Raw genomic sequence first — 72089 nt, forward strand, 5'->3', positions numbered from 1 at the left:
ACAATAAAAAAAGGTATGCTCAACAGAATCAAAGGCTTTGAAAAAATGTATAATATAAAGCATATTTTAAAAGGTCAGAATAATCAATACGATCAAAAATAATGATTAATAATAATTAAATAATCTGATATTATTAAATACATGTCTGTTTCTCATAAACCCAGATTGATTGTCCTCAATAATTGAATCTAATACTAATTTGAACCTTTGGGCAAAGGCTTGAGCAAATATTGTATAGTCATTATTGAACAGACTAATGGGTCTCCAATTATCAATAAGCAACAAATCTTTCTTGGGCTTATAGGAATAAAACAAATTATACCTTGCATCATAGTTGTGAGCACTTTAAGATTTCAGAATATACTTCAAAAAGAAACGGGGCAAGAATCTCAGAAAACTCCTTTTCTGTATTCCCCCTGTTTAGAAATGTTCATTTGACGCCACTGTAACGTATCAAAGTATCGTGAGATCAAGTGATGGCTTTCTTGGGGCAAAGACAAACAGCATGGACGCATTCTTTGTTGCCTATACAGTGGATGAGTTTCAAAGCCTGCTGCTTGTACATGAATAATGATTACATTAAAGTATTCCAAAAATTGTATAAAACAAAATTGTATAGTTCCATAAGGACATGAAGGTGAGTAATGAGTTTTTATTATTGAGAGAACAAATAGGTTGAAGATGAGATTAATATAACTATATAAAATAATATTATAATATTGTAAAATGCATTGTGGCCATCTGGTGTTCAAACAGATAAACAGCGGCTATCAAACTATGCCCGGATGTGCAACTGAATCTTTATAAACTTTTTATTTTATTTTTATAGAATTCTCAAAGTTTGAAATATGTAGAAACAATAAATGACTACACAACTTGTATAAGTGTATCAGTGTATAAGGTTTTTTTTTAATTTTATTTCATATTCCAAGCAGTTCCAAGCAGTAGCTCTTTCTATGTGATTACAGGATATACATAAACACGTTTGCATTGGCAAGAAAAAATTACAGAATCAGTTTTATCAACTCTAAACAACGTTTATACGTGGTTTAAAATCTAATTTGGAAATTCACATCAGAAATGCAACATTAAATTTAATTTCTCATAAACACCACAAGCTATGAAACGCATGGAAACAAAAGAATAGACGGGAATACGTTTTAAATTGCTTGATAAATGTATAATCATCTTTTTTTTTTATGGCAACAACAAACTAAAGTTCAAAAGCACATACAGTAAGATCAATCTGCAAATGTTAACCAGTTACTGGTTAAATTTGGTTACAGCCGGCCAGCCTGTGTGGCTGCGGATCCAGTCGAAATAATGTGCTACTTTAGTGTAGACGCCAGGATAATTGGGTTCGCCGCATTTATCACCCCAGCTCACTATTCCCCACACGTACGACAGGCCAGAAGCATCTTTACACACCAGCGGCCCTCCGGAGTCGCCCTGACACGAGTCCACCTTCCCCTCCAGGTCACCTGACACAGAGCACAACCAATGAGAGCACAGGAACGGGTGAACAAAGAGTCACTAAGCGCATGGTTCTGTTACGTTACTTAAACAAAGGCTTAAACATTAATTACAGAAGTACATACCTATAGTACACACTCACACACGTACCTGCACACTCCATTCCAGGGAGGAAACGGTCCTTGTAATTATTCTTGCAGTCGCCGATAATTGTCACATTTGCCCATTTTAGAGTCCCTACTGACTTTCCCGCTTCAAACAAACAGACAATAAAACCCAGACTGTAACCCCACCAGAGTAAAATAACTCAAACTAAAACCAATAACTATATCAGCGTCCACACCAGCGAACGATATCGTTCTGTTTATTATAAGCATGAGCTGCAGTTTTGTTGTCTTTCACTTTAAAAACTATAGCTCATTAAAGCAGGATAGATTCTGATTGGCTGTCAATGTTTTTATTGTTCGTCAACTAGGGGGAAAAAGGGATTTGAGCGATATCGTTATAGTTGTGGTGTGGACTCTGATATTCTTTTATATTTGGAACAATTTGTGTAATATGGCAGTTTAGAGCCGTACCTCTGTCGCGGCCCCAGCCGGAGATGGTGCAGGTGTCGTTGGGCTGGAACTGTTGGGTGGACCAGGGCACGCAGACGGCTCGGACCGCGGGGTTGTCCAGCATGCACTTGTCCGAAAGATTAAGCTCCTGTAACTGCACCAAAGCAATGTCGTTGGCGTAGGTTTGTGGGTTATATTCATGATGGATGATGATGTTCTTCACTGGGATGCTGTCGGTTGTCAACTGCCTAGAATGCTTCTTCCAGAGAGAGAACTTGATTCGGTAGGACTTTGGTTTGGGCCTAGAGACACGCAAATGCACAACTGCTTTGCTGCATTCGAAAATTGCATACTTCTCTACTATATTATAGGTGAAAAACAGTATGTGACAAAAGAAGCATGTCTGAATTCACAGTACTAGTAAGCAAAAAGTAGCCAGATGACCTACAGAGAACGCAACTGATGCTGGTAGGTCACATGATAATGTAAAACATAGCGAATGTCCAGATTACATTCATTCTACTCACATTAAAGCTATATAGAATGTACTCACAAAGTAATTACTTATTCAAAATAAGTACCTACTCAAGAGAGTACGCAATTTCAGACGCAGTCTTTCTCAGTAGCTGTTCTGTACAGGTTTGATCAAAACGTGTGCCGATGGCTTGTACCTGACGCAGTGGGCGGCGGTCAAAACCCAGCAGCCACCCAGATACACCCCTCCACAGTGGATCGAGTCTTCCTCCTGTATGGCCACCTGCCACTGTATCTGAGTCTGCAGGGGTAAAGGTCACAAACACAGATCAGACCAAAACAAAGAGGCATTTCATTATGTACTGCCTAGTGAAATTTATAAAGTTAACTAGTTAACTGAGGTTTGGGAGCAGGGCCACACCTCAACCAATCACGAAAACTTCTTAAATCGGGCCAAAGTTCACTCTCTTTGGATTCAGAGATACAGAATAACTCGATTCAGATCTGTTTGATTTAATTCCACCCTATCGAGGATCATTCCGATCACAGTCATAGTTCCCAACACTTGCATTCCCTTCTGCACATTCCTCAGCCCTGCAAGCATTCTCGTCCAAAATCATCTCAAGGAAACTCTCCAACTCCGACTCATTCCCAGGCTCCCTCTTCTCCACCTTAAGACCATTGAACCCGAGATTACCTTACTCATAGTAGACGCGAAATCTGGCTTTTTTCGTTCTCCTCACCAGCCGCCTCCCCAACACTCAATTCCTGATAACTCTCCTCGCAACTCCTGCGGCTGCCACATGTCTACCAGATCCGAGGACAACATCAGGAACGGGACCATTCAACGGTCTACATTGCTTCTGGCAACTCGCCTTCACCCTTGACGTCACAAGACATTCTCCTCCACAACAGCTCCCCCTAGCCGCATCCAAGCTGTATGATTGCACTCGCTCCATCTGATCTGCTCTAATAATTTCATCATTCTTTTCTTCTCTGTACTCTCAACTTGCTTAGAAACCCTACTCACATACATCCTTTCATCCCATCAACCATTCCTTTACCCCTGTTTTAGCCGTTCACAGCAATAGGACTCTTGTTTACTCTATTTCTCAAACAGTCAAACAAATAGTAATACACTAAAAATGTAAAATATACAATCTACTCGACTTTTCACATGACTCACGCATTTGTATGAATGAAAGTCAATGGAATGAAAAGTATAGTGTGACCGCCCCTTAACTCTTCAGTCCAGATATCTTATCCAGTGCCCCAAGGAATTCAACCTTATGCGGGCCAATCTGGACTACTTCAACCTCCAGTTCTATTTTCAATCTTCCCACAGCATTCCAAGCATTATCAGTATCATCCCAGCTCCAGACTTCTCCATGCAATATGCTACCAATGACCATGTCATCAAACTCATTTGCCTGGTAGGCCAAAGCATCACTAGAACCTTCAATGTCTTGCCTATCCACCCAGATTTCTAGCTCTTCTTTGAAGTCCTCTGGAAAGTCACCTACTATTTTTGCCGTACACCTTACCTTCAGTTGCAGAAGCAACCCTTCTTTGACTACGACTACTTCAAACCCTTCTTCGACTTCGACTTGACTTCAAGAGATCTTTGACTCCCTTTCAGAAGCACTGTGCTGGATTCTCTTCAACAATCACAGACTCCCTTATGTCCTCCATCTTCTCTATGAATTCTAATCTTCACACCTCCATCAGTACCACCACAGTCAGGGCTTTCCAGTATCAGAGAAGAAAAAAACTCTGGGCCCTGCACCTCCATTGAGTTTTTCAGGCATCACACTTGACTCAATTTCCTTCCAAGCGTCTCTGCTCCCCAAAAAATCCACCATATCACTCAACTTCCTATAGAATCACTATATTGCCAAAAGTTTTGGGACGCCTGCCTTTAAATGCACATGAACTTTAATTTAACAATGCAGTCAGGCAAGTCCCGTTCTGCGGCAACCTCCAACACCAGACTCGTCCATGGTATTGTCAGACAGAGAAGCGTAATTGGTCACTCAGAGAACACGTCTCCACTGCTCTAGAGTCCAGTGGTGGCACGCTTTACCCCACTGCATCCCACGCTTTGCATTGCACTTGGTGATGTAAGGCTTGGATGAGCTGCTCGGCCATGGAAACCCATTCCATGAAGCTCTCTACGCACTGTTCTTGAGCTCATCTGAAGGCCACAGAAGTTTGGAGGTCTGGAGTTCTTGACTCTGCAGAAAGTTGGCGACTTCTGCGCACTGTGACCCTCAGCATTAGGAGGGGTGTCCCAATACTTTTGGCAATATAGTGTAAGTGCACAAGCAACTCTTCTTGGCCACCTCAATTAATTAATCCCTCAAGGGAAATCCTTCTTGTCCAACCTTTTATCGAAAGCAGCAGCCATCCCCTCGGATGTCACGTTAGATGACACAAGCATAATGGAAAACAATTTCAACTTCTCATCTTGGAATGGCATTTAATTTTTTCTACAATAACTACATTACTCATCCCGATGACATTAAATTATACACTGATGCAGCATCCTCCAGAGGCTTCAGTGATTAGGGTTAGGTTATTATGGTGGGCGCCGGTTGGCCTCTGAAAGGCCTACAAAGTTCAGTTCTCTCAACTCACAGTCAGGCACGGTCCCTTCAGTACTTTACGAAATATACTCCATAATCATAGCCACCAACCTTTGAGGACATGAATGGTCTAAAAAATCTGAATCTTGGCTCCGTAATCGGACATTCATCCAGTTTTTGTCAACCAACTTCAACTAACCCAGCAGATCCGAAATATCTCTAATGCTTCCCAAGAAGCCTTTCCTAATTGCCTTGCCCTGAGCACTCTTTCAGCTTAACCGGCTGGAACTGTTTCATAGGTTTTCATGCCACCACAAACGCCTTCCACTAACTTAGCCTCTGCGTCCTCTCTCTACGCTCAGGCTATTTAAACCCTACCATCGACTGAACCTTAGAGTCCATGTTCCTGGTTGCCTTTTTCGGCTTCCTATGATGTTCAGAATTTGCCCCGACTTCATCCACATCCAATCCGCCTAGCCAGACCTGATATGGACCTGAAGGGCCACTGTCCTGCAGAGTTTAGCTCAAACCCTGATCAAACTCACCTACCTGCAACTTTTCTTCGAACTGTGATTATTTTGTTTAGATGTGTTTGATCAGGGTTGTAACTAAACTCTGATGTGCAATGGCCCTCCAGGACTGGTTCTGAGGAACCCTGCTCCAGACAAAGTCATATTCACTCTTTGGAGAAGCAAAATAGACCAATTTGGAGCATCATCCCCTATTTACATCTTCCGTTTAAACTCCTTCCACAGCCGATTGAAACCTAATTTTGAATACGTTCACTCCAGGTATGTTGCCCGAGCATCTCCCAAAGATCCACTCTTTCTTACGGAAACCGAAAAACTGGCCACAAGATTCTAGTTCAACAAGCACTTCTATCAAATTCTATCAAATCCATTAATGTTCGCATTTTCAAGAAAAATTTTTTTTAAAACTAGACGTTTTAAACCTTCAGGGAGCATTGGAAAACAATGGGAACATTAGCAAATTAATGTTCAAACATTCGTTAAGCATTTTCAGAACACAGAACGAGACGGTTAAAGATGTCTTGTCGCACAGACAACCGAATTGATTTTTTATCATTGTGTACACATTTGTTTAAAAGTTGTGTAAATGTGAGTTTCGTATAATAGTCTCCTTTAAATGTTTTAAAAACGTTAGTCTTGTTTATGTGAACATCAGGGAACATTACATTTTGTAAACATTATGGAGTTTTATTAACATTCTGGAACATGCTAAAATGTTTCAGAAAGAAAAAAAACATTCCATGAACAATGTATAAATCATGTTTTTGTGCTTATGTTTTGATAATTCTGAACAAACATTCTATTATCATTACTACAAGAACATTTGTTTATAACTTTGAGAGAACATTGCCAGAACGTTAGCTAAAGTTCTGAGAACATTACCTGGGTCAATATGTGTTCAGCTGTAAAAAAAAAACATTTTGAAACCTATTGAAACAGTCTGTTTTGGTGCAAAGTGACACAAATCTGTCATCTTTATTTGTGGATAGTTACGAGTTTGCATATTATATAAAACTCTCCTCAAGTATAATCAGAAGTGTGTATGCTTTATCAACTGGATTCCCTCATCCTTCCCTTTGACCCAAAACTCATTTCAACTTTTCCTTTCATTGTCGTGGTCCAAGATCCTAGGACTTTTGTCGCACTTGAACCATGAAGGTTTGAGGAGTTTTGTGGTTTAAATTTTAAAAAGGAACAAATCCTTCCCTCGCAGGTCAATTTGACCACCTTGGGAATTAATGGAATGTGTCAGTACACATAGAAAACCCTAAGAATGCTCAAACTTTACCAAAAAAATATTTTATAATGTCAACATGTGTATCTGAATTCATACTGAAGAGATAAACGTGTGAACTGACTTTTTAGAACAGCTCATCCACTCCATATATAGAGCTATAAGGCCATCTAGTGGCAAGAATCATGAAATATTATCTTATATTATTATTTTTCCACAAGAGGTCGGCAGAGACGCCCAATGTGAGATATTCTGAGCTGAATAAACAGGGTTATGCATGAAATTGTGAGTTATTTAGAATTTAAGTTGAAAGGATGTGAAGAATGTGCTTAAATTATTATGTATTAATTATTTATTGATACAAATCTAGCAATTTAAAGGTAAATTAAAAAATTGCATTAAAAATAGAAAATATATAATCAAAATGAAATGAAATATGCTTTCTGGACAAAACAAAGTATAATTTTAGGGCTTCGGGTCATTTTGACCCATGAGGGAAGGATTTGTTACAAGGTGCGAGGGAGTGATAAGGTTTAAAAGTTTTGTTCTTTGGCAATCTGGAGTCTTGCACCTATTTTTAAAGGAAGAGATTGGCCGGAAGTCAGAAACCACAATATACAGCATATCATCATACTGCCCAGCCCTGGTGTTTCTGAAGTTGTTTTTTCAAGACTGACCGGTAAGGTCTCTTCCCCTCCTACTAAGCGTTTCCTGCGTGTATGTGTCGCATCTTCCTCTTTTTTGTACGCATAGTCCATATTGGGAATCCCACACTTCAGCTGGCTCTCTGTAGACGAACGTATTCTTCTGATCTCTGGAACAATGAGACATAGCAGATGTGCACAACATTTAACATTTTCCCAGCTAACAAAAAACATGTTCTAAGAATGTTTTGCTAACATACCCATTAAGTTACAAAACATTATTTCTGAATATTCCCTGGACATTCAAAATGTTATTAAAAAAAAAATCTCTCTTGGTAATGCTAACATTACAGCTGCAGTCCGTAACTTTTTTTCATAAAAAATTATCCAAAATCCATGACTGAGCAAGTACATAACCAGCCAGTGTTCAAAGCTATCTCCTTAGCCTGATGCACAGCGGTAAGCTTGTAATAATGTTTTCTAATTTGAGTGGTCTGGTCGGTTTCAGTGGGAAATATGAGTTTGCCGCCATTCGTCTTTGCGACATTAGGTCACGTCCTTATGCATAAAGAAAGTCCTGGCTAGTAGGCTATTGCATGTGTGGATGCTGCAGGTGGTGGATCTTTTGTAGCCTCTTCTTACTGCAGCTGGAAACTTGACATTTTGATGCCGACTTGTAATCCAGAAAGTTCAAAACTACAATCATCTTTGACAACTGGTGCGTTGATAGACAACTACACATTTACATTTATTCATTTAGCAGACGCTTTTATCCAAAGCGACTTACAACTGAGGAATACAGGAAGCAATCCGTCATGAAGAGGCGAAAAAACACAAAAAGTGCCTGAAATACTAAGTTTTATGCATTACCCAGTGTAGCACAAGCTAGAGTAGAGAGGAAATAGAGGACTTTCAGTGTTGTTACTACGAGCCTCGAAACATTAGATTCATGTGCCGATGCACAACCCACGTAAAGTAGTTAAAGAAGAACCCACATAACTGCAATTTCAGGTTTCAAACAGAGATGGCGACAAAGAGGCAAAACTTACGGACAGCAGCTTTAAGGGAAGATTCTTCAAACATTATGGGAACGTTACTTTTTAATGTTCTCTAAACAGTAGTTTGAAGTAGTACGATTTTAAAAATGTTAGATGAACGTCCAACTAAAACTTTTCAAGATCAATGAATAATGTATAAATAATGTTTTTGTGCTTACGTTTTGAGAACATTATTAAAGAATGTTCCCTGTTAGCTGGCTGACCAGATCAAGAAGGGTCTCTCCTAGAGGTTTTTTGTTTGCTGAAGTGTCAAGAGTTTGTTCTCACCTGACATTGGATCGGAAAACCAATCTTCCGTTTTATTCTTCTTTGCTGATTTTCTGTTTTCTGAGACACAATGAAAATAACAGACAATTATTCTGTAACAAAAACAAGTATGACTGACTGAACCTACTTACAATTACAATGAACATTGTAATGATGAGTTCACTGACCATCCAGTTCATCTTCTCCTCCCAGACAGTCCCTGATTCCGTCTCCGACGGCGTGTTGGGGAATACAGACGTCCGACTTACAGTGGAAAGCTTTTTCACATCCTTCACACAACAGAAACAGTAACATTAAGATGGGTTTTTAATACTGTGTTTTAAGGCAATGCATAAGTTGTTTACAATTACAAATGTAATGCGTTTCATCAAAAAATGAAAAGTACTTTATTTACAAACAGCAAACAGACGGAATTGTGGAAAACAGGAAGAAGAATGATGATGTCACAGACAGAGGCAGGAAGTAGAGACTCACCTGTGCAGCACATCTCATCACTGTTGTCTCCACAGTCATCAATACCATTACAGGGTTTTCCATGGATTAAACACTTCCCATTTGCACAGACGAACTTACATGTGCCTACACAGAAAAAAAAACATCAGTGTGTGTCAGAAGGGTCAGCATATTACAACCCAACATGAATTTACCTTAAATGTTACCTTTTGTTTTATCACGGTCAATCATGCAGTAACATGGTTGCACAGAAGTTAATGCTCACCTTTTCAATAAATAAAAAAAACTCTGCTGGAGATGCATATTAAGTCACTTTTATGTTAGATACCATGAAACCTTGTTTCTGCCTCGGAATTAAAAAAAGTAAAAAGGTAATTGTGATTTTTTTAAAAAATTGCAATTCCGAGTATATAACTCACAAATGGGAAAGAAATTGTGAGAGATAAACATTGCAATTGCGAGAGAAACGTAGAAGGAAGAGCACGTGCAAACGTACTTCAAGTTTTGCGTTGAGAAACCGAGTCCCCTTTCAATCAGTCATGATTGACTTTATGTGGGCTGTTAGCACCAAGCAGAGGTCCAAAGAGGGTACAAGGTGAGAGCGAGGAGAACTAGTATGTGCTTGCCTAGTAGCAGCGATTTTAAGTGGCTCAGCGCAAGCCGTACTGCTAGCAACTCGAGTCATGGTCCCTGTCGGCTGTGGTCCCAGCCAAGAACTGCCACCTTGTGAGATAGGAGCATCGAAAAAGTATGATTTGTCGACATCTCACATACGATGCTGGGCTGGGAAGCGATACGGGCTGGGACCATACAAGCGGGGTCAAAGGGATCACAGATGTACCCACAGTGGAACAGTGACCTGACCCGGAAGGCATTGTGTCCCGGAGTGGGGTCTGAAGGTGATGATACATGGGGCAACTTTTTTGAGCAATGTTGCTGGGCAATGTTACAAAGCAATGTTGCTTGGCCACTTTCCCATTGGGAATGGGCAACAAATTTCTATCTGGATACTTTAGATCTGTCATGGGCCCTGTGTCTTACCTGGTTGCCCGTTGACGGCAACATTGCCTAGTAATATTGCTCAAAAAGTTGCCCTGTGTATCATCACCATTAGTGTGAGGTGAAACACTTACATGGCTCCATGGTTGGGCAGGGGGTGCATGAGAAGGCATTGCATCCTCAAACCGCACCCCACTGCCTGTTGGCAATAGGAGAGGGGGATGAAAGTGGCAAGGCATAGTCTTGAAATTTGACTCAACAAATGAGTCTCTGCCCAGCACATGTCGACATCTCGCACCCCTACAAGCTGTCTCAAAGGTGCTGGACGAGAGCTGTGGATGACCCCCGAACCCACTGACCGTTTTCAATATTCGTTATACACTTCAATATTGGCACTAATATGTTTCCATCATGCCAAAGTTCTTCGTGCACATCCGGGAAGAAAGGCATGGGACAGGACAAGGTGATTTACGTCCCGCACTGCAGACCCGCGGATGTGCTTTTACCCACAAGCGGCGGCTGGTCAACAGCAGAGGGGACTCAAGATTTCAGGAGAAATAAGAGTCGGGAGAAAGAAGTGTCGGAGGAGGATAGGAATGACTGAACCCAGAAATGCACGGACATCTTTTAGTGTCACACCCGCGCTTGCTCTTTTAGGGAAATAAGCTGAAGATGGTCGAAGATGGTCGCAGCACAACTAACAGGAACTATAACAACAGCCAGCAGTGTGAAAAGGCTCTTTTAGAAGCTGAAGAAACAGCAGGAAATTCACTTTTAGATAACTCCGTCACATCAACACCAAATGAAGAGCTTCTCTCAACTCGTAGCATACTCGTTTGATGATTGCAGAGCAAAACAACAACCGCTCGGCTCCGAAGTGAAAGCTTGAAGTGCGATTGCACGCGCTCTTCCTTATATGGGGTGCACGATGCTATGTGCAATGGCTCATTTAGTTTATACTCAAAGGTAATTGGTCTCTCAGACAGAGATCCCAATTCATCAGTTATTCTGACGTAACGTTGAACCTCGGTTCCCTTTCGATTCTGTTCACTTGAATTGCATCAGTTTTTGCTGACGCTATGGAGGAAACTCTGTTTCTCCGAATACTGAAGCCCTGATTGGATTACATCTGTGCACCTGCACAGACAAATGGCATTTGACCCTGTAAAAACAGGCGGGGCCAAATGCCTATATAAGTCTGTGCTGGATGCCATATGCTCTCTGAGACATGGTACCCTAATCTGGCAGGACCCTTCAGGGGCAAAAGACTAGTTTTAAATGGACAAAATCCGTACTTGAAGAGTAGGGACGTCTAGGTTATAAAATCTGGAAAAGGTGGACAGTGAGAACCAGTCGGCTGACGCACAGATGTCACCAATGGACACCCCACTTAGCCACACTCAGGAGGAGGACATTCTTTTGGTGAAGTGGGCCTTCACTCCGATTGGACACTGCAAGCCCACGGAACAATAGGCCAATGCTTTTGCATCCATTATACAATGAGTCTCTGCTTCATGACTGATGTAACCCCTCCTGTTCGAACCACCCCACTCCAAGCGGGACTCGAACCCGGGTCTGTCGGCATGAGAGTCGGACGCTCTAACAAGGAGGCTAAAGGCTGCAACCCCTAGGGTCAGTCGCTAGAGCATCTCTTGAGATCAGAGGAGTGAGCAACTACTAGCAACTACTAGCTGGCCTCCGTTACACTCACCCCCCTAAACCTCACTCCCAACCGGGTCATGGCACCAATGCAACCCCTCCTGTCTGAACCACCCCACTCCAAGCGGGACTCGAACCCGGGTCCGTCGGCATGAGAGTCGGACACTCTAACAAGGAGGCTAAAGGTTGCAACCCCTAGCATCAGTCACTAGAGCGTCTCTTGAGATCAGAGGAGTGAGATTTTACTCGTACAGCAAATACAAGCTGGCCTCCGTTACACTGGCAGCCCTTTGGAACAGTCTCCGAAGCACACAAACAGCTGCTCTGATTGTTCGACCTGGCAAGAGAGCTCGATATATATACTCTGAGGGCCCGGATCAGGCAGAGTAGATATAACGAGATGACTGCTCATCCTCAGAAGCAGGAAGAGCAGAAAGCATCATAACCTGAGCTTTGAGAGTACCTTAGGTACGTTACCTTGCCTTGGTTTAAGGAAGACTTTACTGTTATTGAGTCCAAAATCAAGACAATATGCATCGACTGAGAGCGCCTGCAGGTCGCCGACTCGCTTGACTGATGTAGTGTTAATTTCGTCAGACGAGACGAGACTAAATATGTTCGTTAACGACCTTTTTTTCCATGACGAAGACGAGACGATGACGAGACCGCACCAATGTCCAAAAACACTGACTAAGACTAAATTAACATGCATTATTGTTGACGAAAAAGGACGAAACTAAAATGTTTTGCATAAAATAAAAACTAAGATAAAATCTCTCTTCCTTTTCGTCTACAATTGTCTCTACTTTTTCATCATGAGATGAATATTCAGCTGTTCAAAATATTCAGAAAGAGTTCCCGCTGTAGCTCGAGTAGGCTACAGGTCTCTCTCATACTCCTCCTGTCATCTCGCGGCCGCGCGCGTGTGGTCACGTGGTTCCCGGAGCGCTCAACACTTCTAGCGCTGTGTATGTGAATGGCTTAAGCCGCGTAAGTTACACAACAGCTTCACTATACTGGTGTTTGCAGCAATCTTTGGTAAACCGTACAGCATAGTGTGCGTCAGCCACATTTACAGTATCATTTTATTATGGAGAGTGGTAGAGATGCAACATTGTTAACATTAATATTAATGTTTTTCTTGTATTTAACCCTCAGGTATTCCTTACTAATTAAGTCACACTTATACTCATTGGTGGTCAAATGTGACCATACACCTTAACTATTTTAAAAATAAATAGCCTATATTTTAATTCAATAATATTTATTGAATATTTTGAGGAGATCTTTTGGTACTAAATACTATTTGTGCAATACTTATGGTCCATTAATGACCACTTAAAATATTTTTCTTCTAATATTTTTATTATTTATATTACAATTAGTGTGTTAATTAAGGTTAAAATAGAGAATTCCACTGCAAAGAGGTAAATTAGAGCCATTTTGTGGCTGGAAAAATACAAAAATTCACTTGTAATGCCATTACCCACTGGGTGCCTGTATGGCTCTTTAATAATACACATGTAGTCTAGTTGCTCAAAAAAGTATTGCAGATCATAACTGCTTACTTATTTGTGAAATTTTGAAATGTTAATAATAGTGAATAGTAAAGAATGCAAGCAAATATAATATAACCCCAAAAAAGTGTAAAAAAGGTATTGTTCCTTATATGTACAGTAGGCTATATACATATGAATTCATACTGAATCAAGATCGAAATCAATATTTGTGCCCATCGTCTCATGAGCTAATGCTGATTTTAGGCATCTATGCTGTAAATCCACCAGTTAGCTATGGTGTTGTTGCACATTATGCAGGTTATATATATTTTATGTAACTTATTTTGCCACAAAATATATTGAGTTTTCCTTTGACTAAAGCTAGACTAAAATGACTAGACTTTTGGTCGACTAAAACTGGACTAAGATACCTTGAGTTGTCTTTTGACTAAAACTAGACTAAAATGACGAGACTTTTAGTCGACTAAAACTTGACTAACAAAAAAGGTATGTGAATGACTAAATATGACTAAAACTAACAAGGACATTTGGCACAAGACTAAGACTAAGACTAAATTAAAAATAGGTGACAAAATTAACACTAGACTGATGCTAGTGCTAGCAGCAAGGCAGTTTTAGGCGAAATAAATGTGCTCTTATTAGGTGGCCGGATGTTCTCACAACCAAACACATGTGCCTCTAATTCTTCTCAAATGTATGGGACACCAAAGTCTTCATTTTCATTAAGCAAAATATCTTATTTTGTACGATTTCAAGGAAATGAAAATAATAAAAGATATCATATTTTGCATGATGCAAACAAAGAACACTTTTGTTCGAAATATTTGTGTGAAGTGCCAAAAGCACTCGCTCATTAAGAGGGATGTTTAATTGTCTTTAAAAATCACCTCTGGGTTCGTCATAACACTTTGCGACGGCCACTTTTGAGTCATTTGTGTTTTTCTCGGGTTTAGAGATGGTGCACTCCGCCAATGAGAGCTCAGATCCCATGCAGCGAACCCTCATACACTCCGTTGGCCAGTTAGAGCCAGTAAGAGACTTGTACTGGATTTTAGCCGCCCTCTCCGCTCCGCTGAGACACAGACAGAACAAGAAAAGCAGTCAGCACATGATGAGTCGAGAGGAAGGACGTCTTGTGTGTAGTGATGGGTGTGTTTACCTGGCGACATTCAGAGGGTTTCGGCAAACGACATTCGCTGCAGCCATATTCCAGCCCTTGTCACATACCAACAATTTTCCCATCTGTGTCTTTATCATGACCACTTTATCAGAGCCAGAGTCCTGCAGACTGACTTCCACCTTCTCTTCTGCTGGACACAAACACGGGCAAACAAACCGGTGAGCACTGTATAAATCACACACCAATTCATCCCACACTTTCATTGTGTTCCGGGTCAATTTGACCCGCAGCACATTTTTGTGAGATTGTGTGTTAAATGCTTTTCTAAAGAAACCAATGCACTGATCTGAAGAATCTAAAGAACTTTTCTTTAACTACTCAAAAGAATCATGAAGCAACTAAACAGTAAAAAGGGCTATTGATCCATTCTGTTCAGTTTCACATTCTGTTGTACACGGATGACGTTGCAAACGTGATAACAGGAAATGTATTCAGAACGTTCTCTCAAGGTTCTCTCAAAGTTATGAACAAACGTTCTTCCAGTAACGTTAAAAGAGCGTTCGTTCAGAGTTATCTGGTCTTTAATAATGTTCTCAAAAAGCACAAAATGGTATTTTTACATCGTTCATGGAAGTTTTGAACGTTCAAAGAATCCAAGATGTTCATGCGTTTCTTTCTTCAGTCGAAAAGAAATTACGTTTTTGAGGAAATAAATCCAGGATTTTTCTGCACATAATGGACTTCGATGGGAACCAACGGTTGAAGGTCCAAATCATTGCAGTTTCAGAGGAAGGGCTTCAGAGACTCTGATCCCAGACAAGGAATAGAGTCTGATCTAGACAAACCATCGCCACATTTACAACACAAATACACATTTATATACTTATAAACAACAAATGCTCGACTTCGGTGTTCTGCTTTTGTCTGACAATTTTAAAGTTGGAGGAGAACATGAGATGGAGTTTTTCGGCACTAGGACAGCACTTCCTCCTACGTCACACATGACCTTTCCGACATGATGGCGTCAAACGTCATGCAAAAGCAGAACACCAAACTCGAACATTCGTGGTTAAAAAGTATATAAATGTGTATTTGTGTTGTAAATGTGGCGATGGTTTGTCTAGATCAGACTCTATTCCTTGTCTGGAATCAGAGCCTCTGAAGCCCTTCCTCTGAAACTGCATTGATTTGGACCTTCAACCGTTGGTTCCCATTGAAGTCCATTATGTGCAGACAAATCCTGGAATGTTTTCCTCAAAAAACTGAAGAAAGAAAGACAAGACACATTATAAGGAAATTTTCATTTTGAAGTGAACTCATCCTTTAATTGGAACATTAGAAGAATGTTACTAGAACATATTTTTGTTAGCTGAGGGTTTTTTGTCTTGTTTCCATGCAGGTTAATCAAGGATTATGTCCTCACCTTCGCAGGTTCTGCTGATATGAGAGAAAAGGGGCCTGTTGGATCTGCAGGAGATGGCTTTGGCCTGACACATGGAGTAATAATTGGATCCTTCCAGCGTACACGCGTGGTACTCCTGCCGTGGACACTTGTACGGCATCTTACAGACACACTGTCCCGCGATACATCGCCTCCAAGGTGGACAGAACACTTTTGAGCAAGACAGCCGTGTGTACTTCTGTTCCAGACATTGGGCCGGGCCCAAGAATGACTCTTTTTCCTCTGACGTTGAATTCTTGTTTGGATCTGACTCTGAACTTGTGTTTTTCTCTACGATTGGACCCGGTTTGTCCAAGTTTGGATTTTGCTCTTGTTCGTTGATTGGGTTTTGGGTTGTATAGGGTGCTGTTTTTTCATCCAGAATCTAATAAGATAAAATTAAACTTTAATTAAATGTCAAATGTACATCAATATATTAACTATAGAAGCTTGTTTCTGCCACAGAATAAAAAGGTAATTGCAACATTTCTAACCTTCCCAGACAGCAACATAGTGTCTGCCCAGATCCGGGCCACATCTGGTACATGTGGATTCAACACGTATCACATATTGCAATTTTGACTTATTTTTCCTCAGAATTGTGAAACAAAATGCCAGAATTTTGAGAAACATTTTATTCTGTGGCAGAAACAAGCTTCCATAATTGACAATTATGTAGTTGAATTAATCATAATAATAGTAATGTGCCATCTGAACATCTGAATGAAGTTAAGACTATAAATTATTTAATTCATATTAATTATAGAAAGAAATTAACATAGCAGAAAGAGTAAAAACAACGTGAGATTCATTTGTCTCACTGTGAAAAAAATTATATGATCAATAAGTTATGACAACATATGTTTTTACATTGCTTTAACTCATAAAAATAAGGTAAAGGGTTGGTGATTTACTCATCCTAGGTGTGTATGACACATTCTTTTCAGACAAACACAATCAGAGTTATATTAGAAAGTGTCCTGGCTCTTCCAAACTTTATAATGGCTATATAAAAGTGCATCTATCCATCATAAAAGTGCATGGATGCACAAGTGATGGATGTATGCACTTTTATGATGGATGGATGCACAAGTGATGGATGTATGCACTTTTATGATGGATGGATGCACAAGTGATGGATGTATGCACTTTTATGATGGATGGATGCACAAGTGATGGATGTATGCACTTTTATGATGGATAGATGCATTTTTATGATGGATAGATGCCCTTTTAAGATGGATAGATGCACTTTTATGATGATAGATGCATTTTTATGATGGATAGATGCACTTTTATGATGGATGGATGCACTTTTATGATGATAGATGCACTTTTATGATGATAGATGCACTTTTATGATGGATAGATGCACTATTATGGAAAACGAATAAGCCATTTACTGCCATTAAAAAGCTTGGAAGAGTCAGGACATTTATTAATATAACTCTGATTGTGAGTTTCATTTTTGGGTAAACTATCCTTTTAAGCAATTTTCAACTTTTTCATGTTATACAAGAAATAACTAATTTTTTAAATGTAATAAGTTGTATTAATAAAACATCCATGTTGATTGTAGTCAGGAATGTTTTACACTGATGCTAGTAGTTTGATAAACTGGTAAATCACATTTGAAACAAAAAGCAGTAGCAAAGAAAAAAGCAGATGAAGTATGAACGTAAGAAGGTGAGCTGAATTTCATCAGAAAGAGTTGCAAAATACAACATATTTAGCAACAATTGAGCTACGTTGATGCAACCGATGAATGTCTCCACCCTGAAACTAAGCTTTCCTATAGCTCAAACAGTAGAGCATGGCGCTAGCAACGCCAAGGTCATGGGTTCAATTCCCAGGGAAAGCAAGAATTGACAAAATGTAAAATGTGTACCTTGAATGCAATGTAAGTCGCTTTGGATAAAAGCGTCTGCCAAATGCATAAATGTAAATGTAAACTAAACTCTGATGCTGAAAGTTTTATTATAAATGTGAATAACACCAGCACATACTATTAAAACAGTTTTATTAATATAATAGTTCTATGATATAAAAACATTATTATAACGTATAGAGAGTAATTTCTGCTCTAGGGTTAGGGTTTGCAACGCCAAATTCATTTTCTGGAAGAATAATGACTGTTTTCACACTACAGAAGCAGCCTTGTCATGATTTTTGAACATGTATTTCACATGATGAGATGAGAGAAACAGAAACTCACGGCGGTCTGGAAGAGAAGACTCGTGAAGATAAGAAGAGCGAGGACCCTCATGACTCCTGCAGCTTTTCTCTGTTCTGCTCTTTGTCCCTCAGCTCAGCAGACGCACTTCCATCCCAGAGTCAGACGGACAAATCATTAACCGCTGTCAATACAAGCCCGACCGCAGACAGTGAAGGAGGAGAAACACCAGTGGGAGGAGAAACTGCCCGGAAAGCTTTATTGACACTAATGATGTGCAATGACGTGCAGATTTCATTATGCATTATTTCTGATCTCTATGTGAATATATAGTAAAGTGTCATTTATTCCTGTGATCAAAGCTGAATTTATCATCATTGCTCCAGTCTTCAGTGTCACATGACCCTTCGCTGATCAATCTGATATGAGGATCTGATGCTTGTTTTGGTAACATCTTGGTATTTACAGTCACTGAATATCTTGTGTCGAATGAGGAACGTTCATCGATTACACAATGATGTTATTTGCACAGAAGTGTAACAGTATTTCTCAATATAAACCACTGGAAGTAACAGAGGCATGTGTTTTACAGCTTCATAATAACAAGCGCAGAATTCATCAGAAACCCGAGGTTCGGTAGGACAGTAAATAAACATGCATTGAGTTTGTTTAATTATTAACTTTCAATCAGAGTCTCAAACAAAACATAAACCTCTGGACTGAGCAGAAATCAAAGTACCATCAGACTTTCCGTAAAGCACTAAATATTTTGTGCATTTCTATAATAATTACATTTAATATATCTACTTTTTGACAACAGCTTCAGGTTTATTCCACAAATCTCTCATTCGTAAGCAATGGCAACGTCAAATTCTTACATTTTTTGGTATTAATGACCATGAATTGATTGGTGCAGATTGTTTTAAACATTAAAAAGTAAAACATCAGGAATAAAAAGTGCTTATGAACTGAAGACACTGGAGAGGAATCACCCTAAAAATACTGATATAGCCGGAAAGAGAAAAACTCTGAGCATTCCAGTCCTTCCCGAATGATCCCATCTGTCCAAACACAAGCACGATCGCAGGTCATCGAGCTGATCCCAGTAAACAGACACATGTAGAAATCTACAGCGTTTGATTACAACGACTGAGTGTAAATGTGAAGATATGTGCGCTCTAGCATGCAGGTTCCCAGATGACTAAATCAAGTTTGTTCAAGTCTGACTCTGAATTTGTGTTTTTCTCTAAGTTTGGATCCGGTTTGTTCAAGTCTGACTCTGAATTTGTGTTTCTCTCTAAATTTAGATCCGGTTTGTTCAAGTCTGACTCTGAATTTGTGTTTTTCTCTAAGTTTGGATCCGGTTTGTTCAAGTCTGACTCTGAATTTGTGTTTTTCTTTAAGTTTGGATCCGGTTTGTGGTTCAATTCTGACTCTGAATTTGTGTTTTTCTCTAAGTTTGGATCCGGTTTGTTCAAATCTGACTCTGAATTTGTGTTTTTCTCTAAGTTTGGATCCGGTTTGTGGTTCAAGTCTGACTCTGAATTTGTGTTTTTCTCTAAGTTTAGATCCGGTTTGTTCAAGTCTGACTCTGAATTTGTGTTTCTCTCTAAGTTTGGATCCGGTTTGTTCAAGTCTGACCTGAATTTGTGTTTTTCTCTAAGTTTAGAACCGGTTTGTTCAAGTCTGACTCTGAATTTGTGTTTTTCTCTAAGTTTAGATCCGGTTTGATCAAGTCTGACACTGAATTTGTGTTTTTCTCTAAGTTTAGAACCGGTTTGTTCAATTCTGACTCTGAATTTGTGTTTTTCTCTAAGTTTGGATCCGGTTTGTTCAAATCTGACTCTGAATTTGTGCTTTTCTCTAAGTTTGGATCCGGTTTGTGGTTCAAGTCTGACTCTGAATTTGTGTTTTTCTCTAAGTTTAGATCCGGTTTGTTCAAGTCTGACTCTGAATTTGTGTTTCTCTCTAAGTTTGGATCCGGTTTGTTCAAGTCTGACCTGAATTTGTGTTTTTCTCTAAGTTTAGAACCGGTTTGTTCAAGTCTGACTCTGAATTTGTGTTTTTCTCTAAGTTCAGATCCGGTTTGATCAAGTCTGACACTGAATTTGTGTTTTTCTCTAAGTTTAAAACCGGTTTGTTCAAGTCTGACTCTGAATTTGTGTTTTTCTCTAAGTTTAGATCCGGTTTGTTCAAGTCTGACTCTGGATTTGTGTTTTTGTCTAAGTTTGGATCCGGTTTGTTCAAGTCTGACACTGAATTTGTGTTTTTCTCTAAGTTTAGAACCGGTTTGTTCAAGTCTGACTCTGAATTTGTGTTTTTCTCTAAGTTTACATCCGGTTTGATCAAGTCTGACTCTGAATTTGTGTTTTTCTCTAAGTTTAGATCCGGCTTGTTCAAGTCTGACACTGAATTTGTGTTTTTCTCTAAGTTTGGATCCGGTTTGTTCAAGTCTGACACTGAATTTGTGTTTTTCTCTAAGTTTAGATCCGGTTTGTTCAAGTCTGACTCTGAATTTGTGTTTTTCTCTAAGTTTGGATCCGGTTTGATCAAGTGTGACTCTGAATTTGTGTTTTTCTCTAAGTTTGGATCCAGTTTGTTCAAGTCTGACACTGAATTTGTGTTTTTCTCTAAGTTTAGATCCGGTTTGTTCAAGTCTGACTCTGAATTTGTGTTTTTCTCTAAGTTTAGATCCGGTTTGTTCAAGTCTGACTCTGAATTTGTGTTTTTCTCTAAGTTTAGATCCGGTTTGTTCAAGTCTGACTCTGAATTTGTGTTTTTCTTTAAGTTTGGATCCGGTTTGTGGTTCAATTCTGACTCTGAATTTGTGTTTTTCTCTAAGTTTGGATCCGGTTTGTTCAAATCTGACTCTGAATTTGTGTTTTTCTCTAAGTTTGGATCCGGTTTGTGGTTCAAGTCTGACTCTGAATTTGTGTTTTTCTCTAAGTTTAGATCCGGTTTGTTCAAGTCTGACTCTGAATTTGTGTTTCTCTCTAAGTTTGGATCCGGTTTGTTCAAGTCTGACCTGAATTTGTGTTTTTCTCTAAGTTTAGAACCGGTTTGTTCAAGTCTGACTCTGAATTTGTGTTTTTCTCTAAGTTTAGATCCGGTTTGATCAAGTCTGACACTGAATTTGTGTTTTTCTCTAAGTTTAGAACCGGTTTGTTCAATTCTGACTCTGAATTTGTGTTTTTCTCTAAGTTTGGATCCGGTTTGTTCAAATCTGACTCTGAATTTGTGCTTTTCTCTAAGTTTGGATCCGGTTTGTGGTTCAAGTCTGACTCTGAATTTGTGTTTTTCTCTAAGTTTAGATCCGGTTTGTTCAAGTCTGACTCTGAATTTGTGTTTCTCTCTAAGTTTGGATCCGGTTTGTTCAAGTCTGACCTGAATTTGTGTTTTTCTCTAAGTTTAGAACCGGTTTGTTCAAGTCTGACTCTGAATTTGTGTTTTTCTCTAAGTTCAGATCCGGTTTGATCAAGTCTGACACTGAATTTGTGTTTTTCTCTAAGTTTAAAACCGGTTTGTTCAAGTCTGACTCTGAATTTGTGTTTTTCTCTAAGTTTAGATCCGGTTTGTTCAAGTCTGACTCTGGATTTGTGTTTTTGTCTAAGTTTGGATCCGGTTTGTTCAAGTCTGACACTGAATTTGTGTTTTTCTCTAAGTTTAGAACCGGTTTGTTCAAGTCTGACTCTGAATTTGTGTTTTTCTCTAAGTTTACATCCGGTTTGATCAAGTCTGACTCTGAATTTGTGTTTTTCTCTAAGTTTAGATCCGGCTTGTTCAAGTCTGACACTGAATTTGTGTTTTTCTCTAAGTTTAGATCCGGTTTGTTCAAGTCTGACTCTGAATTTGTGTTTCTCTCTAAGTTTGGATCCGGTTTGTTCAAGTCTGACCTGAATTTGTGTTTTTCTCTAAGTTTAGAACCGGTTTGTTCAAGTCTGACTCTGAATTTGTGTTTTTCTCTAAGTTTAGATCCGGTTTGATCAAGTCTGACACTGAATTTGTGTTTTTCTCTAAGTTTAGAACCGGTTTGTTCAATTCTGACTCTGAATTTGTGTTTTTCTCTAAGTTTGGATCCGGTTTGTTCAAATCTGACTCTGAATTTGTGCTTTTCTCTAAGTTTGGATCCGGTTTGTGGTTCAAGTCTGACTCTGAATTTGTGTTTTTCTCTAAGTTTAGATCCGGTTTGTTCAAGTCTGACTCTGAATTTGTGTTTCTCTCTAAGTTTGGATCCGGTTTGTTCAAGTCTGACCTGAATTTGTGTTTTTCTCTAAGTTTAGAACCGGTTTGTTCAAGTCTGACTCTGAATTTGTGTTTTTCTCTAAGTTTAGATCCGGTTTGATCAAGTCTGACACTGAATTTGTGTTTTTCTCTAAGTTTAAAACCGGTTTGTTCAAGTCTGACTCTGAATTTGTGTTTTTCTCTAAGTTTAGATCCGGTTTGTTCAAGTCTGACTCTGGATTTGTGTTTTTGTCTAAGTTTGGATCCGGTTTGTTCAAGTCTGACACTGAATTTGTGTTTTTCTCTAAGTTTAGAACCGGTTTGTTCAAGTCTGACTCTGAATTTGTGTTTTTCTCTAAGTTTACATCCGGTTTGATCAAGTCTGACTCTGAATTTGTGTTTTTCTCTAAGTTTAGATCCGGCTTGTTCAAGTCTGACACTGAATTTGTGTTTTTCTCTAAGTTTGGATCCGGTTTGTTCAAGTCTGACACTGAATTTGTGTTTTTCTCTAAGTTTAGATCCGGTTTGTTCAAGTCTGACTCTGAATTTGTGTTTTTCTCTAAGTTTGGATCCGGTTTGATCAAGTGTGACTCTGAATTTGTGTTTTTCTCTAAGTTTGGATCCAGTTTGTTCAAGTCTGACACTGAATTTGTGTTTTTCTCTAAGTTTAGATCCGGTTTGTTCAAGTCTGACTCTGAATTTGTGTTTTTCTCTAAGTTTAGATCCGGTTTGTTCAAGTCTGACTCTGAATTTGTGTTTTTCTCTAAGTTTAGATCCGGTTTGTTCAAGTCTGACTCTGAATTTGTGTTTTTCTTTAAGTTTAGAACCGGTTTGTTCAAGTCTGACTCTGAATTTGTGTTTTTCTCTAAGTTTGGATTCCGGTTTGTTCAAGTCTGACTCTGAATTTGTGTTTTTTTTCTAAGTTTGGATCCGGTTTGTTCAAGTCTGACTCTGAATTTGTGTTTTTCTCTAAGTTTGGATTCCGGTTTGTTCAAGTCTGACTCTGAATTTGTGTTTTTTTTCTAAGTTTGGATCCGGTTTGTTCAAGTCTGACTCTGAATTTGTGTTTTTCTCTAAGTTTGGATCCAGTTTGTCCTTTAACCTTACTCTGGTTTCCCCCCAAAACAGCATCTATGTTTTGATCTGAGTTTGAATCTGTTTTTTTGCACCAAATCTGCACCTGGATTTTGCTCTGGTTTTGTCAAAGGGATTTGGTGTTGGGTTTCATGGGTCGTTAACTTTAATTAAATGTCAAATGTACATCAATATATTGACTATGGAAGCTTGTTTCCGCCACAGAATAAAAAAAAAGGTAATTGCAACAGTTTTAAACATCCATTTTGATTGTAGTCAGGAATGTTTTTTACAGTGATGCTAAGTAGTTTGATAAACTGGTAAATCACATTTGAAACAAGCAGCTGTAGCAAAGAAAAAAGCAGATGAAGTATGAACATAAGAAGGTGAGCTGAATTTCATCAGAGAGAGTTGCAAAATACAACATATTTAGCAACAATTGAGCTACGTTGATGCAACAGATGAAGGTGTCCACCCTGAAACTAAACTCTGATGCTGAATTTTGTATTACAAATGTGAATCACACCAGCACATACTATTAAAACAGTTTTATTAATATAATATTTCTATGATATAAAAACATTTGCCTCAATATTATAATGTGAAGAGTGTCATTTCTGCTCTAGGGTTAGGGTTTGCAACACCAAATACATTTTTGTTTTTCTCTAAGTTTGGATCTGGTTTGTTCAAGTCTGACCTGAATTTGTGTTTTTCTCTAAGTTTAGAACCGGTTTGTTCAAGTCTGACTCTGAATTTGTGTTTTTCTCTAAGTTTAGATCCGGTTTGATCAAGTCTGACACTGAATTTGTGTTTTTCTCTAAGTTTAGAACCGGTTTGTTCAAGTCTGACTCTGAATTTGTGTTTTTCTCTAAGTTTAGATCCGGTTTGTTCAAGTCTGACTCTGGATTTGTGTTGTTGTCTAAGTTTGGATCCGGTTTGTTCAAGTCTGACACTGAATTTGTGTTTTTCTCTAAGTTTAGAACCGGTTTGTTCAAGTCTGACTCTGAATTTGTGTTTTTCTCTAAGTTTAGATCCGGTTTGATCAAGTCTGACTCTGAATTTGTGTTTTTCTCTAAGTTTAGAACCGGTTTGTTCAAGTCTGACACTGAATTTGTGTTTTTCTCTAAGTTTAGATCCGGTTTGTTCAAGTCTGACTCTGAATTTGTGTTTTTCTCTAAGTTTGGATCCAGTTTGTTCAAGTCTGACACTGAATTTGTGTTTTTCTCTAAGTTTAGATCCGGTTTGTTTAAGTCTGACTCTGAATTTGTGTTTTTCTCTAAGTTTGGATCCAGTTTGTTCAAGTCTGACACTGAATTTGTGTTTTTCTCTAAGTTTAGATCCGGTTTGTTTAAGTCTGACTCTGAATTTGTGTTTTTCTCTAAGTTTAGATCCGGTTTGTTCAAGTCTGACTCTGAATTTGTGTTTTTCTCTAAGTTTAGATCCGGTTTGTTCAAGTCTGACTCTGAATTTGTGTTTTTCTTTAAGTTTAGAACCGGTTTGTTCAAGTCTGACTCTGAATTTGTGTTTTTCTCTAAGTTTGGATTCCGGTTTGTTCAAGTCTGACTCTGAATTTGTGTTTTTCTCTAAGTTTGGATTCCGGTTTGTTCAAGTCTGACTCTGAATTTGTGTTTTTTTTCTAAGTTTGGATCCGGTTTGTTCAAGTCTGACTCTGAATTTGTGTTTTTCTCTAAGTTTGAATTCCGGTTTGTTCAAGTCTGACTCTGAATTTGTGTTTTTCTCTAAGTTTGGATTCCGGTTTGTTCAAGTCTGACTCTGAATTTGTGTTTTTCTCTAAGTTTGGATTCCGGTTTGTTCAAGTCTGACTCTGAATTTGTGTTTTTTTTCTAAGTTTGGATCCGGTTTGTTCAAGTCTGACTCTGAATTTGTGTTTTTTTTCTAAGTTTGGATCCGGTTTGTTCAAGTCTGACTCTGAATTTGTGTTTTTCTCTAAGTTTGAATTCCGGTTTGCTCAAGTCTGACTCTGAATTTGTGTTTTTTTTCTAAGTTTGGATCCGGTTTGTTCAAGTCTGACTCTGAATTTGTGTTTTTCTCTAAGTTTGGATCCAGTTTGTCCTTTAACCTTACTCTGGTTTCCCCCCAAAACAGCATCTATGTTTTGATCTGAGTTTGAATCTGTTTTTTTGCACCAAATCTGCACCTGGATTTTGCTCTGGTTTTGTCAAAGGGATTTGGTATTGGGTTTCATGGGTTGTAAACTTTAATTAAATGTCAAATGTACATCAATATATTGACTATGGAAGCTTGTTTCCGCCACAGAATAAAAAAAAAGGTAATTGCAATAGTTTTAAACATCCATTTTGATTGTAGTCAGGAATGTTTTTTACAGTGATGCTAGTAGTTTGATAAACTGGTAAATCACATTTGAAACAAACAGCTGTAGCAAAGAAAAAAGCAGATGAAGTATGAACATAAGAAGGTGAGCTGAATTTCATCAGAGAGAGTTGCAAAATACAACATATTTAGCAACAATTGAGCTACGTTGATGCAACAGATGAAGGTGTCCACCCTGAAACTAAACTCTGATGCTGAATTTTGTATTACAAATGTGAATCACACCAGCACATACTATTAAAACAGTTTTATTAATATAATATTTCTATGATATAAAAACATTTGATATTATAATGTGAAGAGTGTAATTTCTGCTCTAGGGTTAGGGTTTGCAACACCAAATACATTTTTGTGAAGAATAATGACTATTTTCACACAAGTTTCCAAGACATTACAGAAGCACCCTTGACATGATTTTTTTTATTTTATTTCATATGATGAGATGAAAGAAACAGAAACTCACGGCGGAAGAGAAGACACGTGAAGCTCAGACGCCCTTCCATCACAGAGTCAGACGGACAAATCATTAACCGCTGCAGGGCTGTACAGTGTAGCACGTGCTACACAAAAATCAGTGCGATGAAGCGGTAGCACGTGTGAGATACAGTTAGCATGTGAGACAGAGCTTATTGTGTGAAGTGAGATTTGTTTTGTGCTTGTGTGAGGTTAATCTAGGGCTGCACTGTTGACTGAAATTAAACCAAAAAGCGGAGCAGAGCACAGTTCACATGAAATATTGCTAATGTGAAAGAGGTCATGATGAGCTCTGTGCGCACTGGGGAACCGAACCTGAGACTACCTGGAGTTCAGATGCACTCAAACTGTGCTGCAATTCACGTGAATGTAAAAGCAACACGGACTTGGGTGCGCACTTGTTCCGAATAGTAACCTTTGCATTCGTTTTAGCCAATGACAATGTATAGTTCACATGTAAGGGATGCTAGTGAGGATTATTTACCTTGGATGCGAGCAGCTGTGTGCGATTATCATTCTCGTTTGTGTTCACAACTTAAGTTGTTCCTTCTCCTGCACTCCTTGTCTGGTTACCACTGTGTTAAGTTGTGTTGTGTTATTGCCTGTCTGTCTGTGTTTTATGATTAACCCTCTAGGACTCTTCTGCCATTTCTGACCTGAATTTTTTTAAATACATTTTTTTTTAAATCGTAGCTTCATCGGAATGGTACGAAACTTGGTGACTTTATTGGTACTTGGTATATGAACACACAAAACAATTGGGAACAGGATTTGAAAAGTCTTAGTGGACGTACAAAAAATAGTCACACTCAGGGTCAAAAATAACCCCCATAGGAAATGAATGGGAAATTCGCACAAATATGAAAATACAGAGTTTTTTTGTGCTGTAAGATTAAAAATGTATTAATGTTTGAAATAAATTGTGGTACAGTTTAAGGTAAAGATTGACTACATTCTAACATGATCAAGTTAATCAGCCCATGGGTTGGAGACATTAAGTCTTTTGTCTTTATGCACCTCCTGACCATTTAGCATAACAAGCTCAGAGCACAATATCGTTTGGCTGATTGGGATTAGGATTAGTGATACTCTGTCTGGGCGGTTTTTCCCAAAACCTGTATCTTCTCGGCCAGTTTCCTGTTCTCTTCATTGTAAGTAAAATGAGCACCATTTGTCTTTAATGGCTCTGGGATGGCTCTTGGAATTGGAGTTCCAGTATCAGCATGCGAATAGTTATGCTGATTCAATGGGACTGGTAGGGCTTTCATAGTAGGGTGTGTCCTTTTACCTATACAACATTTGCATGGTATTGTTCAGAGTGTCTCCTCCCCTGCTGTATAATCCCTCCTCCTGAAATATAGATAAATTACAATGGACAACTCCTTTAGTTAGACTTGGAACCTCAGCTGAAGAACAGCACGATTCTCAATAAACGAGTAACGTCGGCTTTAAAGATATCCCAACGTCTCCTGGTCTCATTCTTCAAACGAGGAAAAGGAAATTCACAACAGTGCGTACAATCTACAAATCAGCCAGGATGCAGAAAAAAGCACACAACAGTGAAGGGGTGAATCTCTAAAAACATCAAGAGTGAGAAACAGACAAATACACTCACACACACTTATACACACAAAAACACACGCACACACAAATTAACGTGTCATTGCAAAAGCTAATTTTGTGAAAAGAGTTACTGTTCATTGAATTGTACAAAATTATTTTAATGAAAATGTTTATTATAAAAGGTTAATAAAAATGCAATTCTTTCAGTCACAACATTTTTTATTAAGTTACAATTAAAACAATGGGTAACAAAATGCTTTCCGTTTTTTCTCTTTCTAATGCAATGTTCAGGTTTGACTGTATTATAAAGTAAAACTGGCACTTCAAATTACCATTTAAACCAACCAAACAAACAAAAAACTTGACAAAAATAGTCTTTGAGAATCTCTTATTATATATTAAAATTCACAACCTAAAAAAAAAGGCAAACATGTGCAAAAACAACTAGAATTCACAAGCCTTTCTACAGAGAGCTGTAAATCCATCTAGTGGTTAAAATATGATATTGCATGATAATAATGCTCTCTGCTTCCACCAGATGGCACCAATCTGATTTCAAAAAAAAATTCTATAGGCCTAGTCTCTACTTTAACCTGAAATACAGCATTAATATAAATAAATGAAAAAATATATATACTGTATATACATTTTCTATTATATTCAATGGGAAAAAATGGATCAAAATTATTGCATAAATATGAATTATCATAAAATTCTCTCAAAACACAAAAAAAGAAAGAAAAAATATTATTGAACAAAAATACATTTAATTGATTTTACTGAAAAAATTATAATTGATTTCAGGAGTCGGGTCACTTTTAACCTGAAGGTCCTGAGTGTGACTGGAAAACGAAGAACCTCAGAGGGTTAAACTACATTTGGAACCTGTGACACTCTCAGTGGATGCATAAGATGTCCTAACAAAAATTAAGACAGTGCAGTGGCAGTAAAGCTGTTTCTCACTTGACAAGCGCTCACAAGAATTCACAAGCACAAATGATTTTAAACAATAAGGCTGCAGAGAAACAGCCACAAAAATGTGTATTTGTTTTAGGTGCTACTATTCAAAAATCGCACAACTTTTAAGATTCACTTAAAAGATGCTGATTTGAGGCAGAAGATACGCAATGCAGACGGGTACAGTCACGTTATATGATAATTTACTTCAGAATTAAGACATATATAGAAAAAATATATATTTAAAATCTTTTTGATCAATATTGTGACTTCTATTTTAATCCTGATTTTGAAACAATATTTCCTTACACAAACACACTTGTTGTCAGCATAATTTTTTGGAAGCTGACTTTATTGACAGTATTTGCGGGCACCATATACAATGGCGTCAGCCATTTTCGTATGGTGTGCTGATGGAAAATATCTGTATTAACTAGGAGTTGAACGACTTCCGATTTTTTCAAGCCGACATTTATGTGATGAAAGTCGAGTCGACGTCGACTAGTCGCTGATGACATCATTAATAAGCAAATAACCCTGAACCTTGAGCTGAGACGCGAACTCGAGTTTTCTTGTGCACAGGACAGCTATGGCATATGACACAGCGCTGCCCATAAGGTTATTGCTCCTCCTACAACAGCTTTTGTATCAGTTCTTTTGTCTTTGGGTCGTTATATTTCTCACAGATTTCTGCTTGTTCTGTATCAGATACAGATAAAGTAGCACAATAAAGATTACATGTATATGAATGCATTAGTGGAGAGAGCGATTGCGTGTGAATTAATTCTACTTGCCAGCGTCTCTCTACAAATAAGCTGTGAGTTTTAGTTACTAAGAAATATGTTGTAACTTTTCAGTTTCTAAGCTATTTTAGTGATAAATCAGTGTTGATACATTTCTGCACTACTGAATGGTTTTGTGTAAGGCGCGCGCGCGTGATCTCCGCATGATGTGCGAGCTATGTGTTTGTGTGTGTGTGTTACAATCAGTCCCGCCGCTGGCCGTTTTGATGCCCTAAGAGCGATCACTTTATGATGCCCGCGGTGGCGGCATTCGCAAATTTTGCAGAGCTGACCTGCGGGAGGGTAGAGAGAGCATTTTCTTGTGGTGCTCCCCGGTGCACTTGGTGCCCTACACGCAGCGCGTGATGCGCGTACAGTGGTAGCGGCGGCGCTGGTTACAATGCAGCACGCATTTATACAGGTCAGTTAATCACCGTTCTAATAGGCGTGCATTCTCCCGATCAATTTTGAGCTTCCAGATGGTATAATCAAACATGTCTTGTGGAGAGCTCTCGGAGTATGTATTTATTTGTCATTTTTAACTGTTGGAAACAGAGCCTGGCAGCCTGCATGTCAGGAAATGGCTTATCCTGTCGCGCCCTCTATAGGCCAGCGACTAGTCGACGTCAAGCTTAAAGCGTCATGGCAGAGCATTAAAGTCGACTAGTCGGTGCAACCACTAGTATTAACGGGAGAAACTGGGAGAAAACAAAACTAGAGGTTTTTCGCATTTTGTGGAAGGAAAGTGTTATTGCATACTGCTTACTTTTAGACTCTCGTAGAAGAAAACAAACGCAAGCCTAGGTATTTATTTGATACAGTGGCTAAATTAACCAAAGATAAAGCTTCAGAAGTTTCGAAATAGCACAGCAGTAATAAAATGTATGTATTTCTTTGCTGGCAAGACTGATTGAGAGAAAATTATAACCATGCAACATCTACCACAGTATCTCATCAGACGTCATGCTAATGACCCTCAGCAACAATTCCATTCATTCTTTGCTACAGGAGAGGAAGAACTGCGTTTAACGTATTAAAAACGTATTAAATCCTCAAAATGAAAAAACATGTACACATTTTTTTGAAGGCAGATTAGCCCCTCTTTTGGAATTATTTAAGAAATCATGCAACCATGTGTGTAACCACTAGAGGTCTCTATGGAGAGGCTTGAGAATTCACTAGTTCTCTTTTGAACACATTTAACGATTTTTTTTGATGAATTTGAATATATATTTAAACAATCTCAAAGACTATTTATTATAAAGTTTTAGATATTTTGTTGTTGTTAGAAATATAGATTTTTTCTTTGAATTTGTTTTTTTGCAGATTTCCCATTCATTTCCTATGGTGGTCACTTTTGACCGAAGAGCACAAGTGGGAGTATTTTTTTTACAACCCCTTAGCATGTTCGAATCATGCCCTCAATTTTTTTTTGTGTGTTTACATACCTAATGCTAGAAAAGTCACCAAGTTTCATATCATTCTGATGAAGCTGTGATTTTTAACATTTCAAAACAGAAAATTTTCTGGTCAGAAATGACCGAAGAGCACCAGAGGGTTAATATTCAACAATATTATTGATCTGACTCTACTGATGTGTTGGATGAGAACTGAACTGAGCTGGATGAAGACATCACTGTTTTGTTTGTTTCCAGAGCTGCTGTATAGATAAATTAACCAATTTAATACTTGACGATCTTTACAATGGAACTGAATCAACACTGAATGTACTTAAGCTGGACAACAGCCGAAATGTATCATCATGCGAGAGATGGCTTTCTTGAGGAAAAGGCAAACAGCACGGACACGTTCTTTGTTGCCTATAAAGTGGACGAGTTTCAAAGCCTGCTGCTTTTACATGAATAATAATTACATTAAAGTATTCCAATCTATAATTAACAGAGGCGGAAAGTACTCAAGTATTTTTACTTTCCAAGTAATTTTAATTCATGTACTTTATCAGTGTTCTTCTTTGGAGAACTTTTACTTCACAACCTTCCAAAACATAATATTGTACTTTTTACTGCACTATGTTTCATATTGAATATCATTTAATCCTTAATTACATTAAAAATGTAGTATTTTTATACTTGTACTCATGTAAACGTAATTAAAATTTGACTTGACTACAAGTAAGAAAGTACTATATTTTTAATGTAATTAAGTATTCAAAGAAAAAAACAACAACTTTTATTTATGAAAAGTAGTGAAATAAAAAGAATGACATTATAAATGATGCTGTAGAATGTAATGAAACGTAAGTTTTCCAAAGAAAAACACTGATAAAATATATACTTAAAAAAAAATTCTGGAGTGGAAAGTAAAAATACTTAAGTACTGTCCGCCTCTGATAATTAAATCCAAAAATGTATAGTTCCACAAGGACATGAAGGTGAGTAATGAGTTTTTATTATTGAGAGAACAATCCTTGAGGAAGATATATAGGTTGAAGATGAGATTAATATTACTATTTAAAATAATAAAATAAAATGCATTGTGGCCATCTGGTGTTCAAACGGATGAACCGCGGCTATCAAACTGTGCCCGTGTTTTATTTTATTTTTTATAGAATTCTGAAAAATTCGAAAGTTTTAAATATGTAGAAACAAAAAATGGCTACAAAACTTATCAGTGTATAAGGTTTTTTTATTTTATTTCATATAAAGTTTCCAAGAAGTAGCTCTTTCTATGTGATTACAGGATATACACAAATTACAGAATCCAGTTTTATCAACTCTAAAACACATTTATACGTGGTTTAAAATCTAATTTGGAAATTCACATCAGAAATGCAACTTCTCAAAAACACCACAAGCTATGAAACACATGGAAACAAAAGGAATAAGCTTTTAAATTGCTTGATACAGTAAGATCAATATGCAAATGTTAACCAGTTACTGGTTAAATTTGGTTACAGCCGGCCAGTCGGTGTGGCTGCGGATCCAGTCGAAATAATGTGCCACTTTAGTGTAGACGCCAGGATAATTGGGTTCGCCGCATTTATCACCCCAGCTCACTATTCCCCACACGTACGACAGGCCAGACGCGTCTTTACACACCAGCGGCCCTCCAGAGTCACCATGACACGAGTCCACATTCCCCTCCAGGTCACCTGACACAGAGCACAACCAATGAGAGCACAGGAACGGGTGAACGAAGAGTCACTAAGCACATGGTACTGTTACGTTACTTAAACAAAGGCTTAAACATTAATTACAGAAGTACATGCCTATAGTACACACTCACACACGTACCTGCACACTCCATTCCAGGGAGGAAACGGTCCTTGTAATAATTCTTGCAGTCGCCGATAATCGTCACATTTGCCCATTTTAGAGTCCTTACTGACTTTCCTGCTTCAAACAAACAGATATAGAGACAATTAAACCCTGACTGTAACCCCACCAGAGTAAAGGAAGTCAAACTAAAACCAATAACTACATCGGCTGTGCCCTCTACTGTTCATGAGGGAATCTGCATTTTTACCTCAGCCTGGGGCTTATTATTTACATTTTGGCATGAAGAGGTCTTTACTGTTGCACAAAAATATAACTTTACTGTTATAAAAAAAAACACAAAAAAAACAAGGCCAACCCATGTGAGAAAAAGTAACGCAAAAGTAACGTAACGCATTACTTTCCTTACAAAGTAACTAAGTAACTCAATTAGTTACTTTTTAAGGGAGTAACGCAATATTGTAATGCATTACTTTTCAAAGTAACTTTCCCCAACACTGATTATAAGCATGAGCTGCAGTTTTGTTGTCTTTCACTTTAAAAACTATAGCTCATTAAAGCAGGATAGATTCTGATTGGCTGTCAATGTTTTTATTGTTCGTCAACTAGGGGGAAAAAAGTGATTTGAGAGATATCGTTATAGTTGTGGTGTGGACTCTGATATTCTTTTATATTTGGAACGATTTGTGGAATATGGCCGTTAAGAGCCGAACCTCTGTCGAGGCCCCAGCCGGAGATGGTGCAGGTGTCGTTGGGCTGGAACTGTTGGGTGGACCAGGGCACGCAGACGGCTCGGACCGCGGGGTTGTCCAGCATGCACTTGTCCGAAAGAATCAGCTCCCGTAACTGCACCAAAGCAATGTCGTTGGCGTAGGTTTGTGGGTTATATTCATGATGGATGATGATGTTCTTCACTGGGATTGTCTCGGTCGTCGACTGCTTACGATGCTTATTCCAGAGAGAGAATAAGATTCTGTAGGACTTTGGTTTGGACCTAGGGACACGAAAATGCACAACAGTTTCTCAGTAGCTGTTCTGTACAGGTTTGATCAAAACGTGTGCCAATTGGTTGTACCTGACGCAGCGGGCGGCGGTCAAAACCCAGCAGCCACCCAGATACACCCCTCCGCAGTGGATCGAGCCTTCCTCCTGTATGGCCACCTGCCACTGTATCTGAGTCTGCAGGGGCAAAGCAAAACTGAGGCATTTTTTCACAAAATTGTGTCAGTTTACTAATTAAACTACATTGTTGACCAGCTAACTTTCTCAGAACATTCTGGCAAGATTCTCTCAAAGTGCTGAACAAACGTTCCATCAGTAACATCTTTTCAAAGTTATCTGGTCTTTAAAGTCTTAAAGTCTGTCAAGTCCTCGTCGTCAGTGAGGAACCTGGGTGTGCTCTTTGATACCAATCTCTCATTTGAAAGCCCATTTCTAGCATCTGTAAAACTGCATTCTACCATCTTAAAAATAACTCTAAATTACGGCACATGCTCTCAATGCCAAATGCTGAACAGTTGAGTCGTTCATGAGCTGTAGATTATTGTAATGCTCTACTGGGTGGTTGCCCTGCTCGCCTAATAAACAAACTCCAGCTGGTCCAAAACGCGTGTGAAAAAAAGTGACCATATTAGCCGGTTCTGTCAACACTGCACTGGCTCCCTAGCCTGGATGCCAGCCGAACTTAGCCCCGCCCACAACATTTGAGCACAGGCAGTTCGGTCTGGACTTGATCCGTAGAGGAGTAATTATGCCCGAACAGAAACGGTTCGGACCAATTAAATTGTCAAGGCGGGCTTTAGACGATGATGGACAGATGATAAACAGTAATGTAATCATTCATCACCAAAAAGCGCTTGGGTTGAATTTGTTCTAATCCTAAACGGAGAACTTGTTTGTATATGCATTCACCTTTACTATTTCTCTCAGAAATGATGATCGTGTTGGTAAGTACTCTGTGTATCCTTCAATTTTTTTTTACAACACCGGCAAAGATCGTTTACACTCATCTTTTTCTTCTAACGTTACTTATTCCAGCGTGCGGGCAGGTACAGGGTTGCCAAGTTTTTACAACAAAACCCGCCCAATTACTACTCAAAACTAGCCAAAAACAAGCCCAATAGCTTTCCGGGCAGGTTCTCCGAAAAAAAAGGCATTTGGGGGGTAAAATGTGTGTTATTTTGGCTGGGCTGCCTGCTAAAATTCACATTCCTGGGTCTATATATCACATAATTGGGGTCGCTTCAACCCGCTGACTTGGCAACACAGTGCAGTTGAATTCTGTTGACATTTGACAACTAACGTTATGCGTCACTCCGTTGCTCTGATTGGTTGTAGGTTTATCCAATTAAGGTCTTTCCTGGTTCAGTTGAAACACGCCCCATAATCACAGCCCAACGGAGCAGCATCAGACTCATATTCTGACTAGAATTGAGTATGACGACGTCAGGCTATTGGCTCCCTATTAAACATTGTATAAATTTTAAAATCAAAGCACTAAATGGTTTAGCTCCCCAGTACCTGAACGAGCTCTTAACACATTATACTCCATCACGTCTATTGCGGTCTCAAAATTCTGGCGATACTGGTCACAGCAGTAATGACACTGAGAGGGAGAGCGCGCACTTTATTACAGTTCATCTGAGTTGTTTTACGGATATAAAGTTGACCAGTTTATTAAGCACCCCCTAAAAAGTCATAAGGTCTGAATATATTTGTTTACTGTTAGTTGTAACGAGTGTTTTTGTGTAATTCGCTGTGTATGTTGATGATAATGCAAGGGAGAGAGAGTGTTTATGACAAGACTTTAATGCACACTTCTTGTACTGTGTTTTATTCAGCTCTTACAATGTTTTTGTGGAGTAAAACGGATGCTTCATCTTTTGTGTGAAGTACTAGCCTAGAAATCTAGACGCACCCTAGCTGCAGAAAATGTAATTTGCCGCCAGGGTCGTCTAGCAACTCTCAGTTGGCTTGCAAGCTTGAAAAACCAAACTCCAGAGTCAGGCCAATCACATCGTGTGTAGAGTCAGTGGGTCGGCTTAACATGATGACGGCAGAGTTGCGGCTGTTCCGTATGCTTGAATCCAAAGAAGCTGGCGAACAGCGACCGTTCGAATCGGCTTTGGCCGCGACTCTGGAATACTTGGAGTTAAGCTTTTCTTTGAGAAAAGAACGGCACTGAAGTCATTCTTAAGAAAGGAAGATGTGTTCTGAGTTTTGTCGACCGGATACGGCAAAAGTTTAATCTATCAACTACTAGCTCTGCTTCACCTTCTTCGCTGCTCTGGTTGGATGTCCACGTCCAGAGTCCAGTGACGTCTCTAGCCCATGACCAGCGTCCAGAGACGGCTCCAGCCCCTGACCAGCGTGCAGAGACGGATCCAGCCCCTGACCAGCATCCAGACTTCTCCAGCCCCTGACCAGCATCCAGAGACTAGCATCCAGAGACGGCTCCAGCCCCTGACCAGCGTCCAGAGACGGCTCCAGCCCCTGACCAGCGTCCAGAGACGGCTCCAGCCCCTGACCAGCATCCAGAGACGCTCCAGCCCCTGACCAGCATCCAGAGACAGCTCCAGCCCCTGACCAGCGTCCAGAGACGGCTCCAGCCCGTGACCAGCGTCCAGAGTCGGCTCCAGCCCCTGACCAGCATACAGAGACGGCTCCTGACCAGCGTCCAGAGTCGGCTCCAGCCCCTGACCAGCATCCAGAGACGGCTCCTGACCAGCGTCCAGAGATGGCTCCAACCCCTGACCAGCATCCAGAGACGGCTCCTGATCAGCGTCCAGAGACGGCTCCAGCCCCTGACCAGCGTCCAGAGATGGCTCCAGCCCCTGACCAGCATCCAGAGACGGCTCCAGCCCCTGACCAGCATCCAGAGACGGCTCCAGCCCCTGACCAGCATCCAGAGACGGCTCCAGCCCCTGACCAGCATCCAGAGGCGGCTCCAGCCCCTGACGAGCATCCAGAGATGGCTCCTGAACAGCGTCCAGAGATGGCTCCAGCCCCTGACCAGCATCCAGAGACAGCTCCAGGCCCTGACCAGCGTTCAGAGACGGCTTCTGACCAGCGTCCAGAGACGGCTCCAGCCCCTGACCAGCGTCCAGAAATGGCTCCAGCCCCTGACCAGCATCCAGAGATGGCTCCAGCCCCTGACCAGCATCCAGAGACGGCTCCAGGCCCTGACCAGCGTCCAGAAATGGCTCCAGCCCCTGACCAGCATCCAGAGACGGCTCCATCTGCTGTCCCAAGTCCAGAGGGAACTTCAGCCGGTGTCCTGAGTCAAGAGGGGATTCCAGCCCCTGATTAGGATTCAAGATCCACTCCAGCCATGAACTCATAGCTCCGCCCAAGAAAATGGGGGGGGGGGGGGGGGGGGCACACTTCCTGTACCGCCTTGGATTCCTGAATTACCAGGTCCGCACATTCTCTATGACCCAGGTCTGCCCATGGACCACGGCCAATGTCCCGCCATCCCTCCCCCAAAGACCGCCCTCCTAGACTTTTGTTTTGTGGTGTTTTGTTGGGCATCGGGAGCCGCCCATAGATGGGGGGATATGTAACAGGCGTGGTCTATATGCACCGTACAATGTTACTGCCATCTTGCACACCTGATCTTACAAAGGTCGCTCTGCAGAGTTGTGTGTTGTTGGCAGGTAAGTAACTTATTCATATTTGTATTAATCATTATATTCTATAATCATTTAGCAATGTGCATTCCATTGCATGTTCGTACTATTAGATGCTTCATGTCTACAGCTAAGAAAAATATGTTCCAAGAATGTTTTGCTAACGTTCCAATTAAGTTGAAAATGTTATTTCTGAATGTTCAAAATCATTCCAATTTGTAAACATTATGGAAAACGTTCCTTTTGAATGTTTTCTGAATGTTCTGAAACAAGTAGTAACATTTAAAAATGTTAGATTAATTTCCAGCTATGATGTATAAATAATGTTTTTTATGCTATTGTTTTGAGAACATTATTAAAAACCGCATAACTTTGAGCGAACATTCTATTTACGTTACTGCAAGAATGTTTTTTTTCATAACTTTGAGAGAACTGTGCCACAACATTAGCTAAAGTTCTGAGATTGTTCCCTGTTAGCTGAGTTCACATATCAAAACATAAATTTTTGTCACTTTGCACCAAAACAGATTGTATGTATCTTTATTTGCAGATTCTTAAGTGTTTGTATATTATATTATATGCAGCAAATGATGGAGTTTACTTAAGACATGCTCTGCCAGTGCCATTTCTAATCAATAGTAGTAGAATCTTATATTGGCTGCATCATATATTTACTTATATATTAAAAAAAATGTATGTACCTTATTTGTGCACTGCCTGCAATATCTTAAATATCCTCGCGGGGCAAAGCGGTAGGGCTCGGCCCAAGGGCAGAGCTCAAAGGCTTGGAATGATTTACTTACTGAAAGATTATTTTAAGAGAATATGGCCAGGCTCACGAAAAGTCTTCAGAGGACAACTGCCACCAGAAGGCGGCAGAAAAAATCTCAACTCTGGATAAGAAATCATAAGCCCCGTTTCCACCGTTTCCCACTTTTTTACAGGAACTTTTTTCCCCCCAGACCTGCTACTGTCTGCGTTTCCACTGCGGTCTAAAGTACCGTGAAGATTAGGTAAATTAGTCAGATGATGTAGGACTGCGTGCGACTGCTCCTCCCAGTCAGCGGCGGACAATGATCATTTTTGTGCGATACTGTCTGCAACAATAACAAGTGGATGAGATTCAAGCAACGCTGCTTTTTCTGGTTATGTATTGGTTTACTAAAGAGGTAATTGACAAAACGGCGGAAAAGAAAAAGCGTATTCTGAAAGCTTGTAAAGCTAGATTTAAAATAAGACAATGTATGTTATTATCAGCTATTACGGACATTGACCGTGAGATGGCTGAGACAAACGTGCGCCATCGGACAGAAAGAGCAAGACTGATATTTACTGAACGCAGAACGAACCTCGCAAGACTTTTAGAAATAAAATGCTGCATGAGCTCAACCAATCAGCATGTTCAGCGCCCAAGACCCACCCCCGAAAGTTCCCGAACTTTGAAAAAGTACTACCGTAGAAAAAGTAAAGAGCAGGGCCGTTTGAAGGGGGAAATATTTACCCGGAACTTAATTTAGACCCTACGGTCGAAACACACCGAGTACCAGCCCAAAGTTCCTGGGGAAAGTTCCTGCGGTGGAAACGCGGCTATACACTCACTTTAAAGACTGAGCCAAACCATCAGAAGTCAGAGTGAGAGATTGAGGCATTGACACTTATCCCCGGTCATGCATCCGCTTGACATTCTCATAATTAGAATGCTGAAAACTATGGATGCGGGCTGAATACGGTTTCTTCCATGGGACAAAAGAGATCAGAGCAAAACACCTGCAGTACATGCAAACAGCCCCCTTGAGGACTGAGCGTGGTCAGGACACGGATAAACACACTTCCTGAATGCTTTGCAACCACCAGTCTCCATAGTGATCACTCACTGACACGCTTCAAAACAAACGGCTCATGAAGACGAAGAAGAGGGTAACATGTTCCCCAGATGACAAGTTCCTTGCATGCTTTATCGACCTGATTAAAGTATTTTTCATACTGCCCTCCTCTGGTGTTTCCGAAGTTGTTTTTTCAAGACTGACCAGTAAGGTCTCTTCCCCTCCTACTAAGCGTTTCCTGCGTTGATGGGTCACATCATCCTCTTTTTTGTGCACATACTCCATATTGGGAATGCCACACTCCAGCTGGCTCTCTGTAGACGAACGTATTCTTCTGATCTCTGGAACAACGGGACATATGTGTTGATTCAGCCGTATGAATCCTGGGGAGATACTTCAGACACAAGCTACAACTAATTCAGTTACAAAAAATGTATTTCTGAATGTTCTCTGAATGTTCAAAAGGTTTTTAAAAACTTTTTTTTTCTTGATAATGCGAACGTTAAGGGAACATTCCATTGTATCTTTCTTCAAACATTATTGGAACGTTATTTTTAATGTTCTCTGAGCTATATGAAACAACATTAAACAAACATCCAACTTTTCAGGATCACTGAACGATGTATAAATAATGTTGTTGTGAACATTATTAAAAGACCAGATAACGAACGTTCTATTAACGTTACTGGAAGAACGTTTGTTCATAACTTTGATAACTTTGCCAGAACGTTCCCTGTTAGCTGGCTGCCCAGATCAAAAAGGGTCTCTTCTAGAGGTTTTTGTTTTATGAAGTGTCAAGAGTTTGTTCTCACCTGACATTGGATCGGAAAACAAATCTTCCGTATTATTTTTCTTTACTGGTTTGCGGTTTTCTGAAAAAAAAGAAAAAGAACAAACAGTTATTCTGTAACAAATACACTTACAACAAGTTTGAAGTCTGCAAATATGACTGACGGAACCTTCTTACAATAATTAACTTTTAATATCATGGACTTCTCGTTATTTATTCATTTAGTTTCATATTTACATTGGTTGGATTCCTATTGAAGCTTGTTTCAGCTACGGAATAAAAAATGAAAAAGGTGAGATATAAACTCGCAATCGCAAGATGAAAGTCATAATTACCTTTTTTATTTTTTATTCCATTTCCATAAGATTCCAGCAGCACAAAACCACGTTGAAACAAAAGTTGGCAATACGCAACAAAGGACCATGCAAAGATAAATTTGTTGCAGTGTTCAATGAAGGTCAAGAAAGTAGCATTTTGAAAAATATATATAAATCACAGACACATTGGATTTCTCAGAGGATGGCAAATTTGTATCATAATTGTCACTTAGGACAAGAATTTTACACTGCACTAATGCTGGAATGTGCCAACCCCTAGTTGATGCCAGGGGTCATCAGTTGATGTGTCCCCTTTCCATCCTTTTTTGCTGAGCATCCATTGCAATCTCTGCATACCGAAACATGTCATTTCAATGAAATACACAGTGTGCAAGGTCTGGTCTTTGGCTAGTACTGACACTTTCAGGTGGGACTATGAGTCGCCCACATCAGCCAACATTTTCCAGTCTTGTGCTCCTTCGAGATGTATAGCCTTGGTCGATAAAGGAAGCCTTCCCTGTACCTTCTGCCCTTCCCAAATAAATGGCACTGCCTGGGTTGTGCTTGGTGTTCTGATGGGCAGGGCATTGGTGGCTACTCTTTAGGTCTCAATCACTGCGGACAAGCATTTTAACACTTGGTTGTGTCTTCATGTGTACCGGTAAGGACATGTCTGAGAGAAGAAGGAGATGAACATAGCGGATATGATGGATATTCCCCAACTACAGCTGGAGGTTATTGGGTGAAGGCGGACATTGTAGGTTGCCCTGAACAGGAAGCTCATTCTACTTGCCTTCATTCTCCACAATTCCCTCGAGCTAATTTCCCTCTTCTCTCTTCCAGTTTGGCCACTGTCCCTGCTGGGCCTGAGTGACTCCTTTTGCATGCATTGCTGCCTCCTCCTGATGCTGGACTTCCAGGATTACCACTTTTAGCCGCTTTGAAGGTGTAGCCTTATTCCACTCAACTCCACAGTGGAACTCCTTACCATTTCTTCAGATAGGAGCTTATCATTCTCTCCATCTTTTGTGAGGGGGATGTCAATAATGGTTAGGGGCCACATCAGTCTGGGCAGCAGCCCAAACTGTAGGTACCAGAGCTTTAGGTTTCCTGGGACTATAGATTTATTGATGATCTCAAGGCCCCTGTCTACATCCCGCTTCAGCTGCCAGACTTGTTCACAGTCCTTTAGGCTTGCACCATAGCATTTGATCCAAGGCTTTTGATGGGCTTTTCCAGTATTGTTGGTATGGGGTCATTGTTAATGAAGAACCTTTGGTCAGACAGCTTTCCTTAAAGGATGGAAATGCTTCTTGACTTGGATGGATTGATCTTCATCTTGGCCCATTCACTGTTCTTCTGGAGTTTCCTAAACAGGTATCTAGTGCATGGTGCTATTGTGGTCAGGGTTGTCGTGTCATCCATATAGTCCCTTATTGGTGTGAAACGGACTCCAGACAACAGACTACACTCATTTACATTTACATTTATGCATTTGGCAGACGCTTTTATCCAAAGCTACTTACAGTGCTTATTTCAGGGAAAATCCCCCTGGAGCAACATGGAGTAAAGTGCCTTGCTCAAGGACACACTGGTGGTGACGGCTGGGATTGAACCAGCAACTTTCTTCATATCAGTTTCATGGTTTAACCCACTGGACCACCATCTCACATCTCGCCACTCGCCACCAACTTGGACACCCTAATAATAACCTCCATCGTCATGATGAAAGCTAGTGGGGAGATGTGCATCCTGCCATTTTGTCCATGGTAAAGTTTGGTGTAGTAAAGCAGAACTGCAAGTCTTGAAAATAGGCTTTTACCAAGATTGTGATACACTCTGGTATTTTGAAGAAATCAATAGCAGCCCAGAGGATGCCATGTGGAATAGAACCAAAGATAGGTTGTCAGCCTTTGCGCTATGACAAAAAAAAAATCTTGTCTTCAACATTGAGAACACTTATAAGACGGAATTGACTGATGCTTGAGGATTCTTCCTCTTTGGTGTCAGAATTCCTGCTCTCTGCCAAGCTTTAGGTATAACTTGCTTCACCCTTGCGACCCTCATCCCAGAGAAAGTGCAGAATATCAGGGGCATTCTAGTACACCTTGTTCGGGCATGGAGCTTAAGATGTTCTTGCCGGCTTTATTATACTCTGCGCCTCCTTCCAGTTGGTGCTCTGGGTGTTCAATAGGTGAAATGTTGGCTGGGATTCCTATCTGCTCATGCCTTTCTGGGTCAGAATGTATTTTTCCCAGGTTCAACCCCAGTGCCTGCTTTGATGTCTTCAGAACGCCTCCCTTCTTTTTTACTTAAGAGGGATTTCACAAACCTGAAGGGGTCTTTAAAGAAGCATTTTCTTGCTAGTTCCTTCCTTTTCCGTGCTAACCTTAGATTTTCTGCTGGCCTTAAGGATGTCAGTCGGCTCTTGATGTTCCCCTGGAGTATGTTGAATCCCTCTTTCTCCTCTGTGGAGGTACTCCTCCATTGCTTTTTCAGCGGTCCCCTCTGTTGTACCAGGGCTCAATTTCCAGCTGCCTCCTTGACTTGACCCCTGACTTTTCTCCGTTTTTGGTCATCTTGGCTGGCTAGGCCCTATACACTCCTCCACTGCTTTCTCTGTGCTTGAGTTTACTTCATCTGGTACATGGGGCTGAAATCCTGCAAACTGTGATTTGACCCCGGTTTCTGGACTTCACTCGACTAATTTGACTGCCTTCTTAGCAAGGTCCCTGTTCTTGACCAACAACCACCACCTATTCTTTCCTTTGTGTATTTTCAGTCCCTTTTTTGATGTCATTCTCCTAAAGCTCAATATCATTTTCTCTTAGTGTGTTGACATCTTGTGCTGTGGACCTCTTCTGTGTATTATTCGTTCCAAGGTCATCAGCCATGTGGTCCATCAATGAGCTGTTTCACTCCTCCTCTCGTCGACTCTAGGGTTATTCTTCTTTTTTTGTTACCTTCATAGCTATGGGTGGCGGTCTCCAAATACTTTTCTGTATTGGATCCTGCCGACATGGGTAGCTAACCCATGCCATTCCTTCCAGTCAGCCATCACAAGGTCTTTCCTTTGTTGTCAGCTATCCTGTTCATATCAGTCACTGGTCAGATACACTTAGTGAACACATAGGATAAGGTGATTCACGTTCCTTTAAATATGCTAAAATGCGCCAACCACTTGTAGATGCCAGGGGTCTTCAGTTGATGTAGGCGACACATCATCAGTTGACACATCATCACTTACACACATCATCACTTGTACACTCACCTAAAGGATTATTAGAAACACCATACTAATACTGTGTTTGACCCCCTTTCGCCTTCAGAACTGCCTTAATTCTACGAGGCATTGATTCAACAAGGTGCTGAAAGCATTCTTTAGAAATGTTGGCCCATATTGATAGGAGAGCATCTTGCAGTTGATGGAGATTTGTGGGATGCACATCCAGGGCACGAAGCTCCCGTTCCACCACATCCCAAAGATGCTGTATTGGGTTGAGATCTGGTGACTGTGGGGGCCATTTTAGTTCAGTGAACTCATTGTCATGTTCAAGAAACCAATTTGAAAGGGCTCACAGGACTGCCGCATACTGGATGTTTTTCCCTTTTCACATCATTCTTTGTAAACCCTAGAAATGGTTGTGCGTGAAAATCCCAGTAACTGAGCAGATTGTGAAATACTCAGACCGGCCCGTCTGGCACCAACAACCATGACACGCTCAAAATTGCTTAAATCCCCTTTCTTTCCCATTCCGACATTCAGTGTGGAGTTCAGGAGATTGTCTTGACCAGGACCACACCCCTAAATGCATTGAAGCAACTGCCATGTGATTGGTTGATTAGATAATTGCATTAATGAGAAATGGAACAGATGTTCCTAATAATCCTTTAGGTGAGTGTATATTACTTATGAATCAAATTGTGTGAAGAAAACACAGATGTGGTTTAAATGTCTTGAAATTTTGCAATTTAATTTCTCTCCCTAGGCAATCTAGTCCTGTCTGAGTAGGACTTTTGATGAACCTGAAGATGAAAGTAAAATGGACACTATTTCTGGAACTGAAGCATTTTTTTTGCAGTAATGAAATCTCAGATGAGTTCACTGACCATCCAGTTCATCTTCTCCTCCCAGACAGTCTCTGATTCCATCTTGGACGGCGTGTTGGGGAATACAGACGTCCGACTTACAGTGGAACGCTTTATTTTCACATCCTTCACACAACAGAAACGGTAACATTAAGATGGGTTTTTAATACTGTGTTTTAAGGCAATGCATTCATTGTTTACAATTACATATGTAATGCTTTACATTAAAAAATAAACAGTACGTTATTTAGAAAGAGAAAACAACAGACAGAATTGTGGAAAACAGGAAGAGGAATGATGATGTCACAGACAGAGGCAGGAAGTAGAGACTCACCTGTGCAGCACATCTCATCACTGTTGTCTCCACAGTCATCAACACCATTACAAGGTTTTCCATGGATTAAACACTTCCCATTTGCACACATGAACTTCTTACATGTGCCTACACAGAGGAAAAACATCAGTGTGTGTGAGAAGGGTCAGCACAGAAAATAATGCTCACCTTTTCCATAAAAAAATGTGATGAAGATGCAGATTAAGTCACTTTTATGTTAGATAACTATGAAAGCTTGTGAGGTAATTGTGACTTTTTATCTTGCAAGTCATACTTTTTATGTCAGGCACTCTGTCAGTCGGACCTGCAATGTTTTTTTTTCTCTGGTTGGTGTGTGTGTGTGTGTGTGTGTGTGTGTGTGTGTGTGTGTGGACTGGTAATCATCACGTTATGGGGACAAAATGTCCCCACAAAGATAGCAATATCCAAAATCCTCATCCTTGTGGGGACATTTTTAGGTCCCCATGAGGAAAACATCTTATAAATCAGACTAAGTGATGTTTTTTGAAAATGTAAAATTGCAGAATGTCTCCTGTGAGGGTTAGGTTTAGGGGTAGGGGCAGTGTAGGGGGATAGAATATACGGTATGTACGGTATAAAAACCATTACGCCTATGGAAAGTCCCCATAAAACATGAAAACCCAACATGTGTGTGTGTGTGTGTGTGTGTGTGTGTGTGTGTGTGTGTGTGTGTGTGTGTGTGTGTGTGTGTGTGTGTGTGTGTGTGTGTGTGTGTGTGCGGGTGTGTATGCTATGCGTGTTGGGGGTGGGTTGGTTGGTACACATAACTGATGATGATTGGTGGGTGGGAGACAAGGTTGAGGTTGATAGGTTGAGTTCATACACACACCTATGACACAAACGCACATGCACAGTCACACACACCAACGACCATGAGTCAGAACAAAGGCAAGTCCAACGACTTCAAAGGTAGCTTTCTCAAACTGGAAGTATAAGCGCTACTTTTCCCTCGTTGAGGTGAAAGGTCAGAATGTTTATGTAACGTACAACTTATGCCCAGGAGGAAAGAGTCTCTCCACGGCGGTGGCAAGTCATTCTAATCAAATGAAGCCTCACATCATCACATGTTACCACAACATCAGTGGCTAAACACCCAGGAGATAACATGAGCTCTACTACCAAACGAGTAGTATAGTACTGATAATATTTACACTATAGTAGGCCTACTGATAATATTTACAATAATGTATTGAATTTGATAGGTGTCTCTCACACCAGAACATTGCAAAACATTGTACGTTAATGTACACTATTGTAATGTTGCTGTGGGACAATGTTTTATAATAATAATTTATTTTATTTAGTGTCCAATTCATTCATTTAACATATTTAATATTGCGGGCATCCAAGTTTTGAAAAAAAAAAAAAAAAAGTAACACAGAAGTTACTTTCCCTGGTAATTAGTTACTTTTATAATGATGTAACTCAGTTACTATTTGTAAGAAGTAACTAGTAACTATAACTAATAACTTTTTTAAAGTAACGTGCCCAACACTGGACTCTGCACGGGCAGTACTAAAGGGACGCTGAACATGTTGATATCCCTTTGGATTTTTAGGTGACAAAGATGCTGCCAGCCTTATATACCCGTATGTACGGGCACGGCCTGGCAAATTCTGCATGCCAATTTCATTGGCATTTTCTGTTATTCTCAGAGATGATTGGGGCTCCCAACAGCAAACCCCCATATGTCGGTTTCGACAGACGTTGAAGTGACGGACAGAAAGGGAAACTTTGTTTCTCCAAATACTGAAGCCTGATTGAAACAATCGGCATTGTAAAAAGCACTATATAAATAAAGGTGACTTTATCGAGTGAACCATATCGAAAGGGAAACAACATATCTTATTGTTCTTACAACCAAAAACATGTGCCTCTAATTATTCAAAGAATAAAAGATATTATAGTTTGCATGCGGAAAACAAACACTTTGTTTGAAATATTTGTGTTAAATGCCGAATGCACTCGCTCATTAAGTGGGATGTTTAATTGTCTTTAAAAAATCACCTTTGGTTTCGTCATAACACTTTGCGACGGCCACGTTTGAGTCATCTGTGATTGGCTGGGGGTTAGAGATGGTGCACTCGGCCAATGAGAGCTCAGATCCTGTGCAGCGAACACTCATACACTCCGTTGGCCAGTTAGAGCCAGTAAGAGACTTGTACTGGATTTTAGCCGTCCTCTCCGCTCCGCTGAGACACAGACAGAACAAGAAAAGCAGTCAGCACATGATGAGTCGAGAGGAAGGACGTCTTGTGTGTAGTGTGTATCATTTAGTCAATTATAGACCAATCTCAAATCTACCCTTTCTGTCAAAAATACTTGAAAAGGCAGTGTCTTCACAATTATGTTCCTTTTTAGAAAGAAATGGTATCTGTGAGGATTTCCAGTCAGGATTTAGACCGTATCATAGCACTGAGACTGCTCTCGTCAGAGTTACAAATGATTTGCTCTTATCATCCGATCGTGGCTGTATCTCTCTATTAGTGTTACTCGATCTTAGCGCTGCATTTGATACTATCGACCACAACATTCTTTTGAATAGACTCGAAAATTAGTAGGTATTAGTGGAATTGCATTATCATGGTTTAAATCATACCTATGCGACCGTTATCAGTTTGTAGTAGTAAATGAAGATATGTCACACCGATCGCAAGTTCAGTATGGAGTACCGCAAGGCTCAGTGCTAGGACCGCTACTCTTCACCCTGTACATGCTACCACTGGGAGATATCATTAGGAAGCATGGCGTTAGTTTTCATTGTTATGCTGACGATACTCAGCTCTATATTTCTTCACGCCCTAAAGAAACTTACCAATTCACAAGATTAACGGAATGCATAGCTGATATAAAACATTGGATGACTGGTAATTTCCTGCAACTCAATTCAGAAAAAACTGAATTTTTAATTATTGGACAAAAAAGCTCCACAAGTAGTAACCTAGAATACTGTCTAACACTTGATGGCTGTTCTGTCAAGTCCTCGTCGTCAGTGAGGAACCTGGGTGTGCTCTTTGATACCAATCTTTCGTTTGAAAGCCACGTTTCTAGCATCTGTAAAACTGCTTTCTACCATCTTAAAAATATATCTAAATTACGGCACATGCTCTCAATGCAAAATGCTGAACAGTTAGTTCATGCGTTCATGACCTCAAGGTTAGATTATTGTAATGCTCTACTGGGTGGTTGCCCTGCTCGCTTAATAAATAAACTCCAGCTGGTCCAAAACGCAGCAGCTCGAGTTCTTACTAGAACCAGGAAGTATGACCATATTAGCCCAGTTCTGTCAACACTGCACTGGCTGCCTATTAAATATCGCATAAATTTTAAAATCTTACTTATTACTTACAAAGCACTAAATGGTTTAGCTCCCCAATACTTGAGCGAGCTCTTAACATATTATACTCCATCACGTCTACTGCGGTCTCAAAATTCTGGCCAGTTGATCATACCGAGAATATCCAAATCAACTGCAGGCGGTCGATCGTTTTCCTATTTAGCACCTAAACTCTGGAACAGTCTTCCTAACATTGTTCGGGAAGCAGACACACTCTGTCAGTTTAAATCTAGACTAAAAACACATCTCTTTACTGTGGCATACACATAAAACACTTTTTCAATGAAATGATTGTTAGGCTGCATTAACTAGGTCAGCCGGAACCGGGAACACTTCCCATAACACCTGATGTACTCGTTACATCATCAGAAGAATGGCATCTACGCTAATGTTAGTCTCTCTGTTTTATCCCGAGGTTTACTGCAGTCAGCCGGATCCGGGCCGTATCCAGATCAGATGGTGGACCTGCGCCCAGAGAAGACCAACACAGGACCCCGAAGTGTCTGGGAGACCGTGATTAGACTCCCCCTGAAACTGCCTCATCGACACGGCATCTCAATAAACCCGTCTCCAGCGTGTTGCCTCCGATCATTCGAATATTGCACTTTAATAATTATTTAATCAACATCATCCTCAATAAACCCGTCTCCAGCATGTTGCCCCCGGTCCCTCGAATATTCTGATCTATTATGACCTCCGAGCTGTAAAACTGCCTGAATAATAATAATAATACGCTGTTTGTTAATTGACCAGAGGAGAACTGGCACCCCGACTGAGCCTGGTTTCTCCCAAGGTTTATTTTTCTCCATTAGGTCACCTAATGGGGTTTTGGTTTCCTTGCCACTGTTGCCTCTGGCTTGGCGTGCTCAGTTGGGGACACTAAATTTTTCAACTAAACATCGAAATACATCTAAATAATAAACTAAATTAACCATTTAAACTAAATTACTGATCAAATTATTGATCTAAAGCCCACACTGTCACTGTATGATACTTGAAATTTTTCCAGAATGGCTATACAGCTGAATAAAATTATGCTGCATTATTTTCCTGTTTAACACTGTAAAGCTGCTTTGAAACAATCTACATTGTTAAAAGCGCTATATAAATAAAGTTGACTTGACTTGACTTGACTAGTGATGGGTGTGTTTACCTGGCGACATTCAGAGGGTTTCGGCAAACGACATTCGCTGCAGCCATATTCCAGTCCTTGTCACATACCAACATTTTACCCTTCTTTGTCTTTATCATGACCACTTTATCAGAGCCAGAGTTCTGCAGACTGACTTCCACCTTCTCTTCTGCTGGACACAAACACGGGCAAACAAACCGGTGAGCACTGTATAATCACACACCAATTCATCCCACACCTTTTTTTCACATGTTTTTCTTGAAATTGTGTGATTATTTGTCATTCAGGGTCTTGAACATGCCTGCTAAGTTTCTCTGTTGTGACTGTCTAATGTGTGTATGATATTCCTATTATGATTGTGATGTTAGCGGGTCAATTTGACCTGTATAATTTAAAGGCAGCTGCACAGGCCCAAAATAAAACCCTCAAAATTATGTATTCTGTCAAGTCAGTTTCTAAACTTCCCTCTAAGGGCATTTATATTAACATTTATGCATTTAGCATTTCTTTGAAGAAATGTACGCTGCATTAAAAGCATACATTTTTGCTGGGAATCAAACCCATGATCTTGGTGTTGTGAGCGCATAAAAAAGACAAAGAACATTTAAAAAAAGCAAAAATACAATATTTACAATCATATGTTCTCATGTCAAGTGTTAATGTTAGGTTTGAACATTATTTTGTCGTTAATTAATTAGTTAATGTCATAATTTTTGGGGAATAGTATTGAATAGGGTCAATATGAGTCGGAACATATCGATCCACAAGTTTAATATAACACAATCTCATTTAGACCAGAACAAGCAAAAGAAGTCAAAAGAAAGAAGTCAAAAGAAAGCCCGAAAAAAATGTTATTCTCCATTCTAGTTCTTGAAAGCATTTGTGGTTTACATTTACGCATTTGGCAGACGCTTTTATCCAAAGCGACTTACAGTGCACTAATTACAGGGACAATCCCCCTGGAGCAACGTGGAGTAAAGTGCCTTGCTCAAGGACACACTGGTGGTGACCGCTGGGATTGAACCAGCAACCTTCTGCATGTCAGTTAAGTGGTTTAACCCACTGGACCACCATCTCGGTTTGATACAGTAAATGCTTTTCTAAAGAAACCAATGCATCTGAAGAACCTCAAGGACATTTGGTTAACAAACTTTTGTTCTTGATCGATTCTGGAGGATTTTGTGATATGGGATAATGACCCAGCAAACATTCTGGCAAGGTTCTCCCATCGTTATGAACAAACGTTATTCCAATAGCGTTGATAGAACCTTAAAGGAACATGCCAACTCTTTGGGACTTATTCACTGTATCCCTCAGAGTTAGATAAACCCATACACACCATTCCCATAACTCTGTCTGACCTACTAGCTTAGCACAAAGACTGGCTAGATGGAGCTGTTTACCTCCAGTCTTTGTGCTAAGCTAGGCTAGTGGTGGGTGAGTACTTGTTCCAAAACCTTCAGAGAACATTCAAAAGTAACGCTCCCATAATGTTTACAATATTATGAATCGAAATGTTGCTTTAATGTTCACACAACCAAGAAAAAACGGTTTTAAAACATAAATTTTTTTGTTGAGTGTTCAAACATAACATTTGCATAACTTAATGGGAACATTAGCTAAATGTTCTTTGAAGATATTTTTGTTAGCTGAGGGTTTTTTGTCTCGTTTCCATGCATTATGTCCTCACCTTCGCAGGTTCTGCTGAAATGAGAGAAAAGGGGCCTGTTGGATCTGCAGGAGATGGCTTTGGCCTGACACATGGAGTAATACTTGGATCCTTCCAGCGTACACGCGTGGTACTCCTGCCGTGGACACTTGTACGGCATCTTACAGACACACTGTCCCGCGATACATCGCCTCCAAGGTGGACAGAACACTTTTGAGCAAGACAGCCGTGTGTACTTCTGTTCCAGACATTGGGCCGGGCCCAAGAATGACTCTCTTTCCTCCGAAACGGCATCTAGACTTTGATCCGAGTTTGACTCTTCACCTGGATTTCTGGATGGGACTCGGTGTTGGGTTCCATCGGTTTCTGATTGTCTTTCCAGAATCTAATAAGATAAAATTAATTTCAATTTCAAATGTACATCAATCCATTCACTATGGAAGCTTGTTTCCGCTGTGGAATAAAAAGCGAAAACACTTTTTTACCTCCCAATTGTATGAAATTACTTTTATTCATTATTATAACGTGTAATTTCTTTTCTAGGGTTAGGGTTTGCAACGCCAAATTCATTTTCTGGTAGAATAATGACTGTTTTCACACTACAGAAGCAGCCTTGTCATGATTTTTGAACATGTATTTCACATGATGAGATGAGAGAAACAGAAACTCACGGCGGTCTGGAAGAGAAGACTCGTGAAGATAAGAAGAGCGAGGACCCTCATGACTCCTGCAGCTTTTCTCTGTTCTGCTCTTTGTCCCTCAGCTCAGCAGACGCACTTCCATCCCAGAGTCAGACGGACAAATCCGCTGTCAATACAAGCCCGACCGCAGACAGTGAAGGAGGAGAAACACCAGTGGGAGGAGAAACTGCCCGGAAAGCTTTATTGACACTAATGATGTGCAAATATGAGCCGTTATAGGTTATAGGGGTCAATGACGTGCAGATTTCATTATGCATTATTTCTGATCTCTATGTGAATATATAGTAAAGTGTCATTTATTCCTGTGATCAAAGCTGAATTTATCATCATTACTCCAGTCTTCAGTGTCACATGACCCTTCGCTGATAAATCTGATATGAGGATCTGATGCTTGTTTTGGTAACATCTTGGTATTTACAGTCACTGAATATCTTGTGTCGAATGAGGAACGTTCATCGATTACACAATGATGTTATTTGCACAGAAGTGTAACAGTATTTCTCAATATAAACCACTGGAAGTAACAGAGGCATGTGTTTTACAGCTTCATAATAACAAGCGCAGAATTAATCAGAAACCCGAGGTTTGGTAGGACAGTAAATAAACGTTCATTGAATTATTAACTTGAGTCTCAAACAAAACATAAACCTCTGGACTGAGCAGAAATCAAAATACCTTCTGACATCAGACTTTCCCTAAAGCACTAAATATTTTGAGCATTTCTATAATAATTACATTTAATATTTCATATCTACTTTTTGACAACAGCTTCAGGTTTATTCCACAAATCTGTCATTCGTAAGCAATGGCAACGTCAAATTCTTATATTTTTTGGTATTAATGACCATGAATTGATTGGTGCAGATTGTTTTAAACATTAAAAAGTAAAACATCAGGAATAAAAAGTGCTTATGAACCGAAGACACTGGAGAGGAATCACCCTAAAAATACTGATATAGCCGGAAAGAGAAAAACTCTGAGCATTCCAGTCCTTCCCGAATGATCCCATCTGTCCAAACACAAGCACGATCGCAGGTCATCGAGCTGATCCCAGTAAACAGACACATGTAGAAATCTACAGCGTTTGATTAGAACAACTGAGTGTAAATGTGAAGATTTGTGCGCTCTAACATGCAGGTTCCCAGATGACTAAATCATTACCTTTAGCTGACGTTCCCACCAGAACGGTTGTAATTATTACAGCTAAAACATTTAGGAAAACACGCTCAACACTTTTTTTTTGTGCACACTATGGTTACATTTACATTTACATTTAGTCATTTAGCAGACGCTTTTATCCAAAGCGACTTACAAATGAGAGCAATAGAAGCAACTACAACAGTCAGAGGCTACAGTATGCAAGTGCTGTAACAAGTCTCAGTTAATCTAACACAGAACACACAGGATTTTTTATTTTTTTTTAATAAATTAGACAGACAGAAAAATGAATAGAATGTTAAGTGCTATTCTTGATTGGTCAGGTGCTGCTGGAAGAGATGCGTCTTTAGATGTTTTTTGAAAATGGCTACAGACTCGTCTGCTCGAATTGAGATAGGCAGGTCATTCCACCAGGTGGGGGCAGTCCAGGAAAAGGTCCGTGACAGTGATTTCATGCCTCTCTGGTATGGCACCACAAGGCGTCGTTCACTGGTAGAACGCAAACTCCTGGAGGGTGTGTATGTCTGAACAAGCGAGTTAAGGTAAATTGGTGCAGAGCCAGTGGTTGCTTTGAAGGCGAGTACCAGTGCCTTGAATTTGATGCGAGCGGCTATTGGTAGCCAGTGGAGTCTGATGAAGAGAGGCGTGACGTGCGCTCTCTTCGGCTCGTTAAAGATCACCCTCGCCGCTGCATTCTGGATCAGTTGCAAGGGTTTGATAGTGCATGCCGGAAGGCCTGCTAGAAGAGCATTACAGTAGTCCAGTCTGGAGAGAACAAGAGCTTGGACCAAGAGTTGTGTGGTCAGCTCAGATAGGAAGGGTCTAATCTTCCTAATGTTGTATAATGCAAATCTGCAGGACCGGGTTGTTGCAGTAATGTGGTCAGTGAATTTTAGCTGATCATCGATCACAATTCCAAGATTCCTGGCTGTCCTGTACGGAGTTATGGTTGATGATCCTAGCTGAATAGAGAGATTGTGATGAAGTGCTGGGTTGGCTGAGACCACAAGCAGTTCAGTCTTTGCAAGGTTGAGTTGCAGGTGATGCTCCTTCATCCAGGCAGAAATGTCTGTTAGGCAGGCAGCAATACGAACACCAACCGTGGGATCATCTGGTTGAAATGAGAAGTAGAGTTGAGTGTCGTCTGCATAGCAGTGATAGGAAAAGCCATGTTTCTGAATGACCGATCCCAGTGATGACATGTAGATGGAGAAGAGAAGTGGTCCAAGCACTGAGCCCTGTGGAACTCCAGTGGCTAGATGATGTGACTTAGACACTTCACCTCTCCATGACACCCTGAAGGACCTACCTGAGAGGTAAGACTTGAGCCACTGGAGAGCAGTTCCTGAGATGCCCATCTTCATGAGAGTTGACAGGAGGATCTGGTGGTTAACTGTGTCAAAAGCAGCAGACAAATCCAGTAAGATAAGTACTGTGGATCTGGAAGCCGCTCTTGCCTGCCTCAGTGCCTCCGTAACCGAGAGCAGGGCAGTCTCAGTTGAGTGGCCGCTTTTGAAGCCTGATTGGTTGATATCCAGGAGGTTGTTCTGTTCAAGAAACGTAGAGAGCTGGTTAAAAACAACTCGCTCGAGTGTCTTTGCAATGAAAGGCAGAAGGGATACCGGTCTATAGTTTTCTAAAAGTGCTGGGTTCATAGAGTGTTTCTTAAGCAGTGGGATACCAGTTATGCAGTGGGATACCAGTTATCTTAAGCAGTGGGATACCAGTGGGATAAACATTATGACCAGTGAATAACGCTGATGATCTCTGTTAGTGGGTGGGATATATTAGGCAGCAAGTGAACATTTAGTCCTCAGAGTTGATGTGTTAGAAGCAGGAAAAATGGGCAAGCGTAAGGATTTGAGCGAGTTTGACAAGGGCCAGATTATGACGGCTAGACGACTGGGTCAGAGCATCTCCAAAACTGCAGCTCTTGTGGGGTGTTCCCGGTCTGCAGTGGTCAGTCTCTATCAAAAGTGCTCGAGGAAGGAACAGTGGAGAACCGGCTACAGGGTCATGAAGGACCAGTGGAGAACCGGCCACAGGGTCATGAAGGAACAGTGGAGAACCGGCCACAGGGTCATGAAGGACCAGTGGAGAACCGGCCACAGGGTCATGAAGGACCAGTGGAGAACCAGCCACAGGGCCATGAAGGACCAGTGGAGAACCGGCCACAGGGTCATGAAGGACCAGTGGAGAACCGGCCACAGGGTCATGAAGGACCAGTGGAGAACCGGCCACAGGGCCATGAAGGACCAGTGGAGAACCGGCCACAGGGTCATGAAGGACCAGTGGAGAACCAGCCACAGGGTCATGAAGGAACAGTGGAGAACCGGCCACAGGGTCATGAAGGACCAGTGGAGAACCGGCCACAGGGTCATGAAGGACCAGTGGAGAACTGGCCACAGGGTCATGAAGGACCAGTGGAGAACCGGCCACAGGGTCATGGGCGGCCAAGGCTCATTGATGCACGTGGGGAGCGAAGGCTGGCCCGTGTGATGGTCTGAAGGTTAAGGTGGCCTGGTCTGATGATCACATGTTCTTCTACATCACGTGGATGGCCAGGTGCGTGTGCGCGGCTTACCTGGGGAACACATGGCACCAGGATGCACTATGGGAAGAAGGCAAGAAACCAGCACAATATTAGGAAGGTCATAATGTTATGCCTGATTGGTGTATACTGTGAGAAAACAGAGAACAAATCAGGCAACAGCTGAAGACAATTACAAATCAAATTAGTAACCATGGTGACGATTTAACAAACTAACTAACAGTATAAACAAAAAAACTGAGTGAAAAACACAAATTCAGAGTTTGGATCCGGTTTGTGGTTCAAGTCTGACTCTGAATTTGTGTTTTTCTCCAAGTTTAGATCTGGTTTGTTCAAGTCTGACTCTGAATTTGTGTTTTTCTCCAAGTTTAGATCTGGTTTGTTCAAGTCTGACTCTGAATTTGTGTTTTTCTCTAAGTTTGGATCCGGTTTGTTAAAGTCTGACTCTGAATTTGTGTTTTTCTCCAAGTTTAGATCTGGTTTGTTCAAGTCTGACTCTGAATTTGTGTTTTTCTCCAAGTTTAGATCTGGTTTGTTCAAGTCTGACTCTGAATTTGTGTTTTTCTCTAAGTTTGGATCCGGTTTGTTCCAGTCTGACTCTGAATTCGTGTTTTTCTCTAAGTTTGGATCCGGTTTGTTCAAGTCTGACTCTGAATTTGTGTTTTTCTCTAAGTTTGGATCCGGTTTGTTCAAGTCTGACTCTGAATTTGTGTTTTTCTACATTTACATTTAGTCATTTAGCAGACGCTTTTATCCAAAGCGACTTACAAATGAGTGCAATAGAAGCAACTAGGACAGTCAAGGGCAACAATATGCAAGTGCTGTAACTCTAATAATAATAATCTAATGTTTCAAATAATCTAGAACAGAACACAGGATTTTTGTTGTTGTTTCTGAATGACAGATCCTAGTGATGACATGTAGATGGAGAAGAGAAGTGGTCCAAGCACTGAGCCCTGAGGAACTCCAGTAGCTACATGATGTGACTTAGACACTTCACCTCTCCATGACACCCTGAAGGACCTACTTGAGAGGTAAGACTTGAACCACTGGACAGCAGTTCCTGAGATGCCCATCTTCATGAGAGTTGACAGGAGGATCTGGTGACAAATTCAGCAAGATGAGTACTGTGGACTTGGAAGCTGCTCTTGCCTGTCTCAGTGCTTCAGTAACCGAGAGCAGGGCAGTCTTAGTTGATTGGCCGCTTTTGAAGCCGGATTGGTTGTTGTCCAGGAGGTTGTTCTGTTCAAGAAACATAGAGAGCTGGTTAAACACAACTCGCTCAAGTGTCTTTGCAATGAAAGGCAGAAGGGATACCGGTCTGTAGATTTCTAAAAGTGCTGGGTTCAGAGAAGGTTTCTTAAGCAGTGGGGTTACCCAAGTCAGCTTAAATGCTGTGGGGAAGGTCCTGGTGTGAAGAGAGGTGTTGAGTTGACAATGTGAGTGAGTGCAGGAGTGACAGAAGAAGAAATGGCCTGAAGGAGGTGGGTGGGGATAGGATCAAGCGGACAGATAGTGGGGTGGTTGGAAAGGATGAGTTTTGAGACTTCAGCTTCAGAGAGCAGAGAGAATGAGGGTAGCGTGTGTGTGATGGCTGTTGAGATGTGTGTGTCGGTTTGTGATTGACACCCTTGTCATGATTTTTTAAATGTTATTTCATGTGATGAGATGAAAGAAACAGAAACTCACGGCGGTCTGGAAGAGAAGACACGTGAAGCTCAGACGCACTTCCATCACAGAGTCAGACGGACAAATCATTAACCGCTGCAGGGCTGTACAGTGTAGCACGAGCTACACAAAAATCAGTGCGATGAAGCGGTAGCACGTGTGAGATACAGTTAGCATGTGAGACAGAGCTTGTTGTGTGAAGTGAGATTTGTTTTGTGCTTGTGTGAGGTTAATCTAGGGCAGAGCACAGTTCACATGAAATATTGCTAATGTGAAAGCGGTCATGAGGAGCTCGGTGCGCACTGGGGAACCAAACCCGAGACTACCTGGAGTTTGGATGCACTCAAACTGTGCTGCGAATCACGTGAATGTGAAAGCAACACGGACTTGGGTGCGCACTTGTTCCAAAAAGTAACCTTCGCATTCGTTTTAGCCGATGACTATGTATAGTTCACATGTAGCGGATGCTAGTGAGGATTATTTACCTTGGATGCGAGCAGCTGTGTGCAATTATCATTCTCGTTTGTGTTCATAAAATTAAAGGTGTCATGAACTGGCTTTTTAAATTTTTTATACTGTTGTCTGAGGTCAACTTTGCGTGGTTTGCGTGGTTTTTACATTCAGAAACATCATAATGAATAAATAATAGGCTATTTTCTGCCTTGGTTTTGAGGCTCTCTTTTGATGGGCGTGCCGCACTGAAGACTTGGAAGTAAACGCCCACGATTGGATAAGATTTGCATATTTAATGAGCTTCAGCTCCCCTCAGTACATGTGGGGATTGTTTTGAAAGCGTCTGGAGAAAAGCTCACAGGACTCGCAAAATGCCTTTATCAAACAAACACAATGATTCATCTCTCATCCACCCGCGATTGATTGAGATGTTATTTCTGTATCATTTCGCCCGATCATCAGTGAATATAACCGCGAACCGTACACACACACACACATGCGCAAGAAAGGTGATAGCCCGTCTGAAAAACACTAGGCCCCGGGACTTTGGGCTTTGAGAACTGACGTTACAAGTCCGAGTCTGATCCCGAATGAACCAATAACAGCTTCTCCAGCCTGTGACCGCGTGCTAAGGTATGTAATCAAAAGATATCAAACGATCTGTAACAATGCAACACTAATGCATATAAACACATGTTTACTCACATAAGTGTGTTGCACCGTTCCTGTGGGATCCAGAAGGCACAGCATTGTGTTTTAACCTCAATATGTCCGGTTCTCAATATGTCTCAATATATAATTTTTTGGAAGCTGACTTTATTGACAGTATTTGCGGGCACTGTATACAAAGGCGTCAGCTGTTTTCGTATGGTGTGCTGATCGAAAATACCTGTATTAACGGGAGAAACTGGGAGAAAACAAAACTAGAGGTTTTTCGCATTTTGTGGAAGGAAAGTGTTATTGCATACTGCTTACTTTTAGACTCTCGTAGAAAGAAAACAAACACATCCCCAGGTATTTATTTGATACAGTGGCTAAATTAACCTAAAATAAAGCTTCAGAAGTTTCGAAATAGCACAGCAGTAATAAAATGTACACTGTAAAAAATTTCAAGTGCTTTCAACGAATTATTATTTAGTAACTAGTTCCACAGATTTTTTACGTTCACTCAATTTCATGCTACAAATTGTTACCTGAATTAATAATTTTTAATTGGCTCAAACTTGACTTCAACATTAAAATGTATGTTTACTCAATTAGTTTTAAAGTTACTTGAATTAATATTTTTTAGTTGGCTTAAACTTGACTTCAACATTAAAATGTAAGTTTATTCAAATTGTTTCATAATTAATTCAACTAAAACGTTTTAATTAGGAGTTTCGTCATTTTTAAATTGTTTTAATCATTACTAGAAATTGCTGTGGAACTAGTTACAAAATGTTATAGCGAGGGCAACAAAAACAATTGAAAACACATTGTATCATCTGCATTTATAACATTTATCATACAAACTATTCATTTTCATTACAACAACAAAATTCATCTCTAAACATTTACCAATATTTCATAAACTGAAAACAATAAATAAAATAGTAAAATGGTAGAAAGTTAGTTTGATATTGCAATACATTAAAAATATGAAATAAAAAAAACATGTAGACTATTTTATCAAAAGTAATCAAAAACAACATTAAACAAACAACTGAATATTATTTGGCATTATAACAATCCATAAACTTCCTATGCCTTCTAAACATGTTATAATTATAAATATTCGAATTCTTTTTTTTACATCTGGAGCAATCTGGTTCTCAGTGACTGCACCCGAGCAGAACACTTCACAATCAAGGCCCAGAAAGACTTTCTGCACAGCTTCAAACAGGTACTTCCACTGTTTGGGAGGGTCAATGTACAGGGCATACATCAATCCAAAAAGAACACCAAAGGCAGTCGGAATATCCGCCAGATTGTTCAGGATCACTTTTTCCTCCACCACTACAGCCACATCCAACGCTGAATCTAGGCCTCCAGCTTCAATCACTGTCTCAAGGAGACCAATTTGCATCCCTCTGGTCAGTGTTTCAATATCATGGCCTCTCTTGTTTGAAGCATGTTAGATAAAAGAAATAGAAATACACAGGTTAACACAAATGTAACTAGTTGTGGTCAAGTGTTCACAAGCACCTTGAAGAATCAGCAAAATGGTCATTTTACCCATATAAAATATAATATAAAATGCAGGTTTTTGTTTATTAAGCACTCTCGTGAATAAGGTAGGCTACTTTACATAAATTATGCACCGCAGGAACCAGGGTCTAAATGAAGTTCCGGGTAAATATTTCCCCCTCCGAACGGCCCTGCTCCCGGGGTAGCACTTTTTCAAAGTTAGGGAACTTTCGGTGGTAAGACTTGAGCCGCGTTTCCACCGAAATTACCCGGAACAATTTGTACCAGGAACATTTTTTACAGGAACTTTCCCCCCCCCAGACCTGCTACTGTCTGTCTGCGTTTCCACTGCGGTCTAAAGTACCGGGAAGATTAGGCAAATTAGTCCGGTGATGTAGGACTGCGCGCGGCTGCTGGTGGAAACGCGGCTTAAATAACGTTCGCTCTCATTGACATGGGACATATCGTTAACGTTACCTCATAAAACGCTGATAAATACTAAAACATCGAATATGTTCAACTTTGTACGTTTTACATAAAATAATTAACGTTAACGTTAGTTTTATATGAGCATTTATTCGGTGACGAGTGAACTTGACATAGACATCACTAAAATATCCCCATTTCCCTTGGATATATAACTTACAAAACACTTCTAACGTTAAATATCCACACAAATAACATTAAATATAGTTTACGCTTTTATCAACACATTATGTCTGCAATTGAATCATTACCACTTACCTGACGCGTGAACTGCACCCTCAAAATTGCTGCTGATATGCTGTCTCCTGGTGAAAGAAACCCGCGAACTGCGCGAAGTCCTTTGATCTGTAACAATCCTTCCGCGAAGTCAAACGAGCAATACAGATCCTTCCAAGAAGTCAAATGAGCTCTTGTACGTATTTATTTATTAAAATTAGGCAGATTAAATTAAAAAATTAACTACATATGTTAATTAACTATATTTATATTAAATATATATATATAGAAGTGTAAAGTGTTATCCATCTTCTCATCATAATGCAGATAAGCCTACCATCATAAACAAAACATCAAAAATACATCTAATTTCACAAATGTTGTTTTGATATATAATCAAATATTTCTAACAGCCCATTTCAACAGCACAAACAAAAATATATTTTCCATAGTAAAATATTGTGTGTAAAATATTGTGTTGGCCTTAATAGCCTACTTTTATAAAATATTGACTGGATTTGCGTTTTTTTGTCCAGTCAACATTTGCAATTCTAAATGTTAACTGGATTTGAAAATATCAATTAATTGAATGTTTTTCAAATATATTTCTGCAGACTTAATATAATATGTCTTCTTAACTAAGCACAAGAAAGAAAATTAGTTCAACATATATTTTTTTGCTCTTCCAACATTTTATTAATTGGCGTTTTTAGAGTGTATGTATTTCCTTGCTGGCAAGACTGATAGAGAGAAAATTATAACCATGCAACATCTACCACAGTATCTCATCAGACGTCATGCTAATGACCCTCAGCAACAATTCCATTCATTCTTTGCTACAGGAGAGGAAGAACTGCCTAAACGTATTAAATCATCAAAATAAAAAAAAAGTGTACACATTTTTTTGAAGGCAGATTAGTGCCCTCTTTTGGAATTATTTAAGAAATCATGCAACCATGTGTGTAACCACTAGAGGTCTCTATGGAGAGGCTTGAGAGTTCACTAGTTCTCTTTTCAACACATTTAATGATTTTTTTTGTTGATGGATTTGAATATATATTTAAACAATCTCAAAGACTATTTATTATAAAGTTTTAGATATTTTTGTGTTGTTAGAAATATAGATTTTTTCTGTGAATGTGTTTTTGCAGATTTCCATTCATTTCCTATGGTGGTCACTTTTGACCGAAGAGCACAAGTAGGAGTATTTTTTTACGACCACTTAGCATGCTCGAATCATTAGCTAAAATTTTTTTGTGTGTGTTTACATACCTAATGCTGGAAAAGTCACCAAGTTTCATATCATTCCGATGAAGCTGTGATTTTAAAAATTTCAAAACATAAAATTTTCCGGTCAGGAATGACCGAAGAGCACCAGAGGGTTAATATTCAACAATATCAATGTTGTCTGACTCTACTGATGTCTTGGATGAGAACTGAACTGAACTGGACAAAGACATTTTTTTCCCAGAGCTGCTGTATAGATAAATGAACCAATTTAATACTTGACAATCTTTACAATGGAACTGAATCAACACTGAACATACTTAAGCTGAATAACAGCCGAAATGCATCATCCTACGAGAGCCGTCTTTCTTGAGGCAAAGGCAAACAGCACGGACACGTTCTTTGTTGCCTATAAAGTGGACGAGTTTCAAAGCCTGCTGCTTTTACATGAATAATGATTAAAGTATTCCAGTCAATAATTAAATCCAAAATGTATAGTTCCACAAGGACATGAAGGTGAGTAATGAGTTTTTATTATTGAGAGGACAATACATGATGAAGACATATAGGTTGAAGATGAGCTTAATATTATTATACACTCACCTAAAGGATTATTAGGAACAGCTGTTCAATTTCTCATTAATGCAATCATCTAATCAACCAATCAAATGGCAGTTGCTTCAATGCATTTAGGGGTGTGGTCCTGGTCAAGACAATCTCCTGAACTCCAAACTGAATGTCAGAATGGGAAAGAAAGGAGATTTAAGCAATTTTGAGCGTGGCATGGTTGTTGGTGCGAGACGGGCCGGTCTGAGTATTTCACAATCTGCTCAGTTACTGGGATTTTCACGCACAACCTGTTCTAGGGTTTACAAAGAATGGTGTGAAAAGGGAAAAACATCCAGTATGCGGCAGTCCTGTGGGCGAAAATGCCTTGTTGATGCTAGAGGTCAGAGGAGAATGGGCCGACTGATTCAAGCTGATAGAAGAGCAACTTTGACTGAAATAACCACTCGTTAAAACCGAGGTATGCAACAAAGCATTTGTGAAGCCACAACACGCACAACCTTGAGGCGGATGGGCTACAACAGCAGAAGACCCCACCGGGTACCACTCATCTCCACTACAAATAGGAAAAAGAGGCGACAATTTGCACAAGCTCACCAAAATTGGACAGTTGAAGACTGGAAAAATGTTGCCTGGTGTGATCAGTCTGGATTTTTTTTGTTGAGACATTCAGATGGTAGAGTCAGAATTTGGTGTAAAACAGAATGAGAACACGGATCCATCATGCCTTGTTACCACTGTGCAGGCTGGTGGTGGTGGTGTAATGGTGTGGGGGATGTTTTCTTGGCACACTTTAGGCCCCTTAGTGCCAATTGGGCATGGTTTAAATGCCACGGCCTACCTGAGCATTGTTTCTGCCCATGTCCATCCCTTTATGACCACCATGTGCCCATCCTCTGATGGCTACTTCCAGCAGGATAATGCACCGTCACAAAGCTCCAATCATTTCAAATTGGTTTCTTGAACATGACAATGAGTTCACTGGACTAAAATGGCCCCCACAGTCACCAGATCTCAACCCAATAGAGCATCTTTGGGATGTGGTGGAACGGGAGCTTCGTGCCCTGAATGTGCATCCCACAAATCTCCATCAACTGCAAGATGCTCTCCTATCAATATGGGCCAACATTTCTAAAGAATGCTTTCAGCAGCTTGTTGAATCAATGCCACGTAGAATTAAGGCAGTTCTGAAGGCGAAAGGGGGTCAAACACAGTATTAGTGTGTGTTCCTAATAATCCTTTAGGTGAGTGTATAAAATAATATTTTAATATTGTAAAATGCATTGTGGCCATCTCGTGTTCAAACGGATAAACAGCGGCTATCAAACTGTGCCCGGATGTGTTTTATTAAATTTTTTATAGAATTCTCAAAGTTTGAAATATGTAGAAACAATAAATGACTACACAACTTATCAGTGTATAAGAAGTTTTTGTTCATTTGATTTCATATAAAGTTTCCAAGCAGTAGCTCTTTCTATGTGATTACAGGATATACATAAACACGTTTGCATTGGCAAGAAAAAAATTACAGAATCCCGTTTTTGCAACTCTAAACAACATTTATACGTGGTTTAAAATCTAATTTGGAAAATCACATCAGAAATGCAACTTCTCAAAAACACCACAAGCTATGAAACACATGGAAACAAAAGGAATAAGCTTTTAAATTGCTTGATACAGTAAGATCAATATGCAAATGTTAACCAGTTACTGGTTAAATTTGGTTACAGCCGGCCAGCCTGTGTGGCTGCGGATCCAGTCGAAATAATGTGCTACTTTAGTGTAGACGCCAGGATAATTGGGTTCGCCGCATTTATAACCCCAGCTCACTATTCCCCACACGTACGACAGGCCAGACGCGTCTTTACACACCAGCGGCCCTCCAGAGTCACCATGACACGAGTCCACCTTCCCCTCCAGGTCACCTGACACAGAGCACAACCAATGAGAGCACAGGAACGGGTGACCGTTATTTAAACAAAGACTTAAACTTTAAAGTGCCCCTATTATGCTATTTTAAAGGCTCCTAAGACTCCCACAACAGGTTGACATGCATCAAATGCTTTAATTTTCTCATTATATACATTACACACATTGTCAAATTTTTCAATGATTCTCAAACAACTTGTCGGATGAATCAGTCTCTCTAAATCCCTCCTTTCCGTGAGCCAGCTCTGCTCTGATTGGTCAGATGGTCCAGTCTGTTGTGATTGGTCTACTCTGCTATGATTGGCCAGATGACCCAGATGGGATTGAGCTGGACGTTTCTCTGTTATACGCTACTCCATTTGAGGTACATTATGCAAGCGGACAACGTAGAACATAGGCGGCCATTATGCAAATGTGTTAGCTAGTGGTGTGTAGCTGTAACATTGGTAAGTTGGATTTGTTTAGCCTCGTTCAGAGTCTATTAAATTATCGTGCACTTTCGGCTTCACAACTTTGCAGTCCATTTACATTCACAGACAGCTATATTATAAACTAGGGCTGGGTATTGACACAAATTTCACAATTCGATTCGATTTCGATTCACAAGCTTTCGATTCAATTCACTTTTCGATTCGATTCGATTCAATTCAATATCGATTATTTTGGATGTATATCAGGTATAATACATGGCAAATTTTGGCTCTTCATTGGGTCTTCACTGCCATCCATCCAGGACCTCGCACACAAACGCTCCTTGACTCGGGCACAAAACATTATAAAAGACCCCACCCATCCTCATCATGGACTGTTTTCTCTCCTGCCCTCGGGTAAAAGGTTTCACAGTATTCGGGGCAGAACAGCTAGATTCTGTAATAGCTTTTTTTCCACAAGCTATCAGGCTCCTGAACTCGACATAACCTCATAACCACTATATTTCACTAAATCCCCTGCAGGGAGTTTCATGTGACCTGGACTGGGAAATTAAAAAAAAAAACAGTGTTTATTCATAATGTGTAATGAAATTTTGGATCTACGTACCGCCACTTAACAAGTGCAATAAGTTGATATGCCGTTGAAAAAAACCCTTTTATTGTGATATTTTTAATGCATGTTGTAGCACTTTTTATTTATTTTTATATAATATGTTCTATTTTTAGATTAATATATTATACAGATAATTTTTTGCACAGTAGTATATAGAGATGTATTATGGGCCAGTGCAACGGAATTTCGTTCATATGTGCATTCTGTATGTACATTTGAATGACAAATAAAAGCTAACTAATTTTCTCAAGGAAAACAAATCTCTGAACTAATGTAGTAAACTATGGGAGTCAGCTGATACTACATTAGCCTACTAATAGTGAAGGTAAAAATTAACTGATTTGTAGGATACAAACACTTAAATTACACTATATTATTTAAAAAAAACATAATTAAGTTATAATATTAACTTTACAATAACATAATCATAAATCTACTCCAATTAGTTTTTTGAAATGATCATAATTTATTCATACATACATGCATTAAATATTGAAGAACATTAAAAATGATAATGAATAGCCTATGTAATGTGGTGCATATAATAAGCAAAATGCTCCTCTCTAGAGTTGCTTCTCTTGAGCTGAGCTGAGCTGCGGCAGAGCGATCTGTATTTATGTTTTTGAATTTCGTAAAAAATTGGAGGAAATTTGAAATCTGAGACTTTGTTTCATATCAATAGTAATAAAGCACAAAAATTATTGCGATTTATTGGATGGGAGGTGCACTAGAATGTTTATTTCATTCATAACTGAAAACAGGAAGACTAATCGATTCTTGGGATTTTAGAATCAATATTGTTTTGTAAAAGTGAGAATCGATTAAAATCGAGAAATCAATATTTTACCCAGCCCTAATATAAACTGCATGAAAGGGAATATTTGAAAAAGCGTACTAGGGGCACTTTGACTACATAAGTACAGGCTTATAGAACACATAATATCTTTACATAATGCTTTTCATCTACACTGAAAACATGGGCGTTTAACAATTTTCACTCAGAAATTGCTAGTAAATGTTTACACTAAACCTACACATCACACATATTGCCAACTTTGTGGGGACATTTTGTCCCCATAATGTAGGGTTTACCAGGACACACACACACACGTACCTGCACACTCCATTCCAGGGAGGAAACGGTCCTTGTAATAATTCTTGCAGTCGCCGATAATTGTCACATTTGCCCATTTTAGAGTCGCTGCTAACTTTCCCGCTTCAAACAAACAGACATAGAGACAATCAAACCCTGACTGTAACCCCACCAGAGTAAAGGAACTCAAACTAAAACCAATAACTACATCAGCGCCCACACCAGCGAACGATATCGTTCTGTTTATTATAAGCAGTGTTGGGGGTAACGCATTACAAGTAACTTGAGTTACGTAATAATATTACTTTTTCCAAGTAACTAGTAGAGTAACGCATTACTTTTCAAATTTACAGCAAAATATCTGAGTTACTTTTTCACATTAGTTTGACTGACAGCTCTCCTGCCCTCATGTTGAGAGTCAGTGCAGAAGCGTTGTGTGTGAACATGATGGTTATTGTAGTTTCAGACTAAATGTGAGCATTTATTTAACTCACTTGCACAATAAAGATTCTGTTCTCCTCAAAATTAATAAAATCAGTCAAATGCAAAATCAGAGTACTATGCAAACCTCCAATAATTAAATGTTAAATAAAACAACTATTTCTATGCATAATCTACCTTTATATTTAATTTACCAATGTCTTGCTGCTGACCTTTGATGATGAAAATGACTAGATTTTTGTTTTGTTTTTAAATTTCTCCTGCGTCCTATTCTCCCATTATCCAGAATGGCAGCAGAGCTGCGCCCTCTACTGTTCATGAGGGAATCTGCATTTTTACCTCAGCCTGGGGCTTATTATTTCAATTTTGGTATGAAGAGGTCTTTACCGTTGCACAAAAATATAACTTTATTGTTATAAAAAAACACACAGAAAACAAGGCCAACCCAGGTGAGAAAAAGTAACGTAATGCATTACTTTCCTTACAAAGTAACTAAGTAACTCAATTAGTTACTTTTTAAGGGAGTAATGCAATATTGCAATGCATTACTTTTCAAAGTAACTTTCCCCAACACTGATTATAAGCATGAGCTGCAGTTTTGTTGTCTTTCACTTTAAAACTATAGCTCATTAAAGCAGGATAGATTCTGATTGGCTGTCAATGTTTTTATTGTTTGTCAACTAGGAGGAAAAAAGTGATTTGAGCCATATCGTTATAGTTGTGGTGTGGACTCTGATATTCTTTTATATTTGGAACAATTTGTGGAATATGGCCGTTAAGAGCCGAACCTCTGTCGAGGCCCCAGCCGGAGATGGTGCAGGTGTCGTTGGGCTGGAACTGTTGGGTGGACCAGGGCACGCAGACGGCTCGGACCGCGGGGTTGTCCAGCATGCACTTGTCCGAAAGATTCAGCTCCCGTAACTGCACCAAAGCAATGTCGTTGGCGTAGGTTTGTGGGTTATATTCATGATGGATGATGATGTTCTTCACTGGGATGCTGTCGGTCGTCGACTGCTTACGATGCTTCTTCCAGAGAGAGAATAAGATTCTGTAGGACTTTGGTTTGGGCCTAGAGACAGGAACATGCACAACAGTTTCTCAGTAGCTGTTCTGTACAGGTTTGATCAAAAGGTGTGCCAATTGGTTGTACCTGACGCAGCGGGCGGCGGTCAAAACCCAGCAGCCACCCAGATACACCCCTCCGCAGTGGATCGAGCCTTCCTCCTGTATGGCCACCTGCCACTGTATCTGAGTCTGCAGGGGCAAAGCAAAACTGAGGCATTTTAAATTTTTGTGTTGAAATTGTGTCAGTTTACTAATTAAACTACATTGTTGACTAGCTAACAGAAAACTTTCTCAGAACATTCTGGCAAGATTCTCTCAAAGTGCTGAACAAACGTTCTCCCAGTAACATCTTTTCAAAGTTATCTGGTCTTTGAAGTCTTAAAGTCTGTCAAATCCTCGTCGTCAGTGAGGAACCTGGGTGTGCTCTTTGATACCAATCTCTTATTAGAAAGCCACATTTCTAGCATCTGTAAAACTGCATTCTACCATATTAAAAATATATATAAATTACGGCACATGCTCTCAATGACAGTTAGTTGATGCATTCATGAGCTGTAGATTATTGTAATGCTCTACTGGGTGGTTGCCCTGCTCACCTAATAAACAAACTCCAGCTGGTCCAAAATGCAGCAGCTCCAGTTCTTACTAGAACCAGAAAGTGTGACCATATTAGCCGGTTCTGTCAACACTGCACTGGCTCCCTAGCCTGGATGCCAGCCGAACTTAGCCCGAGCTCAAATGTTGTGGGCGGGGCAGTTCGGTCTGGACTTGATCTGTAGAGGAGTAATTATGCCGGAACAGAAACTGTTCGGACCAATGGAATTGTCAAGGCGGGCTTTAGATGATGATGGACAGATGATAAACAGTAACGTAATCATTCGTCATCAAAGGCGCTTGGGTTGAATTTGTTCTAATCCTAAATGGAGAACTTGTTCGTATATGCGTTCACCTTTACTATTTCTCTCAGAAATGATGATGGTGTTGGTAAGTACTCTGTGTATCCTGAAATAATTTTTTTACAACACCGGCAAAGATTTACGTTTACGCTCATCTTTTTCTTCTAACGTTACTTATTCCAGCGCGCGTGCAGACAGGGTTGCCAAGTTTTTACAACAAAACCCGCCTAATTGCTACTCAAAACTAGCCAAAAACAAGCCCAATAGCTTTCCGGGAGGGTTCTCCGAAAAAAAAATGGCATTTGGGGGGTAAAATATGTGTTATTTTGGCTGGGCTGCCTGCTAAAATTCGCATTCCTGGGTCTATATATCACATAATTGGGGTCGCTTCAACCCACTGACTTGGCAAAACAGTGCAGTTGAGTTCTGTTGACATTTGACAACTAACGTTATGCGTGGCTCCGTTGCTCTGATTGGTTGTAGGTCTATCCAATTGAGGTCTTTCCTGGTTCAGTTGAAACACGCCCCATAATCACAGCCCAACGGAGCAGATCCGACTCAAATTCTGACTAGAATTGAGTATGACGACGTCAGGCTACTGGCTCCCTATTAAACATTGTATACATTTTAATCAAAGCACTAAATGGTTTAGCTCCCCAGTACCTGAACGAGTTCTTAACACATTATACTCAATCAAGTCTATTGCGGTCTCAAAATTCTGGCGATTTATTCAGCTCTTACATTGTTTTTGTGGAGTAAAACGGATGATTCGTCTTTTGTGTGAAGCACTAGCCTAGAAATCTAGACGCACCCTAGCTGCAGAAAATGTAATTTGCAGCTAGGGTCGTCTAGCAACTCTCCGTTGGCTTGCGAGCTTGAAAAACCAAACTCCAGAGTCAGGCCAATCACATCGTGTGTAGAGTCGGTGGGCGGCTTAACATGATGACGGCAGAGTTGCGACTGTTCCGTGTGCTTGAATCCAAAGAAGCTGGCGAACAGCGACCTTTCGAATCGGCTTTGGCCGCGACTCTGGAATACTTGGAGTTAAGCTTTTCTTTGAGAAAAGAACGGCACTGAAGTCATTCTTAAGAAAGGAAGATGTGTTCTGAGTTTTGTCGACCGGATAAGGCAAAAGTTTAATCTATCAACTACTAGCTCTGCTTCACCTTCTTCACTGCTCTGGTTGGTTGTCCACGTCCAGAGTCCAGTGATGTCTACTGTTCACGTCCAGAGTCCAGCGACGTCTCTAGCCCCTTACCAGAGTCCAGAGACGGCTCCAGCCCCTGACCAGCGTCCAGAGACGGCTCCAGCCCCTGACCAGCGTCCAGAAATGGCTCCAGCCCCTGACCAGCATCCAGAGACAGCTCCAGCCCCTGACCAGCGTCCAGAGACGGCTCCAGCCCCTGACCAGCATCCAGAGACCCTGACCAGCGTCCAGAGACGGCTCCAGCCCCTGACCAGCGTCCATAGACGGATCCAGGCCCTGACCAGTGTCCAGAGACGGCTCCAGCCCCTGACCAGTGTCCAGAGACCCTGACCAGTGTCCAGAGACGGCTCCTGACCAGCGTCCAGAGACGGCTCCAGCCCCTGACAAGCATCCAGAGATGGCTCCAGCCCCTGACCAGCGTCCAGAGACGGCTCCAGGCCCTGACCAGCGTCCAGAGACGGCTCCAGCCCCTGACCAGCATCCAGAGACGGCTCCAGCCCCTACCAGCATCCAGAGACGGCTCCAGGCCCTGACCAGCGTCCAGAGACGGCTCCAGCCCCTGACCAGCGTCCAGAGACAGCTCCAGCCCCTGACCAGCGTCCAGAGACGGCTCCAGGCCCTGACCAGCATCCAGAGATGGCTCCAGGCCCTGACCAGCGTCCAGAAATGGCTCCAGCCCCTGACCAGTGTCCAGAGACAGCTCGCGCCCCTGACCAGCGTCCAGAGACGGCTCCAGGCCCTGACCAGCATCCAGAGATGGCTCCAGGCCCTGACCAGCGTCCAGAAATGGCTCCAGGCCCTGACCAGTGTCCAGAGACAGCTCCAGCCCCTGACCAGCGTCCAGAGACGGCTCCAGGCCCTGACCAGCATCCAGAGATGGCTCCAGGCCCTGACCAGCGTCCAGAAATGGCTCCAGCCCCTGACCAGTGTCCAGAAATGGCTCCAGCCCCTGACCAGTGTCCAGAGATGGCTCCAGCCTCTGACCAGCATCCAGATAAGGCTCCATCTGCTGTCCCAAGTCCAGAGAGGACTCCGTCTGCTGTCCCGAGTCCAGAGAGGACTCCGTCTGCTGTCCCAAGTCCAGAGGGAACTTCAGCCGGTGTCCTGAGTAAAGAGGGGATTCCAGCCCCAGATTAGGATTCAAGATCCGCTCCAGCCATGAACTCATAGCTCCGCCCAAGAAAATGGGGGGGGGGCACTTCCTGTACCGCCTTGGCTTCCTGAATTACCAGGTCCGCCCATGCTCTATGGCCCAGGTCTTCCCATGGTCCACGGCCAATGTCCTGCCATCCCTCCCCCAAAGACCGCCCTCCTAGACTTTTGTTTTGTGGTGTTTTGTTGGGCATCGGGAGCCGCCCATAGAGGAGGGGATATGTAACAGGCGTGGTCTATATGCACCTTACAATGTTACTGTCATCTTGTTCACCTGATCGTACAAAGGTAGCTGTTCATGATCACTTTTCTTGTGCAGAGTTGTGTGTTGTTGGCAGGTAAGCAACTTATTTATATTTGTGTTAATTATTATATTCTATAATCATTTAGCAATGTGCATTCCATTGCATGTTCGTACTATTAGATGCTTCATGTCTACAGCTAACAAAAATATGTTCTAAGAATGTTTTGCTAACGTTCCCATTAAGTTATGAAAACGTTATTTCTGAATGTTCAAAATGTCAATTTTTTTTAAACATTAAGGGTTAACACAAGTTACTGAAGAATTCCATTTAGTAAACATTATGGAAACATTCCTTTTAAATGTTTTCTGAATGTTCTGAAACAAGTAGTAACATTTAAAAATGTTAGATTAATGTCCAGCTATGATGTATAAAAAAAAATGTTATGCTATTATTTTGAGAACATTATTAAAAACTGTATAACTTTGAGCAAACATTCTATTTACATTACTGCAAGAACGTTTTTTCAAAACTTTGAGAGAACCGTGCCACAACATTAGCTAAAGTTCTGAGATTGTTCCCTGTTAGCTGAGTTCACATATCAAAACACCAATTTTTGTCACTGCACCAAAACAGATTGTATGTATCTTTATTTGCGGATTCTTAAGTGTTTGTATATTATATTATATGCAGCAAATGTTGGAGTTTACATAAGACATGCTCTGCCAGTACCATTTCTAATCCAAAGTAGTAGAATCTTACATTGACTGCATCATATATTTACTTATATAAAAAAATGTATGTACCGTATTTGTGTACTGCAATATTTTAAATATTTGCA

The 72089-nt window shown here is 40.3% G+C and overlaps 3 protein-coding genes across 8 annotated transcripts in view; all 3 read right to left on the minus strand.

The window, feature by feature from the left end:
• Positions 1–825: 825 nt before the first annotated feature.
• LOC307117723 (complement factor I-like) lies at positions 826–26346 on the minus strand. 4 transcript variants are annotated; one of them, XM_079802749.1, is made up of 13 exons: positions 26298–26346; positions 18230–18334; positions 15997–16399; positions 14613–14760; positions 14341–14525; positions 9297–9401; positions 8990–9091; positions 8823–8882; positions 7531–7667; positions 2702–2805; positions 2052–2332; positions 1624–1725; positions 826–1481 (listed from the first exon to the last, which is right to left on the minus strand). In XM_079802749.1, the coding sequence occupies exons 2-13, from the start codon at positions 18278–18280 to the stop codon at positions 1264–1266; spliced, it is 1896 nt and encodes a 631-aa protein (XP_079658875.1). In that variant the 5' UTR covers positions 18281–18334; positions 26298–26346; the 3' UTR covers positions 826–1263. The 4 variants fall into 4 exon arrangements, with proteins under 4 accessions (XP_079658875.1, XP_079658874.1, XP_079658873.1 ...); XM_079802747.1 differs by having other exon boundaries at positions 881–1481; positions 14613–14763; XM_079802748.1 differs by lacking the exon at positions 26298–26346 and having other exon boundaries at positions 18230–18636.
• A 5891-nt stretch (positions 26347–32237) lies between these two features.
• Positions 32238–51801, minus strand: LOC307117724 (complement factor I-like). Of its 2 annotated transcripts, none has more exons than XM_079802751.1 (12): positions 51658–51801; positions 51008–51371; positions 49339–49486; positions 46856–47040; positions 44828–44935; positions 44515–44619; positions 40110–40169; positions 39502–39638; positions 33922–34025; positions 33560–33840; positions 32865–32963; positions 32238–32722 (listed from the first exon to the last, which is right to left on the minus strand). In XM_079802751.1, exons 1-12 carry the CDS (start codon positions 51706–51708, stop codon positions 32505–32507), a joined length of 1860 nt encoding a protein of 619 aa, XP_079658877.1. In that variant the 5' UTR covers positions 51709–51801; the 3' UTR covers positions 32238–32504. The 2 variants fall into 2 exon arrangements, with proteins under 2 accessions (XP_079658877.1, XP_079658876.1); XM_079802750.1 differs by having other exon boundaries at positions 49339–49489.
• Positions 51802–61865: 10064 nt separating this feature from the next.
• LOC307117364 (complement factor I-like) overlaps positions 61866–72089 on the minus strand; it is a 25054-nt gene continuing 14830 nt past the window's right edge. The window contains exons 9-12 of one of the 2 annotated variants that reach the window (XM_079802174.1): positions 67837–67940; positions 67475–67755; positions 66267–66368; positions 61866–64104 (exon numbers count right to left, since the gene is read on the minus strand). In XM_079802174.1, coding sequence (XP_079658300.1) covers positions 63887–64104; positions 66267–66368; positions 67475–67755; positions 67837–67940 — 705 coding nt within the window. In that variant the 3' untranslated portion in view covers positions 61866–63886. The remainder of the gene's footprint in view (positions 64105–66266; positions 66369–67474; positions 67756–67836; positions 67941–72089) is intronic. The other variant, XM_079802173.1, reaches the window with a different exon arrangement.

This window comes from Gobio gobio, assembly GCF_949357685.1.
Source record: "Gobio gobio genome assembly, chromosome: 21".
Taxonomy (NCBI): Eukaryota; Metazoa; Chordata; class Actinopteri; order Cypriniformes; family Gobionidae; genus Gobio; species Gobio gobio.

What these genes read in the sequence shown, in the direction of transcription:
- LOC307117723 (XM_079802747.1), bottom strand. Translation starts at nt 18,280, where the DNA reads ATGAGGGTCCTCGCTCTTCTTATCTTCACGAGTCTTCTCTTCCAGACC. An exon ending in GTCTTCTCTTCCAGACCGCC is followed by an intron (nt 16,400 to 18,229) that starts GTGAGTTTCTGT and finishes TTATCTTATTAG; the next exon opens with ATTCTGGATGAAAAAACAGC. An exon ending in GAGGGGAAGAGACCTTACCG is followed by an intron (nt 2,806 to 7,530) that starts GTCAGTCTTGAA and finishes TTACCCCTGCAG; the next exon opens with ACTCAGATACAGTGGCAGGT.
- LOC307117724 (XM_079802750.1), bottom strand. Translation starts at nt 51,708, where the DNA reads ATGAGGGTCCTCGCTCTTCTTATCTTCACGAGTCTTCTCTTCCAGACC. An exon ending in TTTCAGCAGAACCTGCGAAG is followed by an intron (nt 49,490 to 51,007) that starts GTGAGGACATAA and finishes GTTTGTGTCCAG; the next exon opens with CAGAAGAGAAGGTGGAAGTC. An exon ending in TGATGAGATGTGCTGCACAG is followed by an intron (nt 44,620 to 44,827) that starts GTGAGTCTCTAC and finishes TGTTGTGTGAAG; the next exon opens with GATGTGAAAATAAAGCGTTC.